The sequence below is a fragment of the Delphinapterus leucas genome, chromosome 4, assembly GCF_059928025.1.
Source record: "Delphinapterus leucas isolate spDelLeu-1000000601 "Yukka" chromosome 4, BTC_Dleu_Yukka2, whole genome shotgun sequence".
NCBI classification, from domain to species: Eukaryota; Metazoa; Chordata; class Mammalia; order Artiodactyla; family Monodontidae; genus Delphinapterus; species Delphinapterus leucas.
The window spans coordinates 40,001,886-40,073,974 of record NC_143132.1 but is presented as its reverse complement, the minus strand read 5'-3'; the positions used below and the strand labels follow the sequence as shown (position 1 = coordinate 40,073,974).

Below are 72,089 nucleotides of genomic sequence, written 5' to 3'. Positions count from 1 at the left end.
TTGAAGAAGTTCATTTATATTTTTCTTCTTACTTTTTCCATATTTTCTTTCTCCGTCTTCTCTTCCCATCTCTTCAAGTGCTTCCATGAATTTTATGGCAAGGCTTTCTAGGTTATGTTTCCAAAAATCTAAGTACTTGAGGGGGAAGGGAGATGGGAGCCTTCAAACTCTTTGGGCTAAGAGAATACAGTGGTGTCGGTATTGAAGAGGAGACTAGCAGACAACTCCTTGGCAGGAGCCAAGGACCTCAGGAAGGATAGACACAAGTGCTTGAAGAGGTTTAATTCACACCCAGTGCTTCTGCACCAAAGACTTCTGTTTCTCAATAATGGCAGAAGTGTAACGATGAAGGCCTGAAGTGACCATGTAGATTGGAACAAAAAGTATCTAAACAGTAACCAGTGTGATCACATCTTCAGAGACTAAGGACCCCTGAAAAAAGAGCGGGGATGTGGATTTTCAAGAATGTCTTATATTACATTTCCCACAAGCCTTATGAGATGGGGGTCTTTGAGTTTAAAAGGACACTACTTATAGAAATTAACAAATATAGTCTTTCTTGTACAGCTGAATTTCCGAATGGAAATGTATAGATGCTTTGAAATTGTTTTATAGAGCCTCGTGGGAAGAAATTATGCCCTATCATGATTCTTCATATTAAAGTAGAGCTGGTGGGAAGCAGTTTCTTACAAATTTCTTGATGCTTTAAGTCTCATCCTCGTACATCAGCTTTAGCGTTCAGACACCTCGGTGATAATTCCAGGTCTGCCATTTCCTCATTGTGAGAACTCGAAGAAGCTGTCTAACCTCTCTGGACCTGTTGGATTTGATCTCTTGTTCTCTACAACATAGATAAGGCAGAAATCTCAGATCCCTTCCCCAGAATTGTGTTTTCCAACTTCACTTTTGGTAGGTGGTTGGGTGGAGAAGGAAATCTTTTAGAAGAAATATTCATTGAAGTTATGCTCTGGCACGTGATAGTTGTTTTTGAGAGAACTTGCTTTGCCTTGTAGATGCTCCATTCCCAAAGTCATAGGTACTGTTTTTCTATGTGGCAGGCAAGTGTCTCCTGGAGCATGACACCTTCAAATGCACAAGGTGGAGATGGGTCCTTGTGGTGAGAGTAGAGAGGAAGGGAAACATGGAACAGGGACCGCCAAAAGATTTGTAGGCTCCCATCCAGAGCGGTCTCTGTAAGGTTTGCTTTTTATGAATATCCCTACCTACACCAATTACCACTCAATTTCTTTACTTTCCCCTACTCCAAACTTCTTTTAAAAAGTCTGAATTTCAGCTTCCAATTTCCAGTCCCTCTTTTACTCTGTTACTAAGTGATCCAGCTTTATATTGGATAACTGTTGATTTTTCCTGCCTAATGTCTTTATTTTCTTCTTTAATTAAGCTTCAATATTTTTTTGGATAGCTACACCTTTTGTTAATCGTGTGAACATATATAGTTTAGTGTGGTCACTAAACCCAAGGTCCCGACTATTACTAAGCAAGCATTCACTTTACCATACCAGCAACACAGGTCTGGTATAGATTCACCAACGTATTTATCCTTGTTTGTTTCTATTATCTAAATATTTCTTTTTCTCTTTCTTTCTTTTTCTTTTTCTTTCTTCCTTCCTTCCTTCCTTTCTTCCTTTCTTTCTTTCTTTCTTTTCCTTTCTTTATTTCATCTTTCTTCTCTCTCTCTTAGTTATATATGTTTAGAAAACTCTTTATTTTATGCAGCATTTCCATTTGTTGCAGAAAGTTTTCTAGGTTATATGAGTGCCATTCTTTCAGAACTGAAAGTATTAAAATTAGTGTATTTATGGTGATTTTGATATACAGACCTTTATATATGTATGTAAAGCTAAATCTGAAAGTCTTTTCTTTAAAAAAATCCTTTTATTTTTTCTTTAAAATTTCCATCATGAGATTAAAAAATCACCTATAAATTCTACTTGTAAGACAACATTTTTAAAAATAATAGACACTTTAATCCACGTGTACTTATTTGATATATGCTTCAAAGTGAAGCTCTTTTTCCAACGTATTTTTCAAAAGTGAGCCAAATGTCACAGGACCATTTATTAAATAACTCTTTCTTTTCCTACTGATTCGTAAAGGCACCTACATCAAAACCAAAATTCTCACATTGATACTTGTATAAATTATTTTGAAATTATTAGTAGAATTTGACAAATTATTGTAAATATAAAAGATTAAAAACTGTCTTGTCAGAAAAGAATTTCATTTTAATGTTTTTAAGTTAACAATCTTACCTTCTCTGTTTATGTTTCAAAGTGTTACAAGTGACCTTTTACAGGTGATGGGTATTGATTTGAATATGCTGATGAAATCGCTTGGTTTGCAAGATGTTTGATAAAAAAATGAAACCTTAAACTACCAACTGTGTTTGAACAGATGATGTTTTTCTTTTTAATGCACCAATATTCATTAAACAGAAGTATGTGTCCAAAGTTCAGGTATGAATAAAAATGAAATGGATTTTCTTGGTGCTTACATGTTAATCTCCATTAGGTCATCATTTCTCAATATCTTTATGATTTGTACTTTGTTCTTCAATATAAAAAGAGCAATTAAAATATTACAAAGCTTCCCTGAACTCTGAAGAACTTTTGTTCTCATTACTAATCATTTTTAAACTGGAATTCTGTAGTTAGCTTTACAAACTTACGTAATTGGCTAATTCTAGGAACTTGTTCTATTCCTATTTTCATCCTTCTTATTTCCCTAAGTTATCGCTCCAGATTATGGATATCAAATACAAGTAAAGGATGTACTAAGAAGAATAATTTAAAAAGACAAAATTCTTTGTAATATTTTACATGGTGCTTACTATATCAAAATTACTTGAATCAGATGATGTGGTATATTTATCTTTTATATCTATCACATGTGAAGCATGACCAGAGTTTCCTGCTATATATGTCTCATGTGTCTGTTCCTACCTACCATTACACAAGATTCTCAGTGGATCTTTTAAACACATGACATATCATTAACCCTCTCTGGTCCCTTCATCTCCTTTCCCACAACTCCCTCTTGCTTTTCCCCTTCACTTTTCCCCTCACCCTCTCCAACCTATTTGACCCCTTGGAAAATATGTAGAGTTAAAGTAAGGCAAATAAGAAACATGTTTATTTCACTATGTATCAACTAGTCAATACCTTTGTTTGTTAAAGGGAAATGTATTTTGCAAAATAATTGTCATGTGTTTTTTATATTTTGTAAATATTATCAATATTTTAATCACTCATCATTCATGATGTCTGATTCATTGACTCAATTTTTCATTAGAAATAGAATTATTATATTCACTTTAATATATAATGTATTTTTAAATGATTTTATTTCATACAGTGAAGTAATTAGGTGATTCTGACCATATTCAGTTTCATAGATGACTCCATTAAAACTCACTTTTTAATTTTCATTCTTCCATGATCCTAAGAATATCAGTGTCTTTGGTTTTATGACATTTATTGGTTTTATTTATTTTATGTGTTCAACTTTATTGTCATAAACATTTCCAAGTCAGTTATTGTTTTACTAAGATTCATTATTTATCATTATTTAAAATTCAAAATTTAGCTAATCTAGCTTTAAAAAATTCTGTCAAAACACCTTGTTTACACTCTACATGTTCTCTGAGAACCGTGGGAAGAACAGCTTTATCCTCAGAGATAGTTCCTTTCTTTAATGTACAACAGAGTGGTTTTCATTTGCAGAATCAATCTGGTTCAAGGCAGGTGTCTCAGTGAAAGAAATTCTAATTTTATTTACCCTTTATTGAACCTTTCATTTTTTCTTAATTAAACTTCTAGGCTCCTGTCAGGAGTAATGTAATTACCTTCATTTTTATTTAGAGACCTAAGATCTAGACAGCTAATTATTCATAAAAAATATATATGTATACACATACATACACATACACAGGACACAAACGTATATGGTTAATTGCTAAATTGTTTTAATCTGTTCTCTCCATTTTCCCCTGCAGAAACAAATGCACTTTACTTGCTTAATAAGACACCCAAGAAAGAATTGAAATTATCTCCACAGACTTGTTCACTTACTACACTGAAAGAGTTCTTGTACTGGATGAAAATATATGTGGAGAGATTAAGATTTTTAAAGTAAGTACAAGACAGAATATTTAGATATTTCTGTGATAGTAACACTACAAGAAACATAAAGGAAGTATTTTCAACTAAAGAAACATAAATAACAAATTTACATTTAAAATTTATATATCTAACAATGTCGGGAAAATATAGAACAGAGATCAGCATAAAATCACTTGGATATTGTTAAAATTACACTCAATTAAGTAACATATGCTGGGGTAACATGATATATTTCAAAACACTTAGCACAACTGGGTCACAGAGTAGATGTTCAATAAACAATAATTGAATCTGTATTCAAATTAGAAAACATTGTTTACAATAAAAGAATGTTCTTTCCTAATAACTGGACACTAACCAGAAATGTGTGCCTGTGAGCCAAGAGCAGCCCTCAGAACTATTCTTAAATAATGACCCCCAGGCACTGGGGTTTTTCAATAAATTTAGATACGCTGCTACTTAATTCTCCCACATTCATCAAGCCATTCATTTTTCCCCCATTTTAATCAGTGGCTGAAAATAGATATAGCCACATCTGATTCAAAATAATATAGATTTATGAAAGTTTAGGTTATTAGATCTGTTTCTCAAATGATCACACAAATTTAAAAACACTTTATCTGCTCATGACATTGCTGCCTGATAAGTAGGAAATATAAAAGCAGCATAAACATTGTAGTAAAAAAAAAAAACAACAAAGCATAGGATAAGCAGAAGAGGAGTAAATGGTATAGATAACATTTCAGGAGAGGTAGTCTTAAAGCAGAACATAGTATTAATTTGTCTTCTGAAAGCCTTCTAATTCTTCATTATGATCTATAAGGCCTTGCTTACCGTCACTTTAAGAACATGTTTTTCTTCCAGTTTTATTGAGGTATAATTGACATATAGTACTGTATAAGGTTAAGGTGTACAGTATAATGATTTGACTATTTATATGCATCATGAAATGATTACCACATTAACTTGAGTGAAATATTTTTTAGCAAATGTTGGGAATCACACATAAATAACTGATTTTTTTAGTTGACATATTCCAGCCCGCCTCAAAAAGAACACAAAATACTGAGGCAATCCCAAATAATCAAACTTAGCCTTTGATCTCTATCAGAGGAAATGAAACACCTTTCTTTCTCCTACTTTGCACCCCTGTTTACCTTGTCCCCCTTCTACAACCCCTACATTAGATTATCTTGTGTCCTGAACTAAGCCACAGCCAGATGATTATAATTAAATAATCTCACTGCAGTAACTAAGGAAAGCATTTGCTTCTTTCATCTTCAGAGATACCTAAATGAAAAAAGGAGTCAGACTCACTCGGCACAGTATCAATTAATTTGCTGTGTTCTGTATACATTTCTTGTTACACCACATGATATCCTTGTGTCACCCAATAAGACTACTAAGGAGCTAATCTTTTTTTTTACACCATGAGTATAAGGAATAACAATATAATTTCTAATTTAGGTTCAAATAGCAAACACCTCTTGTGAAAGATTTACTCACTCCAGAACGTACCTCTATGCATCATGTGTTAATGCTGTCTAATGAAACTTGGAGCAAAGATGTTTTCCAACTAAGTTAATTCAAGTGCCGCAGTCCATTGTTTAGACAAGACTTACTCTATTAAGTGAGCGAGGCAAATGATAAATCTACCCATGAACTGTAGTACAACAGGGATATGGCCCTTGTGGAAGAGCATCATTCCTAAGTCAATGTCTCACCTTGACATTTATTTTCCATAAGTACCAAGTTTACCCTTTAGACAGCATTAAGAAAGCATTCATCTTCAGCAAGGCTGCAAGTCATTGACATTATCTCTTCCTTGGGCAATAAAGAACCTTGATTTCTGGATACGAAAGAATTTAAGCAAGAATAAACTGCATAATGCACACATTCGTTGCTGCTTTCACAATCAACAAAGAGCTAAATATGACATGCATGACTGCTGCATGTTTTGAATAATGTCAGCTTCCAATGTAACAGAGTTTCTTTTCAAGCCATATGTCTGTATAATCTTTTCTTTAAAAACTGCTTTGAGTAAAATCTATCGTCTTCTCAAATGTTGAGTTGTGGGAATACTACATTTTATTGTCACTTACACTAACTGAATAAATTAATTTAGATTCATTTTCATATCCTGATGGGAATCCCCCATCTTAATTCCTTCTCCTCTCTCTCTCTCTCTGTTTATATATAGAGAGAACATATGTAACATATATATATATATATATATATATAAATTCTAATTAGTTCAAAGTGATTTGAATTACAAATTGGTAAAGAAAGAATATTAACATTAATTGAACATATTGAATAGGGTTAAATTATTTAGTAGTGCCAATCCATTACCCCACAAGAAATAATATCTATATTATTCATGTAATACACCTGGGAACTAATATAGGTTTATACAGAGACCCATGTGCTGAGAAGGTGAGAATACTACATCTTGTAGAGAATTAGCTCTTTTTCCATGTTTTCTCCCTGAAGTCATATGACAAGCAAAAAGTCTAAATATAAAGATACGTAGAAAGAGTCAGGGAACTATAGTTAATAAATCTCAAAATCAATACACCTTTTCCTTATACAATAAAAGGCAGTATTATGTAGCTTGTTCCGGCTTTAAATGGATGGCTTGGGTTCCTATACCATCTCCGTTACTTACTGTATGACTTTTGGTAAGTCTTTAACCTCTCTATTCCTCAGTTTCTCAGTCTGTAAAACAGTGCCTAGGTTGCTGGATTAATGTGAGGATCAAAGAAAATAATAACCATAAAGCACATAGGCTTAATAAGCATAAATGTTTATTTTAAAATTCACATTAATAATTCTTAACATTTATAGAGAACTTATTAGTATTATATCCATTTTATAGAAAAAGTAAACAGAGACACTGTAAGGTGAAGTTAATTTCCTGTCACTTCATAGCTATTAAGGTGTCAAGCTTGAGCTCAAGCCCAAAGATTTTGGCTCCAAAATCTATCTACATGCTGAACTGTTAACTTTATTTCTCAACTCGTGCAAAAATGTAGAAAAATTAAGAAAAAAGATGTGAAAAAGAAAAAAAGATTTCACTTCTATTATCTGGAGACAAATAGATTTGAGTATTGTTTCCTAATAGCGTAACAGCATTTTTTCTGGGTTTATATATTTTTGTCAAAATGTGATTATTCTGTCAAAACTCAGTTTATTTTTAAAAAATAATTGTTTACTTAATTGAAGAGAAGCTACAGTGAATGAGCCAAACTAACAAATGTGCCTCACCAAGACGTCTGCTATATTTTCTTTTATTACCTTAACTTGAAGTGGATTTTTCTTCTTATTTATCTGATAGTTTTCAAATTATGCTATAATTTTCATTAGTATCTAAGCAATTATAAATGAATCTATTGCAGCATTATTTACAACAGGCAAGATATGGAAGCAACTTAAGTGTCCATCAATAGATGAATGAATAAGATACGGTGTATGTATACAGTGGAATATTACTCGGCCATAAAAAGAATGAAATTGTGCCATTTGTGACAACATGGATGGATCAAGAGTGTATTATTCTAAGTGAAATAAGTCAGGCAGAGAGAGACAAATACTGTATGATTTCATTGAGATGTGAAATCTAAAAAACAAAACAAATGAACAAACATAACTAAACAGAAACAGAGTCATAATACAGAGGAAAAACAGGTGGTTGCCAGAGGGGAGGTGAGTGGAAGGAGAGAAATAGGTGAGGGAGATTAAGAAGTACAAAGTTTCAGTTACAAAATAAATGTCACAGTTGTGAAATATATAGTATAGGGAATATAGTCAATAATTATGTAGTCTCTTTGTATGGTGACAGATGACAACTAGACTTATCAATGTGATCATTTTGAAATGTATAGAAATATCAAATCACTATGTTCTATACCAGAAATTAACATAGTGTTGTAGGTCAGTTATACTTCAAAAACAAATAAAACTCATAGAAAAAGAGATCAAATTTGTGGCTACTAGAGGTGGGGGTTAGGGGAAAGAGAAATTGGATGAAGGTAGTCAAAAGGTACAAACTTCCAGTTATAAGAAAAGTAAATACTAGGGATGTAATGTATAACATGATAAAGATAATTCACTCTGCTGTATGTTATATATGAAGTTGTTAAGAGTGTAAGTCCGAAGAGTTCTCATCATAAGGAAAAAATTTTTTTTGCTATTTCTTTAATATTGCATCTATATGGGATGATGGATGTTAAGTAAACTTGTTGTGGTAATCATTTCATTATGTATATAAGTCAAATCATTATGTTGTACACCTTAAACTTATACAGTGCTGTATATCAATTATATCTCAGTAGAAAAAAGTTTTAAATAAATCAACTCTAGAAACATAATGCATACACCAGCTTAAAATGTTAAGAGGAATTTTTTAAGCCTCCAAAATAACAAAAAACAACAAAAACAAAAACAAAACCTCTAGACAAAAGAGAATTTTAAAACTTAAAATCACTAAGAAATGCACAGAGGAAAAGATCAACGTATTTAGTTCATGGACAAAACATTATGTATGTCAATATCCAATATAAATTTAAAAGACAAACAAGAAATTTAAAAAAATTTAATCATGAAATGATGGAAACAATGAAAATGAAACAATGATAATTAAAATTAATGTTTTAATATATTTTAAAAACACATACAATTGATAATAAAAATAAATATTAAGTAAAAAGGTAAAACATAACATCTGTTATTAACAAAACAATACATATAGCTAATATAAATATGAAAATATAGCATATTAACAATAAAAATGCAAATTAAATTAATAAAATGCTGTTGTCTTAAGTGACTAATAGAGTTAAGTGTTTAAAATTTAGTTTATTAATACCATTGAGAAAGCAACAAAAATGTAAGTTTTACTCTACTGAGGCTATTATGAAATTGCAGAACAGCATCAGTCACATTTTAAGGGTGTCTTCCCAGGTAGCAATCCATCCTTCATTGTCTACAAATGCCTGAACGCTTCCAATGCAACCCAATCCATTCACAAATGTGGACACAGGGAACCACGTTGTGCTTCTGGAACACAACAAAAGCCATGGCCAATCAGAATGTTTCTCTCGTAAATGTAGACTGAGAAATGGCAAAATAATCTCTTTGGTTAAGAGCTTAAGATGTGATCTGGAGATCTGTGGGGTGGCCATAGATGGACTCAACATAGGTTGTGTTGTAGAGAGTTAAAAAGTGAGAGACACAGAGTAAAGGAGATAGGAGAGTCAGAGAGATGTGGCAGATGGCTTTCATTTCCTATTCAGTCCCTCCCTATGGCCTGACCTCTGTGAGTTCCAAGAATCCTCTGTATCACCTAATAATAAACAATTATTTTTTGCTCAACTTGTTCCTGGTATTTGAAACCAAATCATAATAGAACAAATTGTTTGAAAAAGAAACTTGGAAGACAAGCCACAAACTGGGAAAAAATATTTGCAAAAGACATATCTGATAATGGATTGTTATCCAAAATATACAAAGAACCCTTAAAATTCAACAATAAGAACAAACAGCAACCCAATTTAAAAATGGACAAACGACCTGAACACTTTACTGAAGAAGATATACAGATGGCAAATAAATATGAAAAGATGCTCAACATCATATGCCATCAGGGAATAGTAAATTAAGAAAACAATGAAATACTACATAACTACTAGAATGATCACAATCCAAAATACTGACAACACTAAATGCTGAGGAGGATGTAGAGCAACATGAACTCTCATTCACTGCTGGTGAGAATACAAGATGGTACAGCCACTTTGGAAGACAGTTTGTCAGTTTCTTACAAAACTAAACATATTCTTACTATACAATCCAGCAATCTTGCTCCTTGGTATTTATCCTAAGAAGCTGAAAACTTATGTCCACACAAAATCTTGCACACAGGTGTATACCCCAGCCTTATTCAAAATTGCTAAAACTTGGAAGTAACAAGATGTCCTTCAGTAGGTGAATGGATGAACTGTGGTACATCCAAACAATGCAATATTATTCAGAGCTAAAAAGGAAGGAGCTACCAAACCCTAAAAAGATCTGGGGGGAACTTACATTCATATTACCAAGTGAAAGAAGCCAATGTGAAAAAGCTATATACTGTATGATTCCAACCACATGGCATTCTGGAAAAGGCAAAACTATGGAGACAGTCAAAAGATCAATGGTGCCAGAGGTTAGGAGGAAGGGGAGAATGAATAGGCAGAGTAAGGAGGATTTTTAGAGCAGTGAAACTATCCTGTTTGATGCTACAATAGTTGATACAGGTCATTAAATATTTGTTCAAACTAGTTGAATACACAGGAGTGAACTCTAATGTAAACCGTGGACTTTGGATGATAATGATATACCATTGCAGTTTCATTAATTGTAACAAATGTATCACTCTGGTGCAGATGTGAGGTGGACCGTGCATGTGTGGGAGCAGAGTACATATAGGAACTCTTAGTACTTTCTGCTCCGTTTTGCTGTGAACCTAAAACTGCTCTAAAAAAAAAAAAAAAGTCCTTCAAAAAGCAATTAAAGAATGTTTTCAAGAACTTTAAAAATATCATAAGGCAAACTCATAATCCCACTTCTAAGAACCCATCATAAGGAGGGATATTCAAAACAATCCTATAGATAAATTGTAAAAATGCATTGTGTAAAAAAAAACATTTTGGACAAAGAGTTAATTGCACTGTTATTTATAAAAATGAAAAGCAAAGAGCAATACAAACACCCAACAATAAATGGCTAAATTGTAATAGAGCTATATTGTTCAATACTATGCAAAAGCAAAACTGTGTACAAAAGCTGATTTAAAAATCTGATAAATTAATAATTTACAGTGCTAAGTAAAGATTATAATGGGAACATCTACTTCCTGGCTTTACACAGTTTTAACTGTAACAGTCTGGTTTAAATAGTTAAAAAATTTTAAACCATTATTAAGGGAATTATGTCTAAAATTGCAATTTTAGAATTTTAGATGGCAAATACTGGTGAAGTTCTTTGTTGCTGTTCCAGGCAAGTTTTACAGTGCTCCTCTTTATCATTTGGTTCATATACTTTACTGACATATTCCAATGACTCAAACTATAGGAAAATTATTAGGGGCAATTTTCAAGTACTATTCTCTCTAAATATCATTTAGTTTATTTTTAAAATTATTTGATGCCCTATAAACTTTTAATTTTCTTAGCAAATCTCTTTATAAAAAAATTCTCTTTATAAACACATCAAAAAAATACTTTTTTGTATATGTGAAGTCTGAAAATTACAAGAATTCTGCAAAAGTAAAATAAATATGTTTGATTACCTGTAATCTTCTTCTCTCATTAGAGAAGACAAATGGAGCTTCAAAGAGAATTCAGAATGGAAAATATGTCATTTTTACAATAAATATTTTCAGGCAATATCTCATGATTTGGGCAACCTTATAACATCTTTTTCCTACAAAATATTAACTGGTTAATGACAAGCGTTCAAATTTCAAGTTTTTGAAAGTGTATTCTCATCAATAACATTAAATTTAGCACAAAGCAACCAATTCCAAGGTAAATATTCCATAATATAAAATTTCAAAAATATCTAATGGAGCATAAGTCCTTGCTTATGTCAGTAATATCTATGCCTGTCAGGTTACTTCTGGTCCCTATATTATCCCTAGTATACATAATAAAGACAATATTGCATTCATTCATTTATATGTAGAAATCATGATCATTGTGAAATCATTATACTGATAATTATCTTTGAATCAATTGTTTATAGTATATTATTTTTTTCATACTATTATAATGTCAATATATTTTGTGTGGAAAGTTTACACCCAGTGCAGGTTCTGGAGCGGAATGGTAAAGATCAGAGGCTCTGGCACAATCAAGGTTAGTGAGAATGGTACAGATCTCACAAAGATGTGACATTTGCTGACATAACTGTAGAAAGTGACTAGAATAGTGTTGACATCTAGTAAGAGCTCACTAAGTGTATGTTCTTGTTGAATAAATTGAAACCGAGGGAGAGATACTATCACTAATGTTCATCTTCTCTACAAATTACTACAATTTTATTTAATATTTTATCATTTTCTATTTGTGATATAGTAAAAATTCAATTGTTTTTATAGTTTTTCAGAATTATATTGAGTGTGAATCACTAGTTGGCAATATATTCATTCTCACATTTAGTCTTTTATGCTTCTTTCAATTTAAACTTAAAAATTCTGCTTCTTAAAATTATGTAGCATGTACTTCTCTTGTTTTGTTATTTTTCAGATTTAATGAGGTTATGAAAAAAGAAAAATATCTCATATGTATAAATTTATCATTTTGTTAGTAGCAAAAACACACCTAGTGTTTTTCAATTCATTGTAGTGTTATTTCTTTGAGGAACACTTTTTTTTTTTAAGCTCTTGATTCCTTTCTAAAACGTCTGAATTACTGAAGTTGTCAAATAAAGTTTCATATTTCTCCTTGGCCTTCAGTCTGTACCCAAGAACCAGCTTCCCCTCTTGGGCATGGATTATGTTTGGGTAAGAAGGAAGACTGTCCAGATTGATGAAGCAATACCCCTGGGAAAAGACGATTAACATGTATAAAGGGATTTCCCTGCAGTATAAATACCAGCACGCGCCCTCCTGGTGCTCAGAGCCTCCCTGATGTATATATGCAGGTAGTGAGATTTGAAACGGCCCTTTGAGATGGTGATATAATAAAACTCTGACTTGAGGAGCAGACTTCTCCTCATTTTTCTACTCTTTTGTGGGAATGAGTTGCCAACCTTTTACTTCGGCTGATACCTTTATACCTCTGAATTCTGAGTCTTCTGCAACTCTGCCTCTGATAATGCATCACAGCGCTGCCGAGTGCCTACCAGTCTCCAACCACGCCACCAACGTGATGTCCACAGGTACTGACTCCAATAACCGTCTACATGTGGCTGGGCCTAACATGTCAGGGTGGACGCTTTGAATCTTGTTAGTTTAGAATCTCATTGCTTCTTTTATTTTCATTGGTGTTAAGTTAAATATTCAGGATATTGAAGAGGTCAAAATGCCTAAGAAAATTTTCAAGAAATATTAGTAAGTGTAGTAATTTCTATTATTGTTGGTTTTATTATAAAAGAGATCTGTTTTCTATATAAGTAAACAGTGAGTCTGAGATTTATTTGGTTTTTAGATTACATTTACTACCATGTCTAAAAACAGTCATACACCTCACAGTAAACACAACTGAATGATTCCCAACAACAATGGGTTTCAAAGAATAAAATAATTAAGTATTTAAATACTGAATTACTTTAATTACTTAAATACTTTAATTACTTAAATACTTTAATTTAAAGTATTACTTTAATTACTTTAATTTTTAGCATAATTAAAAACTCAGAAATCAAATCTAGAGGCAATATTATATTTAGAGCCCATGGACTGAGTTGAATTTTCTCAAAATTGAGTTCTGAAGAGACTTCAAAGTTTTTATATTTTCTTATATAACTTTCTTAAATGAAAATTAAACTTGAGAATTCAAATATATTGTCTCAAACACAACCAAGCAAATAAGTATATTTTGTTAATGTGTCAATTTTTTATGCAGTAACAAAGTGTTTTGAAGTTGATTTATAAACAGTCTTGAGTTGAGTAAATGTCTTCTGTTTAACAGCACTTTCCACTTGTTTTAAAAGCAATCTAAATATGAACTAAATTTTATACATTTAAAAATCAAAATTTGAGTTGATACATTTATATGCTGATTTAAAGTATTTTAGCCTTATCTTTTGTTATAATTAAGCAGCTTTCAAACTTATACGTAAGTTTGGCACTAATCTTCGGCTGAATTTTAAAGTATCTAGAGATCATATATTTAGACTTTGGGAAAATTATTAATGCAGTGATTTTTTATCTACTAAACATTCTCAGAATTTAATTTAAAATGTACTAATGAAAATATCCTCAAACATATTTTTTGGAAAATGTAATAAAGTATTTTTATCAAGGAGTTGTGGTATAAATAAATTTAAACAATCATCACATAGCTAATTGTATATTTTACATAATAGGCATTTATATAGGTTGGTGATGAGAAGGATAATGCATTGTTTGCTTAATCTACTGTGTGTGGATAGTATTTGGCTAGAATAAAAGTAAAATTAGGAATTGAGGTTAAAATTAAGCAAGTTTAGGTCAAAACCCTATTTATTTAAAAATAAGTAAATAATGTATAAATAAATAATTTATAACTAATTTATAAATATTATTTATAACTAATTTATAAATAATTATGTATAAATAAATAATTTAAAAATAAATAAATAGTGTATTTAGTAAGTTAGCCTACCCTTTTACACTACTTCCCCACATCAGAAAGACAAAAGGTATTTTAACCTTGGAAGTAAAAAAATTCATAATCAATAAAAGTGACCTAACGTGTTTTAAATAACAATAACATTGCTTTTTATACTTTTTCCATCAAATTGTAATCATATACATCTAATTTTCTAAGTAAGGAATTAAAAACAGTGATTATAATGGGAAGAGCACTTAGATATTGAATGCATTTCATGTTTATTTGTTTAATTTTGGAATGCATAGTAATCATTATAAAGTAAAATGATTTCAGTTCTCTCTCTGTCAGTTATAAAATGAAAATTTATGCAGATATTTTAAAATATTAAAAATTGAGTTATAGTTAGAGAAAATATGTTTTACGTTCTGAAGAAATTTTGTCTTTAATCGGTAGACCATATATTTTCAAAGGATTCTAAATCTATTCTTTATAATATCTCATATTATTCAAGAAGATACAATTTTATTTATGAAAATCCACCACTACATTCAGGATATCATGAAAAAAATCGAAAATAAAATAGATAAGAAAATGTTGGCTAGTGATTTTATTGTCAGTAGTCCATTGTTATTCATGTTTAAAGCTTGATAAAAGTTTAGTAATTCAAATTTATACTTTCATCATATACATTAATTCAATGAAACCTATAACTATTTATAAACGAGGTTAAGTTTATATGCTAGGTTCAACCTTTATAAACCTCAAGTTACTCAACAATCAACGAACTTATTTTTTGACCAGCTTCATCATTAGAATTGTTGAATTAGTTGTGTGCATGAAGAAAACCTACAACCTCATGGTTTCAACACCAGCCTAAATACATTGTACATTGTCACAGGCTTTTCATAAGCCTCTGAACTTAGTGGGGTTTTTATTATTATATCCAGTAAAAGGCTAGTGGCTCTACCATTTCCTCTTTGATAGAAAAAAATTGTTAGGTGAATAAGCAGAAGTAAAGACTGATCAGGAGTTGATTTCTGTATTCATTGTTCCAGAAAAAGACCATTATTATACTATGTTATACAAGAATTTTAAGAAACTATCCTCTCGTCTGTTCTTTGCAATGTCTATATTGAGTGGAACCTGCGAGAATTCGGCTACTTCCGATTAGCCAAGTTTCAAACTGGTCAATCACCCCAACACAGAGCACAGGATATAATTAATGAAGGCTCTAGTCCACTTTGATGATTCATGATCTCATTATTTGAGACAAATTTCAACCTCTAGTTTTAACCTACTCATCAGAGAACCGCCCCCAAATGAGAACAAATTATTGGCGTATAACTTTAAGAACAGCTTAAACGTGTACTTTTGAAATGAAACGAATGTGTCTTGAATCCTCGTACATTTTCTTACCAGTCCCGTCTATTTTGTCTTTGATCCAAACTCCTAAATGTTTGTGCACATATTTCTTGGTGACAACATTGGGAAACACAGCCACAGGACTTCATTATTCTGTTCCTTCCTGTCATTATGGAAACCAGTCATCGACCTATGGAGTGATGGCAGGTAAGAAAAATTGTCTTTACATATAAGATTGAGTTTGGGGACACTTGGATGGATTTCCTGGGTCTGAGGGAATCTTGACCAGAGTATATCATGAATTTCAGATCTCTCAACCTTGGAAATGCTGGTAAAACCACCGCTTATTGAAATGTTTTCTGATCTGTGATGTCTTCAGAGACCATAATAGTTATACCTGATTGCCCCTATTCTACCCAGCTCTGAACTGCTATGCTTCTTAACTCTTGTGTTTGCTTTGTATGATTTTTATTTTAATTCTCTACTGCCAAACTGCTCATTGTCACTTGTTTATGCCATTAGTGGGCTTGCCTACAGTAATAATAAGGTAGCCGCTAGCCTTATGTGTCTATTTAAATTTAGATGTAAATTAACTAAACTAAGGTCAAATTTAAAATTCAGTTTCTCAGTTGCACTAGCCATATTTCAAGTGCTCAGTAATCTTATGTGGCTACCAAAGCAGATAGACCAACTTCTAGAACATTCTCCTCACCACAATATTTCTTCTGGCCATTTGGTCCATAAAGATAAATAAGACATTGAAGGCTAAGAGTGATTTGCAGCTGCTTTAGCAATAGTTGAGTCTTTGGCAGCCCTGTCTGAGATGCTTCTGAGTCTTAGATGAGATTGAAATAGTTCAAGTTACGTATCTTTTTTCCCTTTGGATAAGTAAAGCATCACTAGATCAAGATAAACTACTTGTTTGTTGACACTTGCGTGAAGATATTGATAGCACATTTCTTAAGGAAAAGAAAATATGACCTAAGAGATCCACTCATTACAAAATTTATGACTTAATTTTAGGATATGGCCATAGAAACAATTTTGCTGGGCACAGAAGTTTTTTTGGGGTATCCCTTAATCTTTTATATTTATTTCTGCAGCAGGGAGAGAAATACTGTGGGTAACAATAAACTACCAAGGATCTATGGGAGAATGTGAGTGTGTGTGTGTGTGTGTGTTTGTGTGCACGCTTGTGTGATATTGAGAAACTCTGGATAGAGAAATCACATATTAGGGAAATCTTTTCTTGTGTTTTGTTATCCAGAGTAGGTAATAAAACATCAAATGTGGATTTATGCTTATACATTTGAAATAAAATTGAACAAAGAATTTAGTTCACCAACCTTTCATTTCTCAGAATTTCTCAGTTTAAGACTCAATAAAACATTAAAACTTTAAAATAAAATAATCCAGAACAAATTAGCTTCTTTTACCTTCTATTAGGCAGCATTCTGAATAAACTAGTATCCTCACCTTTATATAAAATGAAAACTGAAGTTCTTAATGGTTACCTGTAAATCCTAATGTCTCTCTTTAATAAGTAAGAAATAAAGAAAGCCATATTTTCTCTTCCTCTTTGAAAACAGATCATTTATGATTCATATACGTAGTAGTTAATCAGTATTCATGGTTAATGAGAACAGCTCTTGATGATGAACTATTTTCATTTTAAAATAGAATAATATGCATTTAGCCACTAGAGGTGCAGGCAGAATTCTTTCTGTGGTCTCCACCACATTTTGATTATGGAGACTGGAAATAACAAGCTCATGGCGACGTGCTGCCCTTTCTTAGAGGAAAAAGGCCTTGCTCATCCTTCACAGTAAGTTCCAGGAACCCCAGTACAACTATAGGCTCCCTCTATACCCAGCAAGTGGCAGGAATGGATTGAGGTTGGCACAAAGATAAAACCAGCCACAGACCAAATACTTTTAGATGGATTTTGCTACCACCTCCCTCTCACCAGATCTAGGCCAGTGTCTGTGGAGTTCACAGCTGGCTTGAGAAATCTAACACCCTTCCAATTTCCAGGATTGGAGAGAACAGGCCCAGGTTCACACTGAGAGTCCACAGGCAGCTCAGATTGTGCTGGTACAAGTTTCCCTGGCAGGCTCAGCAAACACTCTTCCTCATTAAAAGTTAAAAAGGAGAGGCCCCTGGAAAAGCACTTTAAAATGATTCAAAGCCTGGGTTGGTGACAATCACGAGAAAAATTGCCCTAAGATTTGGAGGTATTGTTGTAGTCTTAAACCAAAGTTACATATATTTTGTCACTGAAAGAAATATTCACCATAGCAAGCATAGAGATTATATTTGAATATTTTTTGAGAGGGATATCATTAAAATATGGTGTGCTTTATAATTTGTTACAATGTCACTATTTTGACATATATTTGGTAATTAGCCTTTGCATCATGGCCGATTAAATCTCAGAGAATCTGAACCTTTCTGCCGTCATCCCCAGAGAAGCTACACAAATTGAGTTGTAAAACACAAGAATTCAGAAGTATTCAGGAATTCAGAAAAGGTATAAAAAACACGAGAAACCTGGCAATGTCATTTGAATTTTCTGAGAAGTCTCAAGGCGTTCATCAAATCGGCTGCTTCCACACAATCCACAGAAGCGTTTAATCATCAACAACAAAGACAGATGCATTGTCACATACTCCATATAAAAGCGAAGCTGCAGAAAGAACCATATTTCAAAGGGTGTGAAATTGCTTTATTTGAATACGGTTATTTTGTCACTATACTCTGATGCTTACATTTAGTTTGAGCATTTCATTAAATTGATAACCCATCGGAAGACAAGAGCTATAGCTAATATTTTGATAAGGTTGGTAGGGAGGACTCTAATCACCAGATGAATCCACTGTGCTTCATAGACCAGGTGTGGGCACACCAAAGAGAATGACTGATTGGATGAAATGAATTAGCCACACCAGGAACTAATTACAAACCTTGTTCAAGTCAGCATCTCCAAGTGTCAGTCTCTTCATATCCAAGTTGCAGTGGGTACCACAGGTCTATCAGAGTTGAGTTGTGGCAACTTTGTACCAACTCAACCTGGCTTTCTCCTTGATCTTCTCTTCAGATACATCCTTAGTTACATTTCTTCTTCTGTCTCTTTTCTCCTGAGAACTTAGGTAATTCAACAGCCTACAGTATAGATAATAGGAAACAGGGAATTATAAATGCTATTCAAAAATCTCTTCTGGAAAAACACAAAATAAAACAAAATAACAACAAAAACCCTTCAAAACTCTGATTCCTGGGTATCTGACATTGTGTCTCTTCTCCAGTTTCTAAAGCTGGGTCCAAGTTAGAAAACAAGCTTAATGAGTTGCGTACTTTGTCCACCGTCCTGTGGAAACTGGGCAAATCAGCTATATGGTAATGATTGCTAAATCCAGCAAGGTTATGACATAATGGCCACCCAAGATGTGCTGTAAGAGTCCTTGCTTAAAAATTAATTTTATCAGGAACGCAAAATAGCTGATATTGGAGAATTAATCAAGAAGATGGATGTTCTTTTCTTATGAGAAGTGGATAATAAGAGAAAAGACTAGTATGGCTGCAAGTGCCCTTTACACCTGGGCTAAGGCAAAGGGTAACAGAAATCTGTTTGACAGTGACATAGAGAAATAGTCTACTTTGGAGCCCATCTCTTCATTCTTAAGTTGTCTTTTATTTTTTTTCTGTTTCATTTTTTTCTTTTATTTAGTCTTACTTTTCCCTAACTTATTCTGGTTGTGTTGACAATAAGGGAAGGAGTAATTCTGACCATCTTTTGCCTCTGGATCATGAAAGGACTTTCAGTAGCACTGACTCTATGTATTTTCCCTAAATTTTGTAGCCTCTGTCTCAACTACACAACTCGGTGATTGTAAAGCAGCCACAGGCAGTATTTAAACAAACAGGCATGGCTATGCTCCAAATCAACCTAATTTATAAAACCAGGAAAAGGACCCTGTTGTACGTGAATAGGATGTACAAATGCACAAAAGAGAAAAAAAATCACAATTCAAATTTATGATTTGTTTCACGTTGTTATGCATGAGGACAAAAAAAAAAAAGAAATGGAGATATTCAAATGTACTTTGCTGTGCATGTCTACAGCAAGGTAGGAGTATTTTACTGTGTCCCTCTGCTTTCCCTGTTTGTTCTTTTAAATCTTCATAACCTCAGAGATGTTGTCAGTTAGCATCTGGCTGAGCCACATGATGCAGAAGAGGCCCCTGCCCTGAATCACAGAACCTTGAGCCAGGTCCCCGCAAGGCAAGACCATGGCCTCCCCATCACCTGCTTTAAAAGACTCACCTCTGTTCCTCTCCCTCCTCCGCCCCCCAGAAGCACATGCAGAGCGGTTCAGAAAGGCTGTGGTGGATTAATCCGCAGTGTGAAAATCCATCTTGGGCTGTAAAGAATGTACAAACACTTCCAAGCTATTTAGGTGTGCACTTGTTCTAGGCTTATAGACAATTTTGCTTTAGCAATGTTTTGGAAATTGTTCATGAAATTTCTGCGGCACATGACTCACTGCATCTTATTCTCCTCCTCCCCAACCTGACTTTTCAAAAATCCAGGCTTTAGAAAAAATTTTTAAATATCTTGTCATGTATACCATACCAATCACTCCCCATTTTCTGCCAAATATAGGATCATATGATAGAAACCACAGGTTGTTTGGCTGTGCTTGTGACTGTCATGAATTTCTGTTTAAGGTTAGCTCCAGGAAAACCGTGTCCTTGCAGATAATTGTGGATACTTTCAATTAACGGAAAATAAAAACATGTCACACATTGTGCTTTCCTTTTTCCTCTGGATGCCAGACTTTTGAACATGGTATTTTCTGTGTACTTCTTATGGACTCATGTTCAAATTTATTTGTTAAATGTGCATTTCTCCAGAGTATTTATAATGTATAAACTAGCTTTAAAATTTTCCAGAAATAGAGATGGCACACTTCCAATATTTTATTAAATAAATATAATACTTTTGTCTGAGAGCGTTTGTTTAATGTAGCCAAATATGTTTAAGATGCAGAAATCCTTAAAGTCATTTGATTTCCCTGAGTACAGACTTTGTAGCAGTGCAACTATTATCAGCAAGAAAAATTGAAAAGAGTGATCAAGATTGCTAACAAATTCAGACCTTTCTGCATCTCATGTAAACGATATGCAACAAATTACTTATGTGAAATAAAAATAATTTGACACAGATTACATGAGTTATCCAAAGTGCCTTAAAATACATTAAATATGCAAAATAAAACAGCAGCCTGATTTGTCTCTCTGTTTTTACTGTTTCTCAGAGTATTTCATCATTAAGTGTATTAAGTGGCATTTGCTCTTTCTGAATGACGAAAGAAGTGAAGATTTTTTCATATGTGTAAGATTCAACTCTGAAAGGAAAGCAAAAGAAAAGTCTTGAGATAAATATTAAGTAAATGTTAAAATAAAAGTGATCAGTTTTCTTTTTTATATATTAGTCCTTTCTTTTAGTTCAACTAGCAGAAATCTAAAACTAATAGAAAGCTAAAAATGAACCCTAAAGGTAATAAACATTAACAAATTGAGTTATGTAATAAATTAAAAATTGATATTAAAAAAAGAATAAAACTGGATAATTTTGATTTTGAGAAGTAACATTAATTGCTCTAGACAGGAATAGTTTCTTTTGTATATTTTTTACATCTGTGAAACGGCTAAATTTATTTTATGCTATTTTGTTTAATTTCTCAATTGCATGTGTATTTTGCTTCAGAAAAGTAATATAATCTACTGGATAGGGGTACATTATATAATTACATATTCTCATGTAAATAATATAAGCCAACAATTTGCTGACTTACACTATTCTTTGCTCATTACGTGTTGATATATTAATGTGAGCTTTATATATCCTGGCAAAATACACTATTACTCATGTCTGACTTGTGAATGTATATTTAGAGAAATTATAGGTAGCATAAACTCGATGTATTTTTTCAGTAAGTTTCTAAGAATGATTACTGCAGGTATTCTGTAATCATTTATTTTTAGTTTAAATACTTATTTATACTCATAAGAAAGATTATTAATTATTGCATATTTTATTTACATCAAAATGTCTTGGTTATACAGGTGTCATTTAATATAAATTAAAGTTAAATCTCTATGAACAAAAATGTAAAGTACTGATGAAGAAAACAGAAATAAAATGTGTGGGAGTTTGGCTTATACCATCCTCTCACCCACGCTCCACAACTGAGGCAGACTCTTCTTTCCAAATGAAGAATGAAATCTAGAAGCAATTAAAAAATTAACTCTTTTAGTTTTTTGTGATTTATTTAACTCACTAAATGGATTCAATGCTTCATCATTTATGGGTGATTACCTATCATATCTAGAACTGCACCCTTCCTTGCCACTTAATTTTGCTTCCTAAATAATTGTCAAGAAGTGATTCCATTATATTTTATACTTTTCAAGAACTCTTGTTGCTGACTTTTTAATAGAACTTTAAAAATTACTTTTTGTTAATGTTTGTCGCTTTTTAACGTCGAATCTATTTAAACATATTAATGTATTTTGTGTTCTCATAATTTTCTTTTTACCCGCCTTTACTAAATTAAGCATTTACTGAAAAATCAGTGGGGTTTCTTAATAATGTAAAATCAATTTTTCAATCCTACGAAAACTTCCCGGCATAGCCTTTAACCACGTACCTGATTATAACAAACATCATAGATTATTTGTTCAATGAATTAAGAAAACAGAGATGAATATGTACATTCTGGTTAAAGTTGAACCTCAGATTCCCAGGAATAGATGTCTTTTAAGAGAAAAAAATGATGGAAAACTCACACTTCTGTGAAATTTGCTTATTTCTATTTTAATTATTTGCAAGTCCCTGCTTCTTCCCTTTGGCTTTGCATTATCTTTGTTTTTGCTGCTCACAGGAAGGTGGAAAATAAATCCTCGCATTTATACTAAGTTACTCTTCTATTTCAGAAGACTGAATGTCAGGTAACCTTTCAGAATTGAGACTGGCTGTCACAATAATCTTATGGGCCAAACTGTTGCATGTATAGAAATGGGGGATAATTACAAACGGTCCTTTCCTTTTCTTGCTGTTACAGGGAGCTTAGCCCCTTGTCTTTATAAGTTTCCCGACCACACCTTGAGTCATGGCTTTCCTCCCATGCACCAGCCTCTCCTGGCAGAGGACCTCACAGCCGCTGATTTCAAGCAGGAGCTCAGGCGGAAAAGCAAGTTGGCTGAAGAGCCAATAGACATGGATTCTCCAGAAATCCGAGAACTTGAAAAGTTTGCCAATGAATTTAAAGTGAGAAGAATTAAGCTAGGTATGTGCTTGTTATGAGCAGTGGGGCACACAACCTGCTCTGCAAATTCTTACTCTGTTACTGTTCAGTCTCTTACACTCTGCTCAAAAGTCCAAGACAGTTCTCATTCTACATCTCTACTGTGGAAGTAAGTTACTCGAATGATGAAACACCCACAAAAGCCTTCATTTCCCTGTAAATTCTTAGTAGCCAAAATACATAGATTTCTAAATTAATGGTACTCCTTTTCAGAGATAAGTTTTGAAGTGCCTTTTTTACCTATATTTTATTTGAAGAGATACCTTTGTATGATTCAAAGGCTAAAAAGGTTTAAGTGAAATATATCCCTTCTGCTTGTTTTTCCTGTTTATCAGTGCTGTGTGGCCTTCCAGAGGTATTTTATGCATATACATACAAGCAGATACATATATTTCTTCATACAGATTTTTTTTCATTTAACTATTTGTTTTGGAGAGCTTTCAATATTAGTTTTTTAGAGAGCTTTCTGTAATGCATCTGCCAATTTCCATTTTATGAATATACTACCAGTCTCCTGCTGATGGAATTTATATGGCCTTTAATCTTATGCTACTGAAAACAATACCACAATAATTAACTTCATAAATGTCATTTTGCACCTATATAAATACATGTGAAGGGAAAGTGTTAAAAGCAAAATTGCCTGATCAAAGAGTATGTGTGTTTGGAATCTCGATAGATGTCAAATTGGTCTCTGTGGAAGTTGTACCAAATTTTACTACCACCATAGGTGTGTCTTTTGCCACCCTTCAGAATATGAGCTCCATGAAAGCAGGAGTTTTTTGTTTATTTATTTCTTTTTTGTTTTCTCCTTAGGGGCATATCCTCAGCACTTAGAACAGTGACTGGCACATAGAATAAAAAAATAGTTGTTGAAGGAAAAAGATGCTTAAATCTTTTGGATCTTTGCAAATCAGATAGGTCAAAGTGGTGCCTCATGGTAGTTTCATTTTAAATTTCTCTTATTATGAGTGAAGAGTGAAAGATGTTCTTTCATGTGTTTGACAGTCATGTGTAATTCCTTTTCTGTGAACTGTCTGTTCTCAGCCTTTGCTCACTTTCTATTGAAAAGTGTTTTTAATGTAAATAACCATAATAATTAACCTTGATTTTAATGCATGAAATGTATTTTTTAATGGATTGAAATGATGGTGCAAACTTTTGCATTTGTGAAATGAGCCACTGGTAATTTTTAATGATATTTATTGATGGGCATCATATGTAATCATTTTGTGCATACAGGTATATAGCCTTAGGCCCTGAATTAATATGTAGTAACTATTTGTCATAAACACAGCAGTAGGCATCTTTATAACATTCATTTTCAATTTGCTATTTATATTGCTGTGAATGTTTCAAATTCTATATTGATGGCTTATATCAACTTGTATTCTAAAAATGTTTGAGACAATCTATGAGAACTTTTTGCCTGGAGATAGAAGCATTACTGAATGATATCATAAATATGCTTGGAGGTATACATAAAATATTATGTGATCAAAGTCTCATAATAAACATGTTTTTAGGGAAAGTAAACACAATTCTTAGTTTTATCTTCAACATGTTGAATCTTTCACTCTTAAAGTTGAGATAAAAATATTTATGATATACCACCATGTATTTTATACATTATATTTAATATACTATAGATTTTGAGTATATATCATCAGATGTTTAATAAAAATGATTAAGAGAGAATTTTTAAATGTCTTCTAAAGTGTTTATGACACATCTAACCAATCTGGCTAAATATTATGAATGGCAGATGTTCCTACCTGAATTCTTTTGACTTCTAAAAAAGTAATTTATTAACTAGAAGGAATTTTTTTTTGAAATACTGAACAATTCTACACTGAACCTTACTGTTATTCTAAGTTGCCAACACATATATGGTTAAAAGTGGTAATTGACAAAGATACACAAAATTGTACAATAATGGACCAAAATGAATGCTTCTTGAAAAACAAGTTAATGGCCTTTGTTGTTTTTTCACAGGATACACCCAAACAAATGTTGGGGAAGCCCTGGCAGCTGTGCATGGCTCTGAATTCAGTCAAACGACTATCTGCCGATTTGAAAACCTGCAGCTCAGCTTCAAAAATGCATGCAAACTAAAAGCAATATTATCCAAATGGCTGGAGGAAGCCGAGCATGTAGGAGGTACTAAAGTTGTTTCTGGAGACTCAGTGATGTTCTAACCTGAACACAATGCCTTCCCTTGGTTGGATTAATGCTAAAGTGAGAGGCTTGAAGTTTGGTTTGGGTTTGCTTTTTCTCTTTGACGTGAAAAATAAATATCTTGTTTCATCACACTAAAAAAGCAAGGCCAGAGCAAGTGTAGAAATAAGTTTACTGGGAATGTAAATTGTGAGAGAATAAACGGTATAAGGAGAACTTCTAGACAATATGGCATAGGTGTGAAGTGGTGAAATGATTCTTTTTAACACATCCAGATTGTTTTGCCTCTGGGCTATATATGGTAGTAATTATACATGCATCATTTTCATAACCTAATATAAGTGTAGCCAGAGCATTTGCACACACAAGCAATTGCTAGATGAGCAATTTATTGTGATAAAATTATCTACTTATATTAATGTCAAGGCTGGATAAAGAGCAAGGTTTGAGAGCATTCAGAGCAAGTGTTCCAACCAAAAGTAGGGATATGATTTGAAAGACAATTGTTTTTGCTAAGTTAATATTTATTTCTGTGTTAACATTTTAATCTAGGGCTTGTAATCTAAAATGATGTAGACTGCAAAACTTTAAAACAAAAATGTGTGGTAATTTTATTTTGCATTGTTTTATAAAGAAAATTTTGAATCCAAATCTGATAGTTAAAATAAAAAGACTTACTTTGTTTTTGTAATTATTCATCTTTTCCCCATCACAGCTTTATACAATGAGAAAGTGGGTGCAAATGAAAGAAAAAGGAAACGGAGAACAACTATCAGGTATACTTTTGAGATATTAAGAGTTACTGGAGAAGAAAAAGATATTTTACAAATGGAATGAGCATTTAAGCATAATATAGATTCAATATAACATAAAAATGAATAGAGTCAATTAAGAAAATAAGATAGGTGAAAAAGCATAACATTTAATAAATTACTGGTGAGATATAGCTGGAAATTTAAAATTTGATGGAAAAATATGTATTGTTTGATTCAAGAACAGTTTTACTCTGCAAGTTTTGGATAAAACAGAAACTGGACAATCACTTCTAAATAGAGTGACCGTTTCTATTGTCCTTTTTATTTTATTTTTTGCGGTACGCGGGCCTCTCACTGCTGTGGCCTCTCCCGTTGCGGAGCACAGGCTCTGGACGCACAGGCTCAGCGGCCATGGCTCACGGGCCCAGCCGCTCCGCGGCATGTGGGATCTTCCCGGACCGGGGCACGAACCCGTGTCCCCTGCATCGGCAGGCAGACTGTCAACCACTGCACCACCAGGGAAGCCCTCTATTGTCCTTTTAGACATAATTCTTGCTCTGGCAGTATGGTATCTATGTTATTACAAATAACAAAACTAGTCATCAGTATTTTAGCTGCTTAAAGTTCAAGGTAACTCCTTGCATTTCAAGCCAGAAAGATTGTTCATTGATCTTTTTGTAATTTCCATGAGGCTCACAGAGGAATTGCTAAAATACAGTTTTTGTTTTAGTGGGTTAGTTGTACACAAAACATTTCATTTATTGTAAATAAATGATTTCTGGGGGACATTTAGAAATGCCTACAGAATTATTTCCTTCTCAGTAAGTCAGTGACCTCTTGTGGCACAAAGTGGGATAAACACAATGTCTGGGTTCCCTTACTTATTTCTTCCTGTGACTCTGGTATAGGTAGCCTACGAAAGACTAGCAAGCATCCAAACGTTCAACAAACTGCACATTTATCTTTGTTGAAGAGCTTTGAAGGTGTTTTCGGAGTCTTTAAATTTCCTTTTTATGTTAATATTTAGGAAATTCAACCTAACAATTTTGATCTGCCAAAAACATCCCTAAAAATATCCTATCTCCCTTTCTCTCCTGTCATCTCCCCACCTCCCAGTATTGCTGCTAAAGATGCTCTGGAGAGACATTTTGGAGAACAGAATAAACCTTCCTCTCAAGAGATCTTGCGGATGGCTGAAGAACTGAACCTGGAGAAAGAAGTAGTGAGGGTTTGGTTTTGCAACCGAAGGCAGAGAGAAAAACGGGTGAAAACAAGTCTGAATCAGAGTTTATTTACTATTTCTAAGGAGCATCTTGAATGCAGATAAGATTTCCTATTGTGTAATAGCCAGTTTTTCTATTTTTCATTCCTTTCTCTTCTCCAGCCAAAATAGAAATTCCTTTTTTGGTTAGCTTCAAAAAAATCCTATCAGTAACTTTTGCAGAAGCTTTTCTTTTCTACTTTAGAAATAAATACAATTTAAATTATATTGATGAATTATTCTCAGAGGCCACGTTGTACTTTTTAAGCCAGAGACTAATAGGAATAAAACAGTGATTCTCTCTCTCAATATATCTCTCCCTCTCTCTTTACACACACACACACGGGAGTGGTCTTTTAAAGTTTCCTTTTCCAAAGGCTGTGTATTTGCTTTTTAATATTTTAGTCAGTAATGTCACATAAAGAATATCACCAGAGAAGTTCCAATTAGAAAATTCCTTAACTGATGTCCTGCTTACCATCAGCTCTAATAGTTTGTTTGAACTAAACTTTTTTTTATATATAAATTTATTTTATTATTTATTTATTTTTGGATGCATTGGGTCTTTGTTGCTGTGTGTGGGCTTTCTCCAGTTACGGTGAACGGGGGCTACTCTTGTTGTGATGCACGGGCTTCTCGTTGCAGTTGTTTCACTTGTTGCAGAGCACGGGCTCTAGGTGCACAGGCTTCAGTAGTTGCGGCATGTGGGCTCAGTAGTTGTGGCTCGCGGACTCTAGAGCGCCGGCTCAGTAGTTGTGGCACACGGGTTTAGTTGCTCTGCGGCATGTGGGATCTTCCCGGACCAGGGCTCGAACCCGTGTCCCCTGCGTTGGCAGGCGGATTAACCACTGCGCCACTAGGGAAGTCCTGAACTAAAAGTTTTGCACTTAAGAACCACAGGGGCCTTTGAATTTTAATATTGCATTTAGGAATACATCTTAGAAGTGACACCTTTGAAGTTAACATTTAGGGCATAGAGCCCAAAGAAGTGTTTCAAAAGAAATTTGTAGAAATATTAAGTTATGTTCTTTTTATTCTTCCCAGACATTAGCTTTTTTGATGTTTAGCTTTAGAAAATATGCTTTATTGATTCTTAAGCCCCACACTGCTATTTCTGTAAGCTGTAAAAGTGAAAGGAAGATGTCTGGCTTGTTTGCTGTTGTTTCTCCAGTGTCTGGCAAAGCCTGTGCTCACAATGGGCATGCAGTCTTTGTTAGATGAACAAAGGGGTGTGCTCTTAACAATGGCTACAAACTTGAAGGGAGTCTAATTTAATAACATAACTTATTTTTGAAATCTCACAACCTGGAAAATCATCTGGGGTCCTATCAGAAAAGATGATCATTTTTTATGTAATTGGTTAGAATATGATTTATTATTAATAAAAAAGTTTACTATATTGAGCTTTTCAATTCAGAGTTGTACCTTGAGGGACATATTTATTTAATTTATAAGAATGTGCACTGTACAGCACAGGGAATATAGCCACTATTTTATAATAATTTTAAATGGAGAATAATCTGTAAAAATATTGAATCGCTATGTTGTACACCTGAAATTAACATAATATTGTAAATCAACTATACTTCAATTTAAAAATAGAATGCACTTCTTTAAAATTTGTAGGCAGAAGTAGACTGTAATGTGATAGCACTATCAAATAATGACTTTGTTTTGCATTTTGAATGTCAATCTGCTGGCAATGTTTATCTAACTTATTTTATGGAACAATTAGACTAAATTTTTTTATTTAGAATGCTTACTAAATAAACTATACTGTCCTGTCTCTTGCTTTTTATAATATTAATAAAGACCAAGCATTATACAGGTCATAATCTATGTAGATTATATTTGTGCACATATAATCAGCATTAACTGGATGGCTAGAAACTTTGATATATCATGAACAAAAAAAATTAGTTTTCATGGGATTGACATATATACAGATATGTATAGATAACTAATGAGAACCTCCTGTGTAGCACAGGGAACTCTACTTCATGTCGCTGTATGGTAGACACTAACACAACATTGTAAAACAACTATACCCCAATAATTAAACAGAAATAGTTTTCAGTGGCCTGATCATCCATGCTTAAGCACACATCTAGCACCCAGGAGGTGTTAAATAATATATATAACTGTATAATATATTTAATATATAATATATATATATTTACTATCTATATATAAAGGTTTTTCTTATTTGAGAGTAAATTCCAAATTATTCAGCTATGTGGATTTACAAGTACTTTCTCTTGATAATTCACCTGCTTAAAGCATACATTAGCTGGGGGGAGTGATTCTTTAGTTTGCAAAAGGCAGGGCAAAATGTACATACCTATTACACACCTAAAAGTACATATATGCATGCCTTTGAAACTTTCAAATCGAAGCAAATGTAATGCAATATAAATCTAGAATAGTTTTTGCACTTAAAATCCAGACATTTTGCACTTAAAATATGAAACTGCTGGGAATGTTTTATCTGACATTATATAGCAAAAAGCAGCATGTATACATGCTTAGTCATCATTACAGATGTATGTTTAGATCATATTATCAGACATTCATTTTAAAGGTCATTCTTTGCAACTTTAGATACAATTAGCATTGGAAACCAATTTTTCTCCCTAAAAATATTTTGAATCAATACTTAATATTGAAATAGCAATTCCTTAGTTATTTAGCTATTCATTGGTTGTAAATGCACTGGTATTTGCTATTAACTCATTTGTATAAATGAGTTTTGAGACTATATTTTCTAACTATATTGATAGAATTTTAACAGATACTGGCCTTTTTAAAAAATAGAAAATGGTTAATGTTATTTAGAATCCTAAACTGCAATTAAACAAATGACAAATGTGATTTGCTGTGCAGTATCTACATGTTCATACATTTGGGAATAAACGTCAAAGGCTGACTTTAGCCACACAGCCTTTCCATCTCATGTTTTTGTGAGCTCTTCTGTGGTAAATCTTCAGGAATTCAGTAGAGTTCCACTAAAATGGAAAGATCTGTCACTTAGCTATTGGTATACTCAATTTTACCCTGTAGAGGTGGTTGAGAAACTCATTCATGTAATTTACCTTTCCATATCTAATGGTGGAAGTATTTATTTGTTAAAGGAAACACTTCCAGTGTTTGGGGACAGAGGGGTGTGTGTGTGTGTGTGTGTGTGTATGTGCGTGCACACGTGTGTGTGCGTGTAGTGCGTTTTCAGGCTCTTAGGAGGATGGCTTGTGGGGGAGGAGGAAGTGTATGTGCTGTTCCAATTGCAGGGTACCTCAAATCAGACTTCAGGATCCTCAGGCTTCAATCCAATTGACTCTTGAAGGAAGTTACAGGAATGGTCTTAAATACCTTTATGGGACTCAGCTTCTACAGAAAGGAAATTGGAAAAGATCTATTTTTTTGTAGCTGCAAAACCCTATTCATGTAGAGTAATGGCATCAAAGGAGAAAGTCATCACAGGTCTCTTTTCAGATCTGCACATACACTATTTTAACATGGGAGTGTCTGAAATAGGGGTACATGTTTAAATTGGGCCCACTGGGATCAGGCTAGAAGTGTCGCTACTGGGCTAGTAAGGAATGCACATGTGGCCAAGGGGCAAGGGCAGGCTTCTCCTAAAGGCATTCATTACAAAGAATAAAATACACATCACTGTGCAGGTCAAATAACATAAAGCTCACAGGCTACTAGATTCCCCACTCTGGTCTACAAGGTCACTTATGTTTTTAAAAAATTTTTTAAATTTATTTTATTGAAGTATAGTTGATTTTCAATATTGTGTTAATTTCCTGAGCCCATTTCCACTATCCCTGCCATGACCAGGTGCTCCTCTCAGAGCAGAGTACAGTCTGTGCAACACAGTCATGTGACAGATGGTCATTTTATGTTTTCTAAGTTGCGTATTGACATTTTTGTACCACGTTCTACTTCTCTGAGACTCAGCAATCTCCTTCATCCATGACTTTTACATACAGTGATAGAATATGACATTGGGCTGCATCCCTTTCAGTAACAGAGAAATTGCTATACTCCTCTGCTCTCTTTCTACTGGCAAACTTTTGTTTGACTACAGCTGTTAAAGAAATCCTTTTGCCAAAAGTAGGAAATCAGGGAAATCAAGTTTAAAAAAAAAAATCAGTATTTTCACTAAACTCAGTGTGTAAGAATCCTTGTTTCCTAATCTTAAGGGTCTAAAAGGAAATTTTATTTTTAGCAAAGGATAGTGTAACATTACAAATTTATAGGGACTGTTCGTGAAAACTGCCACTAGAGCATTTTATAAATGTAGCCAAATCAGAATGACTCTACTTTTTCCTTTGGATCCCAAAGCCTTCTGTGGCATCCATTTTTGACTGAAATTTAAAAAATAAGCTCTAAGACCTATCTGTTTAAAAATGGTTATCCCCTGGAAGTTCTAGGAAAGAAACTGTCAGATAAATGTCATGTAAAACCACCAATTCTTAGACTTACTCCATTCACAAACATCAGTCTTGTATCGGCTGCTAATTCTTAAAAAGACAATTATTGCTAAAATGTAAGTAGCAGCGTTATCTAATTTTTCCTTCCAAGAAAGTAATAAAAATCAGTCTTTTGAAAAATTACCAGATATGCATAAAACTTTTAACTTTAGCAGAAACCAAAAATAGAGTTAAAGGAAAAAAAAAGCATAACAGCAATAAACCTTTATTGGGATTTTTTTTTTTAACAAAATAATTTTAAAAACAAACCCCCCCACATGTAAACAAGAAAGTAAACAAGAAAGTTAGTTAGCATTATTATGTACATCCAAGAATCAAAACAAGTTCTGGGTTAACACTCCATAATCCAGTAAAATGTTTTGACCCATCAATGTTCAGGGTAACTGCATTTAATATTATCAATAACAGAATCTTATCTTTGAACACTATGAAATGGTTTATGGATTATAAACTGTAAAGTTTAGGTTTTTGTTTTTCCCACCAATCCATATGCCACGTGTCTACTAGCCCTAAAATGTATTGACGTTGTCCATATTAGTCCAAAATATCCATTATCCGAAATTAACCAGGTTACAGCTATCTGATCTCCTCCAGAAGAGTTTTTATGGTGGGATGTGCTAGAACCCATATATGACAACATCATTTTTCAAAGCTAACCTAATTCTAAATTCTAACTAATCTGCCACTTCTTCACTTATTCTCACTTTCTATCCATACATTAAATACCATAGCAACTTTACCTTAAAAAATGCAGCTAATACATTAATACACATTCAGGCAGTAATTTCTGACAAAGTTGTAGTTTATTTACCAAGAAAAAATGCTAATTTTTAAAATTTAGGTTGAGTACTGTCATAGTAGTGTTATTTAACTGAGAATGATGGCTTCAATTTAGGGGGTTCAGTGTACACATTAATACAGTTCAAAACTAAGGAGATTAAATTATAACTCATATGGAGAAAATCTCAGTTCTTGGAAGAAAGATCAAAATATATTGTTTTATTACTAAAAAATGTTATTAATTCAGTGTCTCTTTTTGCTAATTATATTTAATTCACTTTTATAAGCTTTACAAAAAAGAGCCTGGATAATTTTTGTAAAAGGCTTCAATTTGAGTTTAAAATGTAATTCTTTTCTGTCAGTTAAAATGATTTAAAGATGTGCACAATATGTTTGTGCTATTTAAGGCAGGTGCCAAGTACATTTTGAAAGGTAAGAGACTTACCAACTAGAATGTTCTCCCAAAGGAAAAAAAAAGAAAAGAAAAGCTCATAACAGTTTTTGTTTAAGACAGATGTTTAAATAGCACTCTTCTTTTAGGTAATTTAAAAATAATTTGGCAGCTGAACCGCCTATGGTCATAACACATATCGCTTACAAAGGACAAGTTAACAGATAAAGAATTAATGATATACTTTTAATATTTTTACAGGTCTCTTTAAGCTGGTGCCTAGTGGCTTTAACGAGATTTGTATTCAGTGAAAAAGATTTAGAACATAAACTACGCTAAGTAATGAATATAATTTCTCGATGCCATGCAGAAGTCAACATTTACACATCATCACTCCTAAACAGTTTTAATTAAAATCCAAACTGTTCCCATTTTTGCATCATTGTCATTCTTTGGCAAAAGATTCAAAACAGCCATGGGTTAGGAAACAACTGTTTACTCATGGTCTTCATTTTTGCAAAATAAATGTGTTTTGTAAAAGGAATCTGCACTGTGCCTGGTTTATACTAAATAATTATAATAGGCAAAATATAATGGATTTTTTGATTAATCTACTCCTAAAGCTTTGAGTTGCCGTTCAATCTCTTCATCGGAGATTGTAGCCTTTGAAGTAGAGGCAGATGGTAAGCTTCGGGCTGCTGATGGAGCTTTGGCCATCTATATTAAAGAGAGAAAAAGAGAAAAAATGTGTATTATCAAACTTTTGGGATAGGACATAAAGGATGTGCTGCAAACAGGTGTAATTTACTTTTCAAACAAATATTAAAAACATACAACCTAACATAAAGGAAAACTTAAAACAATTAAGTGACACAAATGGTAGAGAAAATATTTCCAACTGAGAGAATAAGACATTCATACCTTTCCAGAGATTTCAATTCCAATTTCATCAAGAACTTGATTCACAATATCTTGGCTTTCTTCTTCATCATCAGAGCCATCAAAGATGTCATCAAGTGTGTCATTGACTTGAGAGGAGGGGAGGAAACAAAGCAGTTACTTTCAAACAGATTTCAGGTTAGGTTTATATTTTTAGAAAAAGGCCCAACTATGTAATTTACACAGTACAAATAAAATTTATGAATAGATGGAGAAAAGTAAAGATCTTAGGTAGTTTACACTTAAGTAGAACAGAAAAAAAAAAAAAACAGTTTGTGATAAATGGAAAGGTAAATGATTATAAAGCTTCAAAGGGAAGAGAGTATATCCACCTGGGGGGAAGTAAAATGTGAGATGGTCCTTGAAGAACACATAGGACTTAACCAAACAGAGATAGCGTAGTGTGAGCAAAGACAATAGGGAATATATATAAGAAAGAGTAAGTTCCTCTGTTTATTTAAGATGTATAAATGGAAAATGGTTGAGAAGGAAAGAATTAAAGCAACTGGCCTGTGATCATTACTAACATGATCACCGGGGAATGCCACCAGAGAAAGGAAGACAAGTAACCTAGTCTGATCTCTCTGTAAGCACGCTGCGAATTGGGCTCCTGGTAAACAGACTAATATTTGCTAGCAAGAGAGTCCTTGTTTATGGAATGCTCCTAGCAGGCTGTTTTTGCTTTGGTATTGCTATAGCTACTATCTATGGGTTTATATCCATGACTCCCTAGAAAATAACATAAAAGGTAGGTGACCATCTGAGGTATAAATTTAATATATTTCCTAAAATGCTCTTTTCAACATGAGATGATAAGCAAACCTATTGGACACATCATCTCTTATGCTAGGTCAAAGAGCTTATGTCTGATATGGAAAGAAAAGATTTGGAGAGTCATTTGGGATGTCCACCACTCTCCTTGTTTTGCATGTGCATCTTAATAGCTTGTATCCTTGACATTGCTACTAAAGCTTGATATTGGTTAAGATCTCTGATTTGTATGAGCACGGTTTGATAATTTAATTTTTTGTGTTAGTTTAATAGTATAAAGTCAATTGGAAAAAGCTAAACAGCTAAAGGCCAAAAAGGTGGAATATCATCTCCGAAGAAGTAAAATGAATGTTAAGACTTTAATTACAATCTCAATTCTTCCACTCAGTACCTGTGCAACTTTGGGGGAAGTCACTTTACCTCTCTGGGCCTCAGTATTCGCATTGACAAAATAAAGGGGCTTGACCTGAAAATTGTTTCTGATTTATAATGTAGGATTTTATTTTGTAGTCAGAAAGAAGCCACTGTGGGAATATGATCAGCACACTCAGAGGTAAGCTTCTAGAAAAATAATTTAGCAGTGATACTCAGATTATAGTGAAGTAACAAGGGAGGTGGGGAGTCCAGGTCAGAGTTTATAAGGGCCTGAATGCAAAACGACTTGCAGAAAAAATGAAAGAAAAGGATGGAGGAGAAACACCAGAATGGTGTAACCAGGATGTAATAAAAATTTCCCAAAGATCTTTTTTCCAAAATCTAAATGTGAACAAGCGTTGGAGCAACACTGTACAATATAAATTCTAATTGGACAAAGACATGTCCATTTAAACCTTGAATTTATCTTTGGGTGAAAATACTAATGTTAAAATACCTTACTGAAAAAACAAGTAACCACCAATAACTACTATTCTTTCAGACTCACTTTCAAATTACTAAAACACAAACAAGAACTGTGACAGATACAAGTTTTAAGTACGAGCTTATTGATTCTCTTCATTATAGCTTAATGGAATAGTTAATCCCTCTGTTAAGATCTGCTCACACCTGTGCCACCACTGGAATCCACATAAACATATTAGATACCGTGATCATTATATAAATGACAATTCCCTCAGTCATTAAAAATTCACTAATGATGTCTTCGAAAAATTATATTGTTCAAAGTAAAGGTTCAAAGTAAAAACTAAAGTAAACAATTTTTGGAACTATCAAAGATACATGTACAGAATCATTAAACCTTAGAAGGAAAATAGATACTCTGAAATAGAATACTAGAACAAAGGTAAATTTAGTAATCCTAGTAATTTAATTAGATACTATTTTATGCAATAAATGCCATTAAATTAAAATGCTAGCAGATAAGCAGAACTAAACTGGCATATCCCGACATAGTTGTAAAACAATTAGAAAATATCTTTGCGAAATAATGATGCCAGCTTTGACATATCATACAAATAATGATTCAATGTTGACCAGGGTGTTGTGAAGGGTCACTCATTTATTATCGGTGAAATAAAGATGGGTATAGTCCTTCTGGAAGAAGTCTGGCAGTATGAATCAAAAGCTTTATAAAAGTTAATACTCTAAGAACATTGAAGAAATTCAGACAAAGAAACACATTTATCAAAGGATTATCAAATACATTGAACATTTTAAAACAATCTTATTGACCAATGTAAGAATGGTTCAATAAATTAGGGTATATTGATGTTACATAATATTAAAGCCATTAAAAAAAATAGACTTCAGAGAAAATTCAAGGTAATGAGTACATGTTTATGTTATACTACTGTTTTTTAAAGGCAAGGCAAGATTCAAAATTGTCCATGTTATATTATCTCATTTTATAAGATATGGAAAAATATAGGAAAGACATATACAATGTTAATCCTAACTATATCTGGGTGGTGTGATGATAATTTTTTTTTATAGCTTTGTTCATTTTATTCCTCATATTTCCACCACAGCCTGTAGTTTATACTCAAAAAGAAGAAAATTAAATATTAAATTTAGACTCTGGAAAGGGAAAAAGAAAAAAGAAAGAATTCCGTTATCTCTACCTCCAATATAAATAGATTTTCTATAGCATGAAATATATACATTAAATTTATATATAGATAGATATACATTAGATATTCTATAGTATGAAAAAATAAAAATATATCTTCTATATGTATTTATAGATCTTCTATAGTATGAAAGAATCAACACAACTCTTAAACTATCTAACTTATACCAGGAAGAGTTATTTTATTCACAAGTTGGTTTTGGTCCTCTAATCAACAAAGTGAGACTGCTGAGGCCAATATGGCATAGAAATATGGCATCACATATTTTATATTTTTCCTTCAGTTAAATGTTAATAGAATTTTGAGCCTTATATAAAAATACAATGAAATTACAATATAGTCATCTATCTAGAAGGGAGCTGTATCATTTCTTTTCTCATCATTTGTGCCTTCGTGGATGAGAATATGAGGTTGCTAGTAAATAAACTTGCTAATTCAAAGAGAAAAACCTGTAAATTTCATTACAAGTTATTAAACTTACTCATTTCTTCAGCCATTTCCATTTTCATGTTTTCCTTCTGGAAATTCTGCATTGTTTGTAATGTCTTTTGTGGATCCATCTTCTTGTTAACTGCCTGCATTGTCTAAATATATGAAAAGATTCACGTTAGCTACATAATTATGAAAATTTTACTATGGAGTAAGTCCAAAGGGAGCACATCAATAAAAGGCAGGTTTCTTAAAGATATTCTACCATAATCAAATATAATAGTGTTAGTATTCTAGAAAAAAAATGAAATGCTCATTTGGAAACCATCTGCTTAACATCTATATAATAAAGACAACTGCGAAAAACCTCATCTGAACAGTAGGCAAAAAATTATATAATAAAAAACACTGGGGCTTCCCTGGTGGTGCAGTGGTTGAGAGTCCGCTTGCCGATGCAGGGGACACGGGTTCGTGCCCCAGTCCGGGAAGATCCCACATGCCGCGGAGTGGCTAGGCCCGTGAGCCATGGCCGCTGAGCCTGCGCGTCCGGAGGCTGTGCTCCGCAACGGGAGAGGCCCGCGTACCGCAAAGAAAAAAAACAAAACACTGACAACATAAAATCCACTGCTACTCAAATGGGAAAACTACATTTGCCTATAATGTGGCAAGCAGGTAATGTCTAAATTAAAAAGAATTGTTTAATTTTTTCAAAAATTTTCAAAAGTTTTAATGTCTGAATTAAAGGATATACTAGCATACATATTTAACCTATTAATTCATTTTAAACCATGATTTCAAGAAATGTTCAAAACACTGAGTTTTGCAAAAATCCGTGAAAAGAATTCTCTTACATTTTATATTCACAACTACTTTTGTTAAAAGAAATTAATGCCACCTAGTAAGGCCAAAATATTTTATATATTATTATTATATATGTGTCTGTGTATATATGTGTGTATTATATGAAATATGTCAGTTTCAAAGATACAAAGCAAACACGGTCTTTTATGCATGCTGCAGCCAAAGTAATCTTTGCAAGTATGACACTGTACCCCCGCAACCCCCACCAGCCCACACATACCTAACTCTCCAGTGGCTTTGCATTGCTTTTAGTATTAAAAGCCAAATTCCATAATTGACCTGTGATACCAAGCACCATCTGAACTCTGCCTAACAAGCCAGTCTCATTCTACACCACTGTCCTCTAGACACACTGATCTTACATTTCCTTAAATGTGCCATGTTTCCTCCTGCCACAGGACCTTTGCATATACTGTCCCTCACCTGGAATGCTCTTCTTTATTTGCTTTCACTATCAATACTTCAGATTTCGGTTTATATACAACTTCCTTAGGGAAGTAGTCCCTGACACCCTAGGTTAGAACAGATACCCCTGTTAAATCCTACTCACTATAGATAAAATTTTATTTATTGGTGTAAATTATATTACTTTACTCGCAAATTACATTACTGTTACAAAAATATACTAAAAACAACAAGGATGCTGACAGTGATAATAGAGCGGCTAATGCCTATATATATTAGCTTTCTGTGTGCCAGGCACTGTTCTAAGCACTTTACATACAATATTTAAAGTTAATTGACATTTAAACCTAACAAGTCTTTATGTGCTAGGTATTACCATTTCCCCTCCATTACAAATGGAGAATGAAGGTATAGGAAGGTGAAATAGCTTGCTAAGGTCACATAGCTACCAAGTGAGATCTGAACCCAAGTAATCTGACTCCAAAGCTTATGTTTTTAATCACTGCACTAAACTACATCTCAAATGGGCTGCCTTTTAAATAGACTTTAACCTATTACAGGTTAAGCCCTTGCCTGGTTTTGCTTTCCATTTCATCTCCATCACTTATTATAATTCCTACTTAGGGGACCTAAACAAATATTTCCTGAATTAATAAATTTCTGAGAAATTTAAGTGAAAACTAATTCATATATTGCTATATGGCAGGACCACATTAGGTACCTTTTCCTCCCCTGTCACCTGCAGAAAATTGCAAAATGAGTAGTCTTCCTCCTCAACATTATTGAAACGTTATCCAGTCCAGGTGTGTGATCTTCAGATATGACCTTTTCCTCAAATTAGACAGATATTTAGTTCTGTCAATTTGGTAAAACCAAAAAAGGAAAAAAAAGTTTTTGCCTTTAACTGTGTTTTTCACTGTAAGATGACTAAGATTCCTAGAGAGTAAAAACTAACAGAATGAAGGTATATTGAAATATTCTGTTTTTTTAAGGAACAAATGTGCCACTGTACATAAGATGGGCACATTCTATTTTCATGTGTTCTGCAGTCTAAAAGGCAATTATACTTGATCCTCATTATTTCTGGATTCCTTAGTTTTGAATTTGCCTACTCACTAAAATATATTTGTAACAAGTCAACACTTGCAGTACTTTTGTGCTCACTTGTGGACATGCGCAGAGCTGCAAAACATCTGAGTCACCCAACACACATTTCCAGCTTTGTTCAAGCAAGGTGACACTCTGCCATCTTGACTCAGCATTAATACTGTAAATTAGTGTTTTCTTTGTGGTTTATTTTGTGCCTTTGGTTGGTTGAGGGTTAAAATGTACTGAAGTGTGGTCTAGCATTTCTAAGTGCAAGAAGCCTGTGACGTGCCTTGGATCGAATTGGAAAAAATACAAATGTGGAAAAAATACATTTGTTAGATAAGCTTTTTTCAGGCATGAGTTACAGTGCTACTGACCATGAGTTCAATGTTAATGATCAACTATGATAAGTAAGGTGTCTTTCAACAGAAACATATAAAACAGGGTTAGGTATAGACTGGTTGACAAAAATTGTGATCAAAGGCTCACAGGAACCTAAGCCTGCATTTCCCCTAGGAGCAATGGTTTGATATTCCCTAATTCAGTATTCCTGACTTTATAGAACATAACTACTGCAAATAATGAGAATCAACTGTTATGTACTATTTTCCTAATATAAACCTGTACTTTCTCTCCTCTGTAACTTTTCTTCTTTTTGCTCTTCACATTCATGTTCTTTCTTCCCTTTATTTAAAGCCTATTGATATTTAAGACGTAGGTCTTCTGCAAAGTCTTTCAGATCAAGTATAATTGCCTTTTAAACTGCAGAACACATGGAAATAGAATGTGTCCATCTTACGTACAGTAAGTACTATTCAGGGATCTGTGCAGTTTACTGAAACCTAGCATAGACTGATGTATAGTGAGTTTCCTTGTCAGACACATCTTAACCTCCTCCCATCCCCGACTGAACTATATAAGATCTGTGAGGGCAGAGCCTTTGTCTGGAATTTCTGATTTCTCACAATTCTTAATATATATCAAAGAGCTCATTACTTATTAAATGTCTGAAAGGCTCACAGTCCTTTAAGGTCTATAGTAAAAACACTAATTTTTTTAATGTAAAGACTGTAAGTTAAACTCAAGTTCCTGATAAAAATTAACTGATAAATTCTTCTCACGATACTCATGTGTCCTTCTGACACATTCATGAAAATGAATCAAGAGATAATTATTATTCAAATTATTATACCAAAACTTACGGCATAATGAAATAAGGTGAAAAATCTTAAAATGATGTTTTAAGTCAATTTAAAAAATTTAGAAGCTACATATAATCTTGGAACAGTGGAACTGCCCTGGAACAAAAATTTTTATATTAAAACAAATCAATAAAAAAATCTAGAAATATTTATCTGGATTATGTAGTATTATAACTCATTTTGTTAAAAATTAGAAAGATTCTGTACCACATATATATCAGAGGGTGCTTTAAATTTAATTTGAATCTAATCTGAATACTGACATTTAAATATCTCAGATAAAATCATAAAGCTATGGATATAAAGGTTCCCACTTACTTTTGCTGTAGTAGACATTGCTCCTGCCATCTTCATCTGGGAGTTCATCACTTTTGTTTGTGTGGACATAGACGTGACTTTTGAACTTACAGCAAAAGTTCTTGTTTTCTGTTTCCTTAGATGTACAAGCTGTTTGGCTAAAACTCTGCAAGCTTCTTTATTACCAATCTTGGCCATTTTCTTAATTTCTAATTCCTAAGAGAGGAAATGAAAAGAGGGGAACAAAATCATTAAGGGGAAGTCCTCAATGATTTAAGAAGAATAGACTGAACATATACAATATACCATTTCACCTTGATTATGAAAAAAGAAAGAGGCTAGTATAAAGTCACAGAAATAGTAATATGAGAGGGAAATTTATTCTACATGTTTACATGGAAAAGAGAGAACTAGTACCTTCATCCAGAAATACAAAACAAGTCTACAAAACAGTACTCACATAAAGCCCAGAAGAGAATTTAAAAACTCAACCCAAAAGCAGGTAGGAAAAAAAGGGAAAAAAAAAAAAAATCAAACGAAGAGTTGGTAGGAGATAGCAAAATAGAAGACCACAGTCGTATATTTAAAGCTAGTAATATAGACAATTATGTTAGGTGAAAAGATCCATCTCCATCTCAAATAAAAGGCAGACTGTTATATTATGTAAGAACATAAAGGCAATTATATGCTATCTCAAGAAACCAACTTTAATTACCAAAACAAAGCTAAATAGAGCTAAGTAAAAGGATAGAAGAATATATTCTATATAAATACTTATTAAAATCTGGAAATTTGGAGTGGTTACATTAACCAGATCAAAAAAACTTAAGAAAAAGGAGTATTACCAGAATAAAAAGGGGCATTTCAATAATAATAAAGGAATTAATACATAAAGGTGTCAAAACAATCCTAAATGTGTACGCACCTAAAACAGTACTTCCAAATTTATGAAGCAAAAACTGATAGAACTGAAAGGCATAACAGACAAATACATAACTAGGATGAGGGGTATCAACAGCTCCTTTCTTAAGTATATTGCTGTACTTGTTAGGACAAGTGGACAGAAAATCTGTAATGATACAGAAGATTTACAAAAACACTATCACCAACTTGACCTAAGCAACATTTACTAAAAGCTCCATCGCCAACAGCAGAATACTCACTCTTTGCAAGTGTACACTAAAAATAAAAATCACCAAAATATACCATATTCTGTAACAGAAAACAAGGCTCAACAAATATGAAAGGATTGAAATCATATGAGGTATGATCTCTAACTACAGTAAAATTAAACTAGAAAGCAGTAAGAAAAATATGAAAGGAAAAACAGAAGCAGATATCAAACAATGTGGTTTGAAATAAATCATGGGTTAAAGAAAAAAAGAGGGGAAATGAGATAATATTTTAAATTAATAAAATGAAAATGCCTCATATCAAAACGTGTGAGCTGCAGTTAAAAATAATTCTTAGAAATGTACAGCATTAGAGCTTACATTAAAAAAATGAATATCTCGTTGGCTTCAAAGTAGAGAAAGTAGAAAGAAGAGCAAATAAAACATAAAGTAAACAAAAGGAAAGAAATAATATAAACAAGAAATATATGAACTAGGAAAGAAAAAAATACAGAAAATTAATGAGATCAAAGGCTGTTTTTTTTTACAGGAAATTGATTACATTGATAAACCATTAGCCAGTCAGAAGAGGGAAAAAAAACGAGACAGACAGAGAGAACACACAAACGATAAATATTGGGAATGTAAAGGGAGACATCACTTTATATCCTAAAGATGTTAAAGAAAAATAAAAAATATTATAAACATGATGTCATTACCTTTTAAAATTTAGTAGAAATGGACAAATTACTTGACAGATGCACACTACCAAATCTCATTCAGAAAGGTAGATAGCGTGATCCATTCTATATCTATTTTCTAAAAATTGAAAATTTTAGAATTTAAAAATCTATCCACAAAGATAGATTTTTGTGTAGCTTAAAATCTATCCACAAAGAAAACTTCACTCCCAATGGCTTTACTGATGAAACCTATCAAACATTTAAGAAAGAAATACACAAACCCTTCCAGTAAATGAAACAGTAAGGCATACTTGCCCGTTCACGCTTTAAGGTCAGCAGTACTCTGACGTCAAAACCACATAAAGACACTATACAAAAAGATAACTACAAATTAACAGCTTTTATAAGCAGAGATGCTAATATTCTTATGAAAATTTCAGCAAATTGAAATAAAAGTATTTTTAAAAAATTCATCATTACCAATGAAGTTTATCCCAGTAGCAAAAGCTTGATTCAGCTTTGGAATTCAACTTTGGAATTCATCAATGATGTAATTCACTATACTAACAGACTAAAGAAGAAGAACTACATAATCATCATCTCAATAGATGCAAAAAAAAAAAAAAAAAAAAGCAGCACTTGACAAAATTAATTCCTGATAAAAACTCTCAACAAACTAGATACAAAAGGAACTTCCTCAACCTGAGAAAGGGCTTCTACAAAAAGCCTACAGTTAATATCATACTTAATGATGAAAGACTGAATGTCTTCCCCTAAAATCAGTAAAAAGAGGTTATAAACCACTTTTAACATTGGAAGTCCTGGCCAGTGTAATAAGGTATTAAAAAAAAAAAAAGCATTAAGATTGAAAAGGAAGATGAAAAATTTTATTTACACAGATGACATGACTGTCTATGTAAAAAGAGATAATAAAATAGAACAGAATCCACAAACAGGTTACTAGAATAAGTGAGTTTAGGAAGGTTACAGGATAAAAGATCAATATACAAAAAAATGAATGTATTTCTAAATACCAGCAACACAAAATCAGAAATCTGATGAAAGAAGCACAGGATCAGTATAATTACAAGTACAAATACTGCTGAGAAAAATTTTAATCTAAATAAATAGAGAGATATAGCATGCTCATGGGTTGAAAGATTAACGTTAAGATGCCAAATTGGTTCAATGTAATCCCAATCAAAATCTGATCCTTTTTTGTAGAAATTGACAAGTTTACTTTAAAGTTCATAGGGAAATACAAAGCACCTAAAATATCCAAAACAATTTTAAAAAGAAGCACAAAACTTAAGGGTTAATGCTATACAACTTTAAGACTTAATTATTAAGTGTTAGTAAAAACAGTGTGGTATTGGCTTAAAAATAGTTATATAGTAAAGCAATTATACTCTAATAAAGATGTTAAAAAAAAAAGAATAGTCATATAGGTCAATGGAATAGCATAGAGTCAAGAATGAGGCCCACGTGTATCTGGACAAATGATTTTCTGCAAAGATGACAAGATATTTGAATAGGGAAAGATGTCACCAACAAATGATGATGGAGCAACTGAATATCCAAATGCAAAGCGTGAACCTCTACCCTTACCTGACAACATAGTAAAATTTAATTCAGTAAGATTCACAGTCCTAAATGTAAGAACTGAAATTATAATACTTCTAGAAGAAAATCTCAGAGAAAATATTAGTGACTTAGGGTTAGGCAAAGATTTCTTAGATAGGACACTAAAAGTACTAAATCACAGAAGCAAAAAAAATAAATTTCACTTGATCAAAATAAAAACCTTCTGTTCCTCAAAAGACACTCTTAGGGAAATAAAGGACCAAGCCAAGAACTGGAAAAAATAACTGCAAAACATATATTCAATAAAGCACTTGCACTCAGAATATATAAAGAACTCTCACAACTAAATAATTAGAAAACTTGATGAAAAAAATAGGTAAAATATTTCAATAGACACTTTGGCAAAGAAAATATTTAAATGGTGAACAGGCACATGAAAAGATGCTGAACATCATTAGTGATTAGGGAAATGCAATTTAAAATGACAATCTACTAAACACCACTAGAATGGCTAAAATATGAAGACTATAAACTCCAACTATTGGCTGGGATGTGAAACAATTTTATTCTCATATATAACTGGTGGGAACAGAAAATATTATAGTTATATATATACTCTCATATATAACTGGTGGGAACAACAACTTTGAAAAATTGTTTAGCATTCTTATACAGTCAAACATACATTTAACCTGTGATCTACCAAGCAATCCTACCCCTAGGAAACATAAGTTCAAACAAAGACTTCAACTGAATGTTTATAACAACCTTTATCAAAATAGCTGAAACCTGGAAATAACCCAAATGTCCACTGGCTGGTGAACGGGATAGACAAACTGTGAAATGTCCACACAATGAAATAATATTCATCAATAAAAAGGAGTTAGTATTCATACATGTAACAACACTGATTAATCTCAAAATAATTATGAATGAAAGAAGCCATATAAAAATGAATTCACTTTATGATTCCATCTATATAAAATTCTAGGAAATGTAAACTAATCTACAATGACAGATCAGTGTTGCCTAACTATGGAGGGAAACAGGTAGGGATGGGTAGAATGGACTACAAAGGGAAAAACGAAACTTTTGGTGATGATGGATATGTTCATTATCTTGACTGTAGTAATGGTTTCATGAGTTAATACATATGTTAAAATGTATCAAATTGTATGCTTTAAAAATGTACAGTCAACTGCATGTCAAGTATACCTCAAACATGGTTTTAAAAAATATTTTAAGCAACATACATTTAAAAGCATAACATAAAAACACAGAAAGATAGCCAATCTATTAAAAAAGTACATTTATTATCACAGACCCAATAACAGTTAAAATATCAAGTAAGACACCTATGAGTTAACATAATTATTTTCTTGTAACACTCTCTTGTTTTCTAGGACTATTTTATCTTTGCTGTTAACTGACAAGAAGGTGGCTGCTTTAAGCAATATTTCTTCCTAGGCATTCATGTCTTTCACAAACTGAAGAATATAATCAGCAGAATACACAATACACAGAATCCTGATAAAAGTCAGCAGAATGACACAGTAAACAAAGGTAAGCAGAAATTGCAGGAAGACGTTAAACGTCATTTCTTAGTAAAGTAAATCACTTACCACCTGTCGTGTCTTTTTCCTAGTTAGCTAATTATTCCAACACTGATTTCTAAATTTGTTTGAAAAGTTAAACTGAAATTTAATGTTTTACTTACCAGCTGTTTTTCTTGTTTCTCTAAAGCTGCTCGATCTCTGATTATAGCCCTCTGTGTACCTCGTAACTCTCGATTCTGTTCCTTTATTACATCTAAGAGAACCACAGAAGAAACCTAAATGTATGAGCTGTAAAATCTTCTTCAATACCATTTAAAATACTGGACTCAGAAACCTCAATTTAAAAAAAAAAAAACTTAAATTACAAGATGTTAAATTTTTTTTGTTTCAATTCAATATACTAAAAATTAATCAAATGTTAAAACAAATTATAAATATTGATTATATAAAAAAGTACAGAAGTGCAAATATGCTATAGTTTAGCCAAAAGTATATATAAATCACAGTAAAATACTCCCTTAGAGAACTGATTATTATACAATGTTTTATATGGCATATATATATATGTCATATGCATACACACGTGGACGCACACACACACACACACACACACACCCTTCTCATCTCTCCTTACTCCAGTATTACATGAAATTCCAAGAAAGAAGACAAGCAATGTGTTTATTAAATCTTTTCTTCTACACTAAGTCATCATAACAGAGTGAACCAGCCGACCTTCCAATGAAGCAGACCTGGATTTGAATCGCACCTCTGCCACTTGATAATTATATGATGATACCTTGCAAAGTTAGTTAACACTCTAAACCTCAGGTTTCTTACAAAATTAGGATTGTTGTTAAGGAGTAAATAACATACACAATGCCCTGATATATTGTAAGTGTCCAGTCATTGTTAATGTCTTTCTCATTTATCTCAATTCATCTGGATCCACCGGTCTCACCTTTTTTTTAAAAAGATTTTTTTTGATGTGGACCATTTTTAAAGTCTTTATTGAATTTGTTACAATATTGCTTCTGTTTTATGTTTTGGTTTTTTGGCTGTGAGGCATATGGGATCTTAGCTCCCCGACCAGGTGTCGAACCCACACCCCCTGCATTGGAAGGCGAAGTCTTAACCACTGGACTGCCAGGGAAGTCCTAATCTTACCTTTTGAAGAATTAAAATATTAGTCTGAGACTGACAGACTATCATGGGTTAACTGTTACTAAATAGTGATTTCTTCAAAGGATCACAGATATGGATAGCAATGCTTGCCAAAACTGTTCCCTCATTGTCAGGAATCTTGCTAAGTGCTTACATACAGTATACAGTATAATGTTCACAATAATGCCATGGAGTTGGTTTTTCTATTATTTTATATATATGAGAAAACTAAGTATTAGTAAATTTAAATAATGTGCCCAAGGAATCCAAGTGTTGTCTCCTGAATCAGTGATCTTAATCATTTCACTAGAGTACCTTTTTAGTAAAGAGGTAGATTTAAAACCACCACCACCACAACAGAAAGAATAGTCTCTTCATCAAATGGCACTGGGAAAACTAGATATTCACATGACACACACACACAAAAAGAAATTGGACCCCTACCTCACACCATATATAAAAATTAACTCATAAAAGATTAATGACCCAAATATAAGAGATAAAATCATAAAACTCAGAAGAAAACACAGGAGTAAATCTACATGATTTGGGATTTGGCAACTGATTCTTAGATATGACACTAAAATCACAAGCAACAAAAGAAAAAATAGATAAATGGGACTTCGTGAAAATTAAAAACTGTGATTAAAGGACATTACCAAATGAAAAGACAGTGTAGAAAATGGGAGGAAATATGGGCTTCCCTGGTGGTGCAGTGGTTGACAGTCTGCCTGCCAATGCAGGGGACATGGGTTCGTGCCCTGGTCCGGGAAGATCTCACGTGCCGCGGAGTGGCTGGGCCCGTGAGCCATGGCCGCTGAGGCTGTGCGTCCAGAGCCTGTGCTCCGCAACGGGAGAGGCCACAGCAGTTAGAGGCCCGCATACCGCAAAAAAAAGAAAATGGGAGGAAATATATGTAAATTATATATGAGTCTAGTATCCAGAATATATAAAAAACTCTGACAGCTCAAAAACAAAAGACAAACAACTCAATAAATGAGTGAAGGCCTTGAATAGACATTTCTCCAAAGATACACAAATGGCCAATAAACACTTGGAAAAGATGCAAAATATCATTAGTCATTAGGAAAACCAGATACCACTTCACATCTGCCAAAATTGCTATAATCAAAAAAAGGAAAATAAGTGTTGATTTGCCAGTAGGAATGTAGATTATTTCAGCCACTGTGGATAACAGTTGGGTGGTTCCTCAAAAAGTTAAACATAAAATTACCAAATCACCTCACAATTCCCCTCCTAGGTATTCACCCAAAAGAACTGAAACAAGTACCTAAACAAATACTCTCTACACAAATGCAGCACTATTTACAATAGTCAAAAGGTGGAAACAACTCAAATATCCATGAACTGATGAATTGATAAACAAACTGTGGTGTATACATATAATATAATGGAATATTGTTCAGTTATTTAAAAAAATGAAGTACTGATACATACTGCAACATGGATAAACCTCAAAAGCGTGCTAAGTGAAAGAAGCCAGTTACAAATGGCCTTTTATGATTACACTCATATGAAATATCCAGAATAGGTCTACAAAGACAGAAAGCAGATTGATAGTTGCCAGGAGTTGGAGAGAGGGGGGACGGATGAGTCACTACTTAATGGATATAAGGTTTTATTTTAAAGTGATGAAAATGTTTTGGAACTAGACAGCGTAGTTATACACCATTGTGAATGCACTAAATGTTACAGACCTGTTCACTCTAAAATGACTAATGTCATGTGACTTTCATCTCAATTAAAACAGCAGCAAAGCCAGCAACCGTTATCCTTTTTAGTGATGGAGCATCACAACTTATATACTACACATTTCTGTTTTAATGAAACTTTACTCAGAATACAAATAACTAATTACACTGAGTAATAGGCACTATACTAAGTGCTTCACAACAACCCCCAAAGGTAGGTACTATTATCTCACTTGTTTCAGAGGGGGGAATTGATATTTGGTGAGGTAATCTGCCCAAGGGAGAAAAAGTGGTAGGATTCACATACAGCCATTCTGATTCCAAGGCCTCTGATTTTAAATATGCTATTACACTGTGAAGCTTTTAGGAAAACAAAAAGTAAAGTTATCAGAGACATAATCCTTATAAATATAGATCCATATCAATAAAAATACTGTTAAAACAGAATGAAAAACATTTCATGTTATTATATAGAATATAACTAATCAACTACAATGACTTTCTGAATAAAAGTTAAAATAAGATGCCAGAGCTCCTATATCCTACATACAAGACATCTATTTCTCCTCCTTTTCTTACTCTGTTTCTCAATGAAGTTATATTGGTGGACATCTCATGCTCAGGATTTACTAAGAACACATTCTATATGTTCCTTAAATATAAGAATATGAAACCATAAAATATCTATATGGGAGGTGAAAAGAGAGGGAGCTCTCTCCCTCCACCAACTTTCTTCTGGATGGGAAACATGTTTCATTTAAAAAAGAGGGAAGGAGATATTCTATAGACAAATGTATTTGGGAAATGTTCAAGTTGGAAAAAAAAATAAACCGATTTCTTTGCTTCAAGGCTTCTAAGAACGTTTAACATAAGAATATACATTGTCAATCTTTAAGGGGAGAATATGTGATAGATTGTTTCCCAAATTTATTAAGCCAAGGATCCCTTTTGAGAAATCTCTATTAAAATTTCTCAGATACAAATGTTTCATGAAGCATTGGTTGGGATCCTATTCTAAAATAACATGACTTATTAGTTTGCTAGGGCTATCATAACAAACACCACAGACTGAGTGCTTAAACAACAGAAATTTATTTTCTCCTAGTTCTGGAGGCTGTAAATCCAAGATTAAGGTGCTGGTAGGGTTGGGTTTTCCTGAGCCCTCTCTCCTTGGCATGCAGATGTCCACCTTCTTGCTGTGTCCTCACATGGCCTTTTATCTGTGTGTGCCCATCCCTGGTATCTCTTCCCCTTCTTACAGGGACACCAGTCCTATTGGATTAGGGCTCCACCCTCATGATCTCATTTAAGCTTAATAATCTCCCTAAAGACCCTATCTCCAAATACAGTCACATTAGGAGTTGGGGCTTCAACATACCAATTTTAAGGGGACATAATTAGGTCCACAACACATGATATTTTTCCTCTGACATCTACAGATTCATACTAAACAAAATAACAAAGAAAGCTCTCATTTCCCCTTTCAAAACAGTCGTCAGCCTTTTCATCCTCAACATTTAAACCCTCTAAATTTTTATCTTTTGGTCTTAGTTCCCTATTTTGCCCAAGGCAATGGATTGGTATGAAAACATTCAACACTTATCCTACTATTTCAATAGAAAATATGCCCTAAATTTAAAACTATGAAATTACAAATGAACTTTTAGAGTACAGCCCCTTTATACTAAAAACTCCCTGAACTCAACTAGGATAAGATGAAATATTAAAATAATGATGACGGTCTCCTAAAGTTACAAAAGTACTGGGCTGAAAGAGAAGTCACTGTATTGATAAGTTGAATTGTGACCAGGTAATTGACACAGTGCAAAGCACTGTGAAACACTACTGAAAGCCTTGACTGCTAAGATCTAGAATGTTATCCACATACATTTTTTTCATTACTTGGGTGGCATAATGAAAAATACATTATTTGGTCTTTGGCTTGAGTTCCTGGCACAAAGGTCCTAAAACCCTTGGAATTTCCTGAGTGATAGAAACATCTTTTGACTCAGAGAGGGGTACACCTAGATAGCTTCAGGATGGGGCTGGTTACCAGAAAGTCCAAATATTTGATTAGAAGGTGGGAAATTTCAGCCCCATCCCTCAGGAGAGGGGAGTGGGACCAGAGGTTGGGTTATAATAACTCTTGAACAAAGAGATCAGAAGAGCTTCTGGGCTCGTGAACATATTGATGTTCTGGGAAGGTAACATGTACAGAGAGGGCAGAGAAGCTCTGAGCTGCACCCCTCACCACCGCCCCCCTGCATAATAACTTGCTTCCGTTTGGCTGTTCCCGAGTTGCATCCTTATAATAAAATGGTAATACTAAGTAAAGCACTTTCCTGAGTTATGAGTTGTTCCAGTGAATTACCAAACCTGAAGAGGGAGTTGTGGTGACACTAGAATTTATAGCTGGTCGGTCAGAAGTACTGGTGGTAATCTAGGACTGTGACTGGCCTCTTAAGTGAGGACAGTCTTGTGGACAGAGCCCTTAACCTGCGGTGTGGGGTCTGTGCTAACTCTAGACAGTTAGTGTTAGTATTGAACTGAACTGCTGGAGACACCCAGTTGGTGTCAGAGAATCAGAGTAAAGAACAGATATAGCCATCTTTCTTGAAAAACAAGTAGGACATGAAATTTTAACAAAACATAATTTAAATGGTTTGACTTCACTTTTCTTAATTTTATGTAACTATGTGTACCATAACTGTCACTGTATATAAGAGAAGGAAAATAAAGAAAATTAACTACTGCATATTCCACAGCCTATTGTTAATAGACCTATTAATATTTAAACAGTTCTAGGCTATAAACCAAGAGCATCTAATGTTATACTAAAACAGAGTCATAACACTTTAAAACATATTAAGGTAAGTAGGAAAAGACAGTAAAATATTTTTTCATATGAGATGACAGGTATATCCTATAAAACAAATTACTCTTTAATTTTCTTTAAAAACAATCCCTACACTAAACCCCCAGTTGGTCTTCTAGATAATTCAGAAGGAATAACATGAGAAAGATTCTGAGACAATTTTAATGTTTTTAAGGCCAAGTTTATTCCCAATCATATTTATTTCTTAGTAGGTCTGATTGATTCCTAAGATTACAAGCTCTTTAAGAGCAAGGAACACATTTTATTTTATTTACCTATCTGTATTCCCATTTTACTTTGTGTCAACAACTATACCAATATATTAGTTAACGGTAATCTAAGGCAGCACAAACATATATCAAAATGTAAAAGGATTTGCCTTATAGTCATAATTTAACACATTTCTTTAAAAATATATAATAAAATCTATTGGTTATCAAGAAAGATGGCTGATAATTTAACAAATTATCATAGTAAGATCTGAACTACGATAGATACCTTTCTACAATGGAAAAATGTAACACTGAAATAATCAGATGTTTCTCTTACAATTTTTTGCTGTCCCGTTTTTCATTCTGAGTTATGACCATAACAGAAATATGTGCAAGTACTGCTGACCTAGGAGAGACGGAGCGCTTGGCTCTGCCTATCCTGTGCTTCCCTGTGCATCCCGTTTCCTCCTCTAGTCAAGATCACTCCCTGAACTCTCATACGCCAGCACTTCTTCTACCTCGTGGGGCACTGTGAAGTGTTTCGTAACAGGTGGCTATAGGGAACTTGCACAATGTGAAAATACATGGGACTGCCTGTGGCGTGCTCTCTCTGTTACCATTTGGTGAGGTCCAAAGGGTCTGGGAACTCCCCCACCCACCACCCTCTCCTCACCCACACCCAGCACAACACTGAGAAAAAGCCACTCAGGCCTGCTCCACTCTGGGAGCTAAAGCCTGTCTCAAGCCTTTCAGGCTCTTTTTAACTGAACAAAAGAAGGCATGTATACATTAGAGTGATAAGATCACTGATGTAAATTTTGGACTTAAGAAGATACAGACAGAAAAGCTCATTCTGTACTCTTTGGTTCTGAGCCAATAAGGCCTATCTGCTTACAGAAAAAAGAAAGAAAAAAGCCAAAAAATAAAAAATAAAATCTAAAAGAGCCTCTCATGTGGTCTAGCTCACCAGAATTCTCTACTGGGATTTGAGGCCAAGCCCCAACTTGAACTATGGCTGTCCTTCTAGACCCTGCTCATTTACATGCTATTTGCACATCTGAGGCTTAAAGCAAAAAGTGGTTACCAACTGCAAATACAGACATTCAGTAATCTGTGAGTAATATCCTCTAAAGTGCCTATCGTTTGAGAAAAGGGAGGGGGCCTGTCTCAAGCTCTCCGGAAAGTTCAGGATTACTGCCCCATGAGCGCTAAGGCACAACTCACCGACTGTACCACTCAGCTGGATACAAGCCGGTCTCTTAGACAGCATCCGCGTACCATGTACTGGGTTTGCCACTTTACTATAAGGTCGTGATGGACTTTTTAATCTAATATATTTTTTCTGCTTTTAAATGTATTTCTTCAGAGAAAAATCATTTTGATTTATGCAACTTTATTGCCTACCAATTATCCTGAATCTAATGATCACATGGGTTGAGAAAGGAGCACAAAATGCTCCCACATCCTGCTTTACCATCTCCATTAACTGGGTTTTGGAAATCAAGATCCAAGAGGAAAGTGAGCTTCCTCTTCAGATTTCATGTGCAAGCTCTGCAAGCTAGTATCAATGGAAATAGTGGGTACTCTGGCACTGGTATAGTGGGACAATGGATATTAGATAAACCCTGATCGTGGCTATGAACAGAAGAGCTGGGAGTGTGAGTTCAGCTAAAGCAGTCATGGTGGAGCTCACCAATGAACAATAAAGGGGGATGGGGGTCCTGGCCATTTGGGGCTATACCATTTTCTTAGGTTGATGAGGAGAAAAAAACTGCAAAAATGCTCCAAACTCAAAGGTTAAGGGGTAAGAAACAAATACTAAAGGCCAGTAACCAGAAAATACCAGCTCTAAAAGCCAAATTTACTCAGAGGCAGAAGGACAATGACAATGAGAGAGTGGGTGAGGAGAAATCAGAATTTGATATGCAAAGCAAACTTGTTTCTCAGGCTTTGGACATGATATATGAGAAATCAGGGAGAAAAGGTATCAGCTTAATTAACCAGTTTTAAACACATGAAAAAGAAAAAATAAAAACAAAAATAACTAAACTATAGGAAACAGAAAGGACAGTAGAGAATCATGCCAACAGCTTTACTCTATACAAAGATCCACTTAAGAACAAGGTTGAAGTTGAAAAGCTCAGCAGGACTCACTTGGGAGGAAGAGGTAGAACACTAAGAGAATAGGAGTCTAGCCCTAAGGTAGGATAAAAGGAAGCAATAAGGAATGTTTTTTCCCCCACCAGTAAAGTCTCAAAAGTCACTGAAGCCCTGAGGAATTCATTGAAATGAATTTGTTCATTATTATTAAAATATCAGTGTTTTCAAGAGCTGAAGGAAGGTTTTGAGATGTCAGCTGTTGGCACATCTTTGGGTCTTATGTGGTTCTCAAAGACACAGCCTTTGGCATCATCATCAATAACAGCTTCAGAAAACTGTCAAAGGGCAGTTTTCAGCTTAGATAAGTAAGGGAATGAGGGAATGACCCTTTGAAAGAACAGTCTCACAGATATATGGATGGACTTGAAGGTAGAAAATGGTAGCATGAAAAGAAATACCAGTCTTTGGTATCATGCTTGGGATGGAGAAATACAGAGGAAAGATATTTTCCTACAGAAATATCTGTTCCTAGGCTTCTGAAAGGGCCTCCTGCCTTGCTGTTCTCTATGCCTAGGAGGTTCACGTAGCAGATCATCACATGACTATTTCTTCTCAACATTCTGTTTTTCCCTCAAATGCCACATAAGTCGGGAAATCTTTTTTCATCACTCAGGTAACCACTCTCCCACACACACAAACAACAACAACAAAAACAGCAATAATGGATTTGGGGGGGGCAATAGAGGAAATTTTGAATTTCATTCCATATTAAATAATGTTATTGTATACTATTAAATTTTTTGAGAGTCATCATGGCATGTGGTTATACAGGTGAACATCCTGTTCTTGGGAAATATTTGGTGGACTATTCAGAGATAGTTTCATTATGTCTATAACTTACCCTAAATAGTTCAACAAGAACCCACATGTGTGTACATAAGTACATATAAAGACATACAAACATAGAGGAGGGAGAGAGAGAGCAAATGTGGCATAATGTTAATAACTGGTGCATTTAGGCAATGCGAAAATGGGTGTTCATTGAATACTGTCACTTCAACTTTTCTGTAGATTTGAAATTGTTCAAAATAAAAAGAGAATAGTCTACATTCCTAAAAATAAACAAATAAATAAAAGTATGAAAAATTTTTGCTCAGAAAAATGATCAGAAGAGAGAATGGTGCTCCTGAATTCCTTATTCAATTATTTTTCTTTGGTGTGCCAAGAATTTAGGGACCAAACAGAAAGTAATTTGAGTTTTTAAATATTCAGAATAATAATCACTCTGGGAACACACAACACGCTAGGAAAGATCTGGGTACTTACTGTAGGTAGCACCATAAGAATTTTGTATTTTACTTGGAAGAAAGCAGAATGTTTCTGAAGGGGATCTAATATATAGAGATGGCAAATTTTATTCCTTCTTGAGCTATAAAAAATGTGGCATCACAACTGACTCTTGTCAGATTTATCCAACTTAGTCAAAACTTCACAGGTTCTGAACTCTGGAAAACTAGCATACATGGATATCACCCCAATGAGGCAAAACCCAAGAAGCTTTGTTCCTCTACTGTCAGTAACATTACTCAAATTATCTCTAAACTTGTACTAAGGTTCGAGGTGAGTGGCGATAATATGGATGTAGACTATAGTAAGCTCTGGATACTGGGAACACAACTTTTGGTTAGTAAATGCTACTATTTTGGAATTTACTCTCTAAATTCTAAACTGCTGCAGCTATTTTCATTTATGCTGAAGACTCTCTGCAACCTTGCAAATGTGGAATGAAGGAAAAACTTCGAAAAAGCATAATCCAACTTTGGAAGTGCGTGAGGATCTACTTTGATTCTGGCGAATGCAAATCGGGAAGCAGATGGGAATTCTATGCAAAAAGTCATCATAATTTAAAATATGTCAGCGTGAGAAAGAGTATGGTATATGCAGATGAATATGAGAAGTGTTCTTGGAGAGTAAAATGACATGGCTAGAAAGGAAGACAAGGACCAGATCAAGCAGGGCCATACATACCTTATTAAAGAGCATTCACTCGATCCTTTTAGTGCTAGAGACTCAATAAATGGATATATACTTAGGACTAGCATAGTAAGATTTGGATTTCATATATATCAATCACACAGGCAACTTTGTATTGAGTTGGCCAAAAAGTGTCTTTGGTTTTTCAGTAAAAATAAAAGACACATTTTTCATTTTCACCGAGAACTTTACTGAACAACGTATTCACCATTTTGTTCCACTACCTTCTGCCATTTTTCAGGCAACTTCATAATTCCATCTTCCCAAAACTTTTTATTTTTTTGAGAAAAGAACTGTTCCAGGTGCCTTTTACAGTCTTCCAGGGAATTGAAATGTTTTCCATTAAGAGAATTTTGTAAAGACCGAAATACATGGAAATACGAAGGTGAAATGTCTGGTGACGGCGGATGAATCAGAACTTCCCAGCCAAGCTGTAACAGTTTTTGCCTGGTCATCAAAGTAACATGCAGTCTAGCGTTATCTTGATAGAAGATTATGCGTTTTCTGTTGACTAATTCTGGATGCTTTTTGTCGAGTGCTGCTTTCAGTTAAGTCTAATTGGGAGCAGCACTTGTGGGAATTAATCGTTTGGTTTTCTGGAAGGAGCTCATAACAGAGGACTCCCTTCCAATCCCACCATATACACATCACCTTCTTTGGATGAAGACCGACCTTTGGTGTGGTTGGTGGTAGTTCATTTTGCTTGCCCCATGATCTCTTCCATTCCAGTAGCCAATCACATGCAGAAATACAGTCAAGTTTTTTTTCATTAAACTTATGTGGAACCCAAACATCAAAGTGATTCACATAACCAAGCTGGGGCAATGGATTTTCAACGCTTGATTTGGATATTTTGAGTATGTTGGCTATCTCACAAGTGGTATAACATTGATTGTTCTCAATTAATGTCTCGATTTGATCCCTATCAACTTCAACTGGTCTACCGGACCGTGGAGCACCGTCCAGCAAGAAATCTCCAGCAGGAAACTTCGCAAACCACTTTTGACACGTTCGATCAGTCACAGCACCTTCTCTATACGCTGCACAAATCATTTTTTGCATTTCAGTTGCGTTTTTACCTTTCTTGAAATAATAAAACATAATATGCCGAAAATGTTTTTCTTCCATCTTCAATATTAAAATGGCTACACAAAAATTCACCAACTTTGATAAGTCTTTTTTTTAAATGCACGCTGATATGACAGTCATTACACACAATCTAACAAAATTGTTTCGAATGAAGTTAAAGACAACTAAGTGCTACTAGAGCCATCTTACAGAAAAAGACAAACAAACCTTTTGGCCAACCCAATAGATGAATGATTTAAAGGCTATGAAGTTACAGGAAAGAAACACAGAAAAGTGATGTAGTAAAGTGTAAGATAAATGGGATCTGAATAAGAGCAAGGAAGATCATATGTGCCAAACATTTAAGAGGCAAAAGGGACAGGACTTGGTAATTAATTGAAGATAGAGGGCAAAATCAAGAAGTGCCAAACACTAGAAGAGGAGAACCCAGTAAAGGAACTGACTTGAAGGAGATGGTGATGAATTCTGTTTGGGATCTGTTTTAATTTGAGGAATTTGGGACATCAAGGCAGAGATACTTAGCAAACTATTGGATATATTGGTCTGAAACTCAGAAAAATATATCTAGAGATACACAATTGGGATCCATCAGCACTTGGGTTATATCTAAAATAATAAGAGTTTAGATAAGATCATGTAGGGAGAGAATGTACAATTAGAATAGTGGTAGTTCAAGATGGAACCAAGAAAAATACTAACATTTAAAGGGCAGGTTCAAATAAGAAAGGAAGAAAGGAGGAGAGAAAAGGAAGAAAGGAAGAAAGCAGGGAGGAAAGAAGGAAGGAAGAAAGAAAGGAAAAATGAAAGAAAAACATAAAAGGAAAACGAAAAAGAGTAGTCAGAAAAATTTGAGGAAAATTAAGACAGTGTTATGTCATGCGAGCTGAAAGAAAATTTCAAGGAAGAAATTATTGTCAAAATCAAATGCAAAACATAAGCCCAAGAGACGATCACTAAAAAATGACCACTGGATTTGGTGATCTAGAAGTCATTGATGATCTTAGCACGATCTCATTCATTATATGAGATGTAAAACAAACTGCTGTACAATGGGGGGCATCAGAGAAGTAAAGAAGTGAAGATAGGAGACATCACCACTCCTTCGAGAGGTTTCGATGAAGAGCAAAAAGAGACTGGAAAATACTTCCTAAGAAAATGCTGGGTTAAGGGACAGTCAGGAAAAGGAGGGTTGTTTCCAGTTCTACCACCATTAGAAATTAAAGTTCTAATACTAATTCTGAGAGAAAAGAGTCTGGCTCACAGACAAAAGGTAGGTGTACATGGTACCTACCAAAAGCTGAGAATTCCATGTACTTAGCAAGAACAGCAAAATTAAACTGTGCCACAGGCCCTCCAATAAGAAGAAATAACAATGATAATACCCAAAGAGATGAGGTCCTGGCTCTGCTGTAGGCCCGTACCCAAGTTAATTTAGTAGCTGTGTGATCTTGGGCAAGTTACTTAGTCCTTTGCCTCTCAGTTTCCTCATCTATAAAGTGGGGATAATAATAGTACTTATAGGTTTTGTAAGAATTAAATAAGATACTGATACAAAATGCTAACAGTGCTGGCTTAGAGTAATACCTCAAATTTGTCTTTGGTGAGGATAACAGACAAAAAGTATATAGTGCCTAAAGAACTTCACTTTTTAAGAGGCATATTTAGTTGTGCATTCATGACAAGTCCTCATGGCATCCTGATTCACAGGTTCATAATTAGCTTCAATAAATAGGTCACCATTAGTCCACTTAGGAAAAAAACAAAAGAAAAACAAAAAACAAAAAAACACTGTAGATAAACACATTGCCATATATATGCCTTATATATATATATGTGTGTATAACTTATAAATCAGTAAAAGTACTCAACTGTAATTTCAAATTCAAAAGAATCTCTTCTTTAGCACTGAGGTACAATTCTCATTAATTTTTGTAACAAAGTATACACTGCAGAGACTTGTTCATCTTTATGTCAAAAATGAATTAAACATAACTCTGAATAGTAATAAGTGCTCTAATGTTGTCTCCCTTTTTAATTTATATGTGCAGTATTCTTTAATGATATAGTACGCAACTCTTCTAGCCAATTCAAAGAGACAAAAAGATTCAATTATTCTCCAGCTCTATAAGCAGTTACATATTTTCTTTTATATCAGAATTCATTAATGCTGAAACAGATAAAAAGACAGCATACAGTAAAAGATCTTGTGATCAATAATCAACGAGTCTAAGGATCTGGGAGAAATGCATAAGAATACATTTAATTTCATAATATATAGCCTCATTATTGCTAAGAAGAATGCTGTCACCTTTTAAACAAAACACCTGATTTTTGATAAAACAAAGAATAAAAACATCAGTAAATCTCTAGATCAAAATAGTGAAAGTACAGGTCGACAGTTAAGATGTCATTAAGTGATCTGAATTGCCATGATAATTTAAGAAAACGTCAAGTATGCAGTTTGGTAGTTATAGTAAATGTACAGTGGCCAAATTTATATTCAGAAATTTCATACACAGATCTTTAAGACAGTAGTATAGTTCCTGCCAAAAGTCCTTAGAATCTTTTTCTCGCAAATAAGTGTATTTAGCAAAAACATTATTTCTTGGATGAATTAACCTAACTTCAAATAAATATACAGTTAAACACCCTCACTGCACATCCTCATTGTCTTTTTTTTTTCTGCTCTATACTTCAAGTACAATAATCCCTAGATTGCCAAAAGCACCAGGAAGCACAGCACTAAAAATATAGAACTGATATTCATGTCTTTGTAAATATTTTACAGATATCAAGCAATTAAAGCTAGGATGTTTGGCTTATAATGTTAATTTTTAAAATTTAATTTGTAACATCACAGTAAGAAAGATGCAACCCTTTTCCTCTGTTTAGTAAATTCTCACTCTATAAAACTGAAACAAAAAAAATGAACCTTTTTTTCCCCTGGAGTACTATACAATGACTGAAAATCATATTACTGGTACTGAAACACTGAAAAACTAAAGTGCCATGTTAAAGATTAAACAGGATTCTCAGGTAAAGCACACATAAAACTCATTTCACATAATTGTATTACTTCCTATCCCAACTTGGTAGTTATTTCAGGTGTTGTAAGTGGTATTTCTCAGTTAATAAAAGGTCAATTTCACCCACTCAGAATAAGCAAAAATATTATTATGCTCTGTGATAAATTAGGGGTAAAATGACATTATGTGTTGAAGTAAAGGGTAGGGTGGCAGAGTAAAGATGATGTTTTTGTCATCCTCCACAAAATAATTGTGCTGGCATTGGAAAAGTCACTACAAAGGAATGAAGGAGTTACCCCAGGTCTGGACTGAGCACCCTGTTTGTACCAATCACTGTCTAGCTACCACTGCTCCTTTTGTGGCAGAGTTAGACCCCTTACAAAGAAGTGATTCTTCGACTGAACCAACAACAACCTAGATTCAACATGTAATGAGAAACACGATTTTTAAATAACTTGAATGAATTTGATTCCTAGTAGAGTCAATGAAAGTATCAAGACTAATTAAACAGTTATATAAACACATATCAGTCATTCCTTATAAATACCCATTTGTATATTCCTGTACATTCACTTCTTTCCCCCTTAACATGACATTGAGCTAAATGTCTGAAGCAATGCAAGTATCTTAAAATGTAAACTTCTATGCAGATAATGCATACCATATCTCTTCAGATAGCAAAAGATAATCATAAGGGAGAAAAATCTACTATGAAAACTAAATCCAGGCACTTCCCCTGGATTTCTTTAATTTTTCTACCGGTGTCAGTCAAGAAGCATTTTTTTCTCGTCTCTATTGATGGGGTGTTCCTAGGGCAAGACCGGCCCGTACCCAAGTTCATTTTGTAACAGTAGCCTATTACACCCTCCCCCACCTCAACACAGGTTTCCGGTTTGGATGCCCAGAAGTAGTACGGCTCCAAACTGAAGGAGCAGTAAACCAAGCAGGGGAAACCAATAAGAAATTCATCAAATCACCAAATCTAGTGACTCTCAAGGGTCAGCCGCATCCTGCCTCCTTGTATGCTCAGGATCCCGCTAAAGGAGAAACCTGGGGGCGGGGCTGTTAAGGACTATGTTATCAGAGAGAGGAAGCCAGACTGCCCAGGTGAGGTTGAGGTGGGGCGAGTCAGAAGAGATAGGGTAACAGAAAAGTGACGCACGAGGTAGGTCAAGTGGTTACCTGTGGGGCCACTTGATCCAGCCCCGCCCCCAGGGACAGCAACAAGAATCGCGGCCGGAAGCCCGCAAAATACGCCGGGGAAAGACAGAGCTGGGCCCCTTCGGCCCGGCCTGGAACTCACCATCCACGGTTTTCTTCTTGAAGAGGGACGCCATGGTCAGGGACCGCGCCCGGGCAGCCCGGCTCGGCCCGGTCCGGCCCGCGACTGGGAAAGAACCGGAGGGAAAGGACAGGCCTTTGGAGGGCTCGGGATGGCGGAGCGGATGGGCAAGAGAAGAGGGCGGGGTCTCTAGACAGGACCCGCGGAGGGCGGGTATCCACGAACCCTGCCGCAGCGGAGTTGCCCTCAGCTCAGGTGACCGCGAACTAAGACACTTTTTGGAGAAGTCACTTGCAGGCAGCGCCTGCGCGATCTGCGCGCGCGCCTGCGTACTGCGGCGCCTGAAGCTGCAGCCGTTGCCCTCAGTTCAGCTGCTGCCCGCTCTCCTGCTTGCAGCGTCCCAGTGTGGCGAATCATGCGAGGCTAGAGGTGGTAGCAGTGCGTAGGAGACTGCGGGCTGTGTCAGGTAGCTTCTAGGTGCGGGTTCCGTGCTGAATGCTGACAGAGATGAGCCTTACTTAGCGCTCTTCTTGACCCGGAGAAGCTGGAAGTAAGGGGGTCACCAGAATCCTAGGACAAGCGTGGGTCGTCCTGGAACCAGTTGATTTACGACCATCCCCTTGCTGTCTGTATCAAGGCATTCATAAGTGCAGGGGCTGGTGTTAATGCTGAGGTCCGATCCTCGGCGGTGTTTGTCTCGGGAGTTCACGTTCTTTTGGGCCCTGACTTGCTCAGCGGTCTCTCCGACGCCACCCACGCAGCCCCCTGCCGGACCCGAGGCGCTCACTGCGGCCCTGAGCCCGAGGCTCTGACCACCAGGTGTGGGTCTCCGGGGATCAGGTTTCTAGGCTTGGGAGTGGCGGGGGAGGAAGGGAATGGGGAGCAGCTTCCTTAAGGCAACATTTTTTATTGAATGTTCTTGGCTGGAAACATGAAAAAAATCCGTACACATTTGTTGTATACCGGTTTAAATGTCTCCAACTTTATTTCTTTAATATCTCAATTTCTTGTAATTGCTCAAGGAAAATTTATGGCTACACTGTGAACCTATTAGAATGCTACATACCTGTACATTGGTATTCACTGTGGAAAAAAGCTCCATATTATGTAAAAGAAAAAGCATAATGAATTATTTCAAGAATCCTGTGTATAAGTGTAAATATGGGAAATACTGTCTTTGGATCAAGACCTTGAGTTCATCGTTCATTTTGTGAGTGTGTGTGTCTCTCTTTCTGTGTTTACACATCTCTGTTTAATATATTATTTTGCTATTTGGAATCTTAATTTTGCTTTGAACTTTTTTCTCCCAATCTATTAGTGCTTTAACCAGCACTGCCTTCCACAGGATGAAAATCATAGTACCTTTTTTACAAAGATGTGATTTATGATAGGAAGACACCTCAATAATAGTATCAGTATTATTAGTCACCTCTGGCTTTAAGAATCATGTCTCAAGGATTTTTAAGTATTTGGGGTAGTCAGACTTTCCTTCCCCATTTTTCCGCCTCTTGAGACATCAAAGCCCTCAGAGCCACTGATCATCCCGCTGTTGCTGCTAAAATTTAGCTAAGAGTCTGCTCATGAAAACTTTCTCAGAATAACATAGTAGTATGCAAGGTATAATTATCTTACTCCTTCTCAAGTTATTTGAGATATTGTGGGAAGGTGAAGAAGTAAGGAAACAGGAAAAAAAAAAAAACATAAGCAGTAAACAGCCTCTGCCCCCAAGTCCCGGCCTTTCTTGGGGTAAGCTCTATAGCAAAAAGGCGGTTTGCCCTGGCTGCCTGTTGTAATGAATAGCGTTGAGCTGTGCTTGAGTGCCTGAGAGGCAATAAACTGTGATGTGTCTAGTGATCGTATACCTCCCTGATGCAGTCACCCTTGTTTTATTACTCCCACACAATCCCCCCCACTGACCCAATTGTAACAGTTGGGAAAATGCCAAAATACTTAGCAACCATATGGAAGACCCTCCAAAAGTGCACAGCAGGAGCTAAAGGCAGGGCTTCCTCATTACAATAAAGACAAAATAGAAATATGCAGTATTTAAGCTCAGCACTCAAATAGTTTAATTCTCCCCTGGTTTGAAGCAGGCTGATATGCAGCTGATAAGCAAACTGGCATCCATTCTGAGTAGTTGCTGGCCAAACTACTGGTTTATATTTTGTAGATCACTCCTTATGGAAGGGCATGTACACTTAAATATAACTGAGATTAGGACACCAAGGTGCCATACATTAGAATACAATGGTATTTTTCATTTGTTCAAAACCACCATCATCGCATACAAACTCACTGAATCAACAAGACATATATATAAGCATAGTGGATAGAGAAGTTGTTTTAATGTTATTCTTTTTAAACCTCATTAAGAAATAATGAACTAATATCCTATGGTCATTATGACCCAATAATAGTCTTCCAAACTGCTCAGGCAGTGAAAACTATATTTGTTATATACCTAATGACACATACCATGTTTTGTGTGAAGAAACAAATACAGTTCCTCCATCATTTTCTCTTACCCGCTTTCCTACCAGGTTTTTCATCTTTTATCATTTACTTGTTACTCTCTGACACGAATTCTGACATGTGGGATTTTTTTCCCCACACGAAGCCATTCTCCAACACCAGCTGGGTGTCCTACGACTCAACTCAATTCCGACACCATCTACTCAGAGATATAGCATCAGATCCACATCATAAGGGCTCAGTCCCAAAAGATCATCCTCACTTCAGGTGCCAGTCGCAAGTCCAGGTTGTTACCTGTGCTTCTGACCAAGCATCCATAAATCAGAGGTTCCTATGACCCCCCTCCTTGGGTTTAATTAATTTGTTAGATTATGTCACAGAACTCAGGAAACCAGTTTATTCACTAGACTACCAGTTTATTACAAAGGATATTAAAGGGATCCACAGCCAGATGAAGAGATACATAGGGCCAGGTCCTGAATGCAGGTTCTTTTGTCTCCATGGAGTTTGGGACCCAGGCACAGTGGCATGTGGATGTGTTCTGGTTCACCAACCTGGAAGCGCCCTAAACCCAGACCTTTTGGGTTTTTATGGAGCCTTCCTTACATAGGCATGGTTGATTAAATCATTGACCCATGGTGACTGAACTCAATCTCTAGCCCCTTTCTCCCCTCCAGAGGTTGGAGGAAGGAGACTGGAAGTTCCAACCCTTTATTCACATGGTTGTTTCCCTTCATGACCAGCCCCCATCCTTAGAGGCTTTCCAAAATCACCTTATTAACATAAACTCAGGTGTGTTTGAAAGGTGTCTGTTATGAATGTCAACATACATTTATTGCTCTTATCATTTATGAATTCCCAAGAGTTTTAGAAGCTTTGTGCGAGAAATGAGGAGGAAGACCAAATATATATTTCTTTTTTATAAATCATAATAGCACACTTGTCCATCACAGAGGAACAGACGTTAGCTCGGTATAAGAAAAAGAGCTTTTAAAAGCAGAACTTCTCTAAAATAGGATGGGTGCCGTGTGAGATAGTGAGTTCCTTGTCACAGAAGTGTTCAGGCGGGAGCAGGTTATTGTAGAAAGAATTCCTTTGAAGAATCAAAGGTTTGATTAGAAGGTTTCTAAGTTTCCTTTAAATTTTGGAATTTTATTATGAATAAAATATAGCTCAGGGGCTTCCCTGGTGGCGCAGTGGTTGAGAGTCCGCCTGCCGATGCAGGGGACACGGGTTCATGCCCCAGTGTGGGAGGATCCCACATGCCATGGAGCGGCTGGGCCTGTGAGCCATGGCCGCTGAGCCTGCGCGTCCGGAGCCTGTGCTCCGCAACGGGAGAGGTCACAGCAGTGAGAGGCCCGCGTACCGCAAAAAAAAAAAAAAAAAAAAAATATATATATATATATAGCTCAGGACAAATATCTTGGCATATGGTGTCCCATATCCTACAGGTAATACCATCAAATCTTATTGGCTTCACCTTTAAAGATATGGGAAGCCAAAAAAATATAGTATTTTATGCTGGAGAGGGTGTGAAGAAAAGGGAACCCTCCTGCACTGTTGGTGAGAATGTAAATTGATACAGCCACTATGGAGTTTCCTCAAAAGAACTAAAAATAGAATTACCATATGACCCAGCAATCCCACTACTGGACATATACCCTGAGAAAACCATAATTCAAAAAGAGTCATGTACCACAATGTTCACTGCAGCTCTGTTTACAATAGCCAGGACATGGAAGCAACCTGCATGTCCATTGACAGATGAATGGATAAAGAAGATGTGGCACATATATACAATGAAATACTACTCAGCCATTAAAAGAAACGAAATTGAGTTATTTGTAGTGAGGTGGATGGACCTGAGACTGTCATATAGAGTGAAGTAAGTCAGAAAGAGAAAAACAAATACCATATGCTAACACATATATATGGAATCTAAAAAGAAAAAAAAAAATGGTTCTGAAGAACCGAGGGGCAGGACAGGAATAAAGACACAGACGTAGAGAGTGGACTTGAGGACAAGGGGAGGGGGAAGGGTAAGTTAGGACGAAGTGAGAGAGTGGCATGGACATATATACACTACCAAATGTAAAATAGATAGCTAGTGGGAAGCAGCCGCATAGCACAGGGAGATCAGCTAGGTGTTTTGTGACCACCTAGAGGGGTGGGATAGGGAGGGTGGGAGGGAGACGCAAGAGAGAGGAGATATGGGGATAAATGTATATGTATAGCTGATTCACTTTGTTATACAGCAGAAACTAACACACCACTGTAAAGCAATTATACTCCAATAAAGTTGTTTAAAAAAAAATAGCATTTTACCATTCTGAATCATCCCAATCCAGGTAACCTTCATCTTTCTTCTAGATCATTACCATCTATGTCGGGGTTCCCCAACCCCTGGGGTACCAGTCCACGGCCTGTTAGGAACCAGGCCACACAGCAGGAGGTGAGCGGCTGGCGAGCAAGCAAAGCTTCATCTGCCGCTCCCCCATCGCGATCCCGAACCATCCCGCCACCCGCCCCCCTCCATGGAAAAATTGTCTTCCACAAAACTGATCCCTGGTGCCAAAAAGGTGGGAGACCGCTGATCTATGTTATTTTTCTGTTTCCATCCTTACCTCACTCTTCTTTTGTCACAATATAGAGACAGAGTGGTCCTGTTAAAATGTGAATCAGAGCATCCTGATGATGCTTATCTGTTTCTCAGAAAGAGATCAACATAATCTCAATAATTATGTCTGGACCACACATATATATGTGAATGCGTACACACACACACACACACACACACACACACGTTTTACAGATTGAACTTCTGTTATTCATTGATTATATGTTCAAAATTTTACCATCCAGGTTGCCCTCCTAATTATTTCCCTTCATTATGAGTCACTCACATGGAACGTAATTGTTTACAGGCGATCCTAAAATTATGCCATCTATTACCTCCCTTGTTCTGTACATGGAATTTCTGATAGCACTCTCTTCGACTACATTACCGTTTTTGACTATCATGTTCTTTGAAATGCGTCAAACTTTTAGTCAAGTAAAACTTTTAGCATTTTAAAAAAATATAAATTCCTACTCAGTCCACTCATCCTATTCTTGATTATGGATAATATTAACCCAAATACAAAAGTTTTCATGCATCACTAGAGACATCCATTCATCTTTGTATCGATTCATTTATAAGTACTTTTGAGGCATTGTAGCTATCTATGAACCTATTTATACAAAATCATCAAGATTTTATTTAATTTTCATTTTTAAGATCATTTTGAAGATTTTTGTAATCTTTATTAAGACAGAAAGGCTTCTGCTGATATCAAGGTACAATATACCTGTTATATCACATTCTATCAGTTATAACAACCATAAAGATAAAAAAGATGAGTTGAGTTTGGCGTAATTTATTCCAGAGGAAACGACATTCACTCCACATGATAAACAATTTGTTTTTCGAGTATTAATAAAACATAGTTTAATAATCTATTTAAGAGTGTTTTCTGAAGTATTTTATAACATAGTTTCCTCTTTGAGAACCAGAATATTTGCCATTCTCCAGTCTTTTGCTGTCATAGGCTATAATTTTAATGGACACCCTCTTTTACTCATTTGGCTGTTATACAACATCATGGTTGAGAGTGCTGACTTTGGACATAGACTGCCCAGGTCTATAACCAGCTCAGCCACTTTCTAGCTATCAGACATGGGGCAAGTCACTGAACCTCTCCATGTCCATTTCATCACATGTAAAATAGGGATAATATTAGTACTACCTTCAAATGGCTGTTGAAAGAATTAAATGAGTTAATATATGTAAATACTCAGAGTAGTGCCTAACACATATTAAGCACTATAAGATATTAGGTCTCTGTGTTAATATTCCTAGATCTTACCTTTCCATGTTTGCTCAAAAGTAATCACTTCACTCTGAAATTCACTAATCTGTAATAGAGAAAATATAAATCTTCGATTTGTGTTTTCTAATTCTGATCCTGGTTACCTTCACTCTGTCAGTCACCACACCTTACTTATCCCCCAGTTAGCCAATTTCCTTCTCCTTAATTAAAAAAAATCTGTTTTTCTTGTCCTTGATTCTATTATATTTATAGAAGTTGACTTGTTATAGGAATATGTGTCTAACATTGGTATTTATTATATTGGGAGGATCCATTACAGGTTTGTTTGTGTTCGTCTTTTCTCCCCAGCATCCCATCCTAAGCTCCTTGGATTCAGAGAGACTATCCTGTCATATGCTTCAATCATTTCCTGTTGGAATATAAATATATCAAAATTTAGTCAAAACTTAATAATGCAGTAACATCTTTTATTACCTGTGTTTCTGTATTTTTAATGCCAAAGGGACATAATGTGTATTTAGTACATTTGTATTAACTTGACATACTCAGTTTTGAGGCTTTATATATATCTGAAAGCACCAACGTTATCCATCCCCATAAACAACATAGATCTAGACAGCCTGGTTCTGAGTCAATAAATAACCCAAGAATTAATATGGATAACCCCTTTTTTGTTTCCTGTTTCACTTAGGTTCAAATTTGAGCAGACCATAAGCTGTTTTGCTATTTCACTAACTACCTTACACAATACATTCTGCCTTATATTTAATAATGCTACAGTACAGAATATACACACTATATTCGTACACACTATATCTTGCCTTATATTTAATAATGCTATGGTAAAATAATGTCAACTTACATAGCATTAAAAATTAGTTTAGAGACAGAAACTTAGGACAGAAAGAGTCATTGGCAAACTTAAAAAATCTCTTATTTCTTAAGAGATGTAAACAGTTGAGAGAAATAAAAAGGCTTTTCAAAGTCATATAGCTAACAAGGTTTTGAGTCAGAAAACGTGAGGACAGACTCCTTTGGTGAGTTCATACTTCATAGTCAATGATGCTGACTCTGTCAATTACCATGTGACTGTGACTGAGTAGGTTGTGTGTGCTCAGGGGGCAGGACATCAAAGAGTGTGGACTGTCTAAGGTTGCTACTTCCCACATTTGCTCACAGAGAAATACAAGGTTTGATTTCAGGGCAAGGAAAGTTAGAGAAGGACCTCCTGTTTTACCTTTACTTCCTGGTTCTAATCTCTTGTCAGGGCTCAACATCTACACGTGGATCCCCCTCTATCAACTTCTCCAAATTCAGCGCAGAAGAGGCAGCACTTACTCCATCTGACTAAACAAAGGACAACATTCAAATGAGATTATCTCAAACACATAGATAATTTTTGTCCATTTCAAACCAAATAATGTATGCAACATTTTCCCATATTTTAGCATGTTCACCATGTTTTGGCATTAAAATCTCAAATTTTTCCTATAATTTCTGCCTCCATGCTTTTATGGTTCTAGAAATTCACCTCATTTTTCTCTTTGTCAAATCTTGCTTTTAAAAATATCTGCCATAGAGAATGAGTCAAACAAGTCAGACATTCAGTCAATGAAAAGCTAAATGAGTAGCCTAAATGTGTATGGCTGCACATCATTGGTTTTACAGTCAAAAAGAGTTTGTGCGTTATTTAGAATATGTAAAAACATGATCCTTTTTGAAAAATAAACTAAACTTTGCCCTGAATTTCTCACAGTGTTAATGGAGTTGCACATGAGTAAATCAAGACAGGATTTGTGCCCCCTAGCACAACACAGCATATGTATATATTGGTGGGAGTATTCTTGGTGCTTTCTCACATCAACTGTAGCAGATTTCTAGGAAAGGGAGTAAAAGACATTTGGACAAATCCTGACATGGGATTTTTCATTGGAACAGACTTGGTTTAATACTTTGTTCCAAATTCTTCCTTATGGATATAGTGCATATGTATTTAATCAAATTTTATTTAATTGATATTTAATTTTGGTCTCAAGCTGCATTTATAGTGTTGACAATCAACGTATTTAAATATTTAAATGACTGACTGCCTTTTCCTTTCATCTTCCACATATGTCTGGCAAAAAAGGTTTCAATAAACATGTATTACATCAAGTCAACAATATTCAATCAACATTCAGCATATAATTTAAATACATTTCAAAAATGCATATTGGAGTAATGCCACTCAATTTTATTGTAAGAAAGACAAATTAGGTAGAACTAGACCAGAATGCTCAATAATTTATTCAGTCATTTATTTCTTCATTTGTTCATTCACTTATGCTAGAATTTTAGAGGTGAGAGGGATCTTAAAAGTCATCCATTACAAGCTCTTCATTTTACAAATAGATATCAGGACCCCATAATGAGGAACTGCTGAAGCTCACTGTTAGTCAGTGGGAGTTCTTCAGGAACCCCAATGACTCAGGTCTTAAGTCAATGCTTGTCCTGTCCTATAGATCTGTCTTAATAAAGAAGCAGTAAGGGCTTCCCTGGTAGCGCAGTGGTTGAGAGTCCGCCTGCAGATGCAGGGGACAGGGGTTCGGGCCCCGGTCCAGGAAGATCCCACATGCCGCGGAGCGGCTGGGCCCGTGAGCCATGGCCGCTGGGCCTGCGCGTCCGGAGCCTGTGCTCCGCAACGCGAGAGGCCAAAAAAGAAACAGTAAATAAAGAAGAAGAATAAAGAGACAATCTGGAAGGCAGTCTCTGAGAAATCTGTAGGCATTGTTGATACATTTACAATGTTGATACATTTTGGCTTATGAAGAAATAACAGAATGTTCCCACCACTTTCAGTGCCCATGATATAATTCATGTAGCTCACTGAAACAGGTTGTGTAAATATGAGAGACCAGCCCTTTGGATAAACTCCCCATTCTCTTAGGTACATTTGAGCTAAGAATTTTCTCTTTCAGCAAATTATTTCTGCCATTCAAAACTGAGATTCAGGAGAGCACTCGTAAATATTTTTATAAGTATATTCTGATTTTAATGAAGACAGAAAAGTATTTTAGATCAGAAGCATAAATGTCAAATTTGAGAGCGATCAGTCCCTGAAAGGAATGATGCCAAAATGGGATTGTGATTATGGAAATGGGATTTTCTGAAGCCCTATCTACAATCTGCTAAAGAAATTAGAAAGTGATGTAGGCAGTTCCCATGAACAAGTCAGGATGTACACAGGTACCCAGCTCATCTTTTAATTTCTAAGACGTCAGAAACAGTTCTTAAGTCTCACAGTTCCCTCAAACCCAATGTAAGGTCATCCAGGTTAGGGTGGTGAAATAGAGATTGGGAGAAAGTACTAGTATTTCTGTGGGACACATTCTTCATAGAAGAAGCAAAAGGCACAAAAATAAAAAGGCTTTAATTTATTTATTAAATTAAATAATTTTATTTAATTAAATTATTTAATTTAATAAAAATTTTTAATTTTACCTCAATTAAAATTACGAAGGTTCTTCCAGAATATGGTTTAAAATTACGAAGCTTCTTCCAGAATATGGTTTGACATAAAACAAAAAGTTTTCTGTCAAAAGAATGCCAAATGACAAGGAAGACTTTTCCAAAATCAAGTCAGAAATGTTGGTCAGATAACTTATATGAATGCAAATATAAATTATGCTTAATCTTCATCATTTTAGTAATATCTGACATTACAAGAGAGGGCAGTTTCTTTTTCTGCATTTTGCTCATAGCCTATTACGTAGTAAAGCAGATCTAAGCACAGGGTTGTGTTACCAAGGGAGGTTGGGGACCCTCCCTTTGAGGGTCATAAATATAGTTTTCCATCTGCTGGAAACTGTTTAGGGGAAGCACGCCTGAAGTCAGGGGGCTGGATTAGATGATCTCTGGGGTCTGTGCCAGCCTTTTGAGTCTTTGAGAGAAATTTCTAATCAGCATGCTAATGAGTACTTTAAATTTGTATTCTGGTTTCCTTGAAGATAATTACCAGAAACACTAAGCAGAGAATAGCATTTCTAAATGCCTGTTTCAAAGAAGCAGAGAAAGAAGAAAGAAAAAAAGGATTCTGTTTCAAAAGAAAAAATAGAGGTAATAAAATGTGACCCACTTGATGTCAGAGAAGGCAATTACCTGAGAAGATAGTATGGTTCAGTGGTCTTGTTAACGTCTGAGAAAGTCCAAGGTTGCTGGATCTTTTCCTTGTTCTTATGATGTCTTGCTG

General features: G+C 34.7%; 2 protein-coding genes across 2 annotated transcripts; one reads left to right on the top strand and one right to left on the bottom strand.

The window, feature by feature from the left end:
• Positions 1 to 11,928: 11,928 nt before the first annotated feature.
• POU1F1 (POU class 1 homeobox 1) lies at positions 11,929 to 27,468 on the top strand. The gene is made up of 6 exons (XM_022574699.3): positions 11,929 to 13,064; positions 15,860 to 16,009; positions 22,929 to 23,153; positions 25,167 to 25,331; positions 26,065 to 26,125; positions 27,221 to 27,468. Exons 1-6 carry the CDS (start codon positions 12,923 to 12,925, stop codon positions 27,429 to 27,431), a joined length of 954 nt encoding a protein of 317 aa, XP_022430407.1. The 5' UTR covers positions 11,929 to 12,922; the 3' UTR covers positions 27,432 to 27,468.
• Positions 27,469 to 32,050: 4,582 nt separating this feature from the next.
• Positions 32,051 to 61,843, bottom strand: CHMP2B (charged multivesicular body protein 2B). The gene is made up of 6 exons (XM_022580398.3): positions 61,542 to 61,843; positions 46,191 to 46,282; positions 41,116 to 41,310; positions 37,293 to 37,395; positions 33,954 to 34,060; positions 32,051 to 33,749 (listed from the first exon to the last, which is right to left on the bottom strand). The coding sequence occupies exons 1-6, from the start codon at positions 61,573 to 61,575 to the stop codon at positions 33,639 to 33,641; spliced, it is 642 nt and encodes a 213-aa protein (XP_022436106.1). The 5' UTR covers positions 61,576 to 61,843; the 3' UTR covers positions 32,051 to 33,638.
• Positions 61,844 to 72,089: the final 10,246 nt, after the last annotated feature.

Coding starts and splice junctions, on each gene's coding strand:
- POU1F1 (XM_022574699.3), top strand. CDS start 12,923: ATGAGTTGCCAACCTTTTACTTCGGCTGATACCTTTATACCTCTGAAT. Junction 25,332..26,064: donor GGAAGCCGAGCATGTAGGAG/GTACTAAAGTTG, acceptor TCCCCATCACAG/CTTTATACAATGAGAAAGTG. Junction 26,126..27,220: donor AAACGGAGAACAACTATCAG/GTATACTTTTGA, acceptor CCCACCTCCCAG/TATTGCTGCTAAAGATGCTC.
- CHMP2B (XM_022580398.3), bottom strand. CDS start 61,575: ATGGCGTCCCTCTTCAAGAAGAAAACCGTGGATG. Junction 37,396..41,115: donor CAATGTCTACTACAGCAAAA/GTAAGTGGGAAC, acceptor TCATATATTTAG/ACAATGCAGGCAGTTAACAA. Junction 33,750..33,953: donor GAATTGAAATCTCTGGAAAG/GTATGAATGTCT, acceptor TCTTTAATATAG/ATGGCCAAAGCTCCATCAGC.